Source organism: Salmo salar, chromosome 15 (assembly GCF_965601325.2).
Source record: "Salmo salar chromosome 15, fSalSal1, whole genome shotgun sequence".
Taxonomy (NCBI): Eukaryota; Metazoa; Chordata; class Actinopteri; order Salmoniformes; family Salmonidae; genus Salmo; species Salmo salar.
In genome coordinates, this window is record NC_138305.1 from 40,392,293 (window position 1) to 40,464,381 (window position 72,089).

Here is a 72,089-nt window from a genome sequence, read left to right on the forward strand (position 1 = left end):
CAGGAAGAAGAAAAAAATGTTGTACAGTTATTAAAAACCAAAAACAGAAATACCTTATTTACATAAGTATTCAGACTCTTTGCTATGAGACTCGAAATTGATCTCAGGTGCATCCTGTTCCATTGATCATCCTTGAGATTTTTCTACATCTTGATTGGAGCCCACCTGTGGTAAATTCAATTGATTCGACATGTTTTGGAAAGGCACCTACAGTACCTGTCTACAGGATATAAGGTCCCGCAGTTGACAAAACCATGCCAAGAGGTCGAAGGAATTGTCCGTAGAGCTCAGAGACAGGATTGTGTCGAGGCACAGATCTGGGGAAGGGTACCAAAACATTTCTGCAGCATTGAAGGTCCCCAAGAACACAGTAGCCTCCATCATTCTTAAATGTAAGAACCAATACTCTTCCACCAGAATTAACAATACGGTGTGCCAGGAAACATTGTGTGTAGATTGAGGAGGGGAAAAAACAATATTAGAATAAGGCTGTAACGTAACAAAATGTGAAAAAAGTGAAGGGGTCTGAATACTTTCCGAATGTACTCTACAATATTCAAAATCTTTACAATTTATGTTCAGAATGAAAAACAGCAGCTGCTAACTAAATCCTTCCAAAAGCATTTCCATGAGGAAGACATTAGGGAAAGTGGGACTGCTGTTTCCTGCTAAGGCCAGTTTTTGTTTATAGAAGGTTGGTGTTCCTCTTCATGACAAGGCTTTTTGGAATAAAAGGAGTGTAGCCATGCTGTAATAGCAGGAAGAGTAAACGCACTCCAGCAGCCCAACCCATCAAATACACTCTCATTTCCAGGCCTTTTTTACAAACTATTCTCAGGTCTAAGGTCTCGCTTACACAACTTACCACTCAGGGGCATATGGACAGGAAACACCATGGACACATTACATACATTTACATTTTAGTCATTTAGCAGACACTCTTATCCAGAGCAACTTGCAGTAGTGAATGCATACATTTCATACATTTTTTTCCCGTACTGGTCCCCCGTGGGAATCAAACCCACAACCCTGGCGTTGCAAACACCATGCTCTACCAACTGAGCCACACAGGACTTCCTTAAGTGATGCTACCTACAGTAGCATCAGTTAAGGAATAGGTTGCACTGTTTCTTTAATTTACTGACATACTGACAATGAACTGACTTGTACGTAATCTAATGATTACATGAAGTAGATTGATGTTATGTTTCAGGATTTCACATCTGCTTTTGATGCTATTGTCATTTTATTTGCATAAAAGCAAAGATGGAAAAACTTAATGGTAAAATTATGTTTCACTAAGCATGCTACCATCCAGTTTTCATGCAAGTAAAGTCATACAGTATAAAAACAGGACAGCTGTGATAGAAACAGGACGTTTCAGTACAATTTTATAAATATCTACAGATACTATGTTTATTGGACATCGTGGGTGTCGGTAAAATGTATTATGCGAGAAATAGCAGTGGAAACGCCTGTACGCGCAAATACTGATATAATAACCATTACATGAAAGCAAACTTGGAGTCACACGATGATATCAAAGATTTGTATAAGATGATATGGAATGTGGTCCTCCAACTACGACTCAGGAAACCACACAGTTTATTAGGCTACAGATGAAGTGGGTGTTGAAAGTGCGCGCTATGAGCTTGATGCTCCCTTCCAATAAATACCGAGGGTCTTATCTGTTGACATGATGATCGATGCTTGACTGCCGTTTGACAAATACAAATATTCTCGTGCATCCATAATATTGTCATCATGTAGACTAGCCCACCCTCACTTTGTATGTGAGCTGTTGCCTAGAACGCATGTGCCAAAACCAGAGTAGGCAGATTTGCTATTTAACGCAACAGTTTTTGTGACAAAACTATCGGTTGAACTTTAGATTTTTATTCGGTAATGAAAACTTAAGCAAAAATTTAAATTTTGTGTGCACTGTCATCATGCACAGATTTTTCTCTACAACAAGTTAGTTTGGTGGAAACACCACTAGAGGGAAAATGCGTATATTTTCTTTATTCAGATTGTTGAATATTCCCATGACAAATTGTCACCAATTGAATGGGAATCTAGCTACAGAGACAAACATTGTGCATTGTCTAATTTAAATGGATGAACAATATGTTATTTTGAACAAAATGAATGGAATGCAAGAGCAAAAACATAGAAAGGAAAACAAACTATTGCTTTATATATCTTGCTGTCAAATTCCAGCATGCTAACTGGTAAAACAAAACAGAACCATCTAAAACAGGAAAAAGAGTAACACTGTGCTCAACTTCAGATGTGCTCCACATGTTGACCCCACTGGGCTAGTGTGACTATGAGCTCTTTGGGACTATACCCCATATTCCTCTGTCCTTTCCTCCTTCCTATGACATGCAATCTCTTTGTCCCATAAACCTCTTCCAGTCGTTCCCCTATTCTCTCTCCCAGGCCTGGGGGAACATATGTATTTAATCTCTCTCTATAACATGCAGTAACTCATTTGGAACATAACTTCTCCATGAGAATGCATTGTGTATGACCTTTGACATTTGTAAGGTGCTCCAGGCAGAGAAAACTCTTCACCTAAAAATGATCTTCCCCAATTGGTGTTACAGGTTCCAACTTGAACCGCTACATGGGTATTGCAGTCGCAGTACAGAGCCTCTTACTTACGTGGCAGGCATCTGGATCTCTTTGACTCCGATGAACTTAAGCTGCCCGTTGATCTCAGGGAGGCTCTCACACCTGGTCAGGTTCACTCTGGGATAGTAGAGCAGGTAGGACAGACACATCTCATCCCTGGTGGTCAAACCACCCTGAGGGAACAGCCAGAGGGAAAATCATCTAGAAATCAAGTGGTTAAGAGCATTGGGCCAGTAACCGAAACGTCACTGGTTCGAATCCCCAAGCCGGCAAGGTAGAACATTCTGCCGTTCTGCCCTTGAGCAAGGCAGATAACCCCCACATCAACTGCTCCCTGGGTGCCGATGATGACGATTAAGGCAGCCCCCACACCTCTCTGATTCAGAGGGGTTGGGTTAAATGCGGAAGACACATTTCGGTTCAATGCATTCAGTTGTGCAACTGACTAGGTATCCCCCCTTTCCCTATTCTGTATACTAAATACCAATACAACAGATACATTAAAGGTTACGTATACTCAGCCTCCTCTAGCCTTTTGCGGGCCCTAAGTGAGATTTGGTTGCCCTCCCCCCACCTCGCAGGCATTTTAGTGGCCTCCCTCTTGGCGGAGGAGCGAACATTTAGCAGTTTTAATGCTAATTTCCAACAATTCTACAAAATGTTCTATGGGGTGGAGAGAAAATGTTGCTGTTCTAAAGCTAATTTTCTGAAATTGTACACATTTTGCCTTGGCTTATGCCATGTTCATACAATATCTGGATGACTAACAAAATCAATGGGTCCCCTGGAGGTCGGTGGACCCCTGGAGGTCAGGGCCCCTGGGCATGTGCCTTTCCTAATTCAGCGATGAAGGTTTAGATAGCTGGCTAGACTTATAATCCTTGCAGTTTTATAAAATGTTAGCTGACATGGGATAATTGAGTGATTGTCAGTGACTGACATGACAAGAGAAAAACTGCTGATGCACAACCAAATTACAAAATTGCACCTTGTGTATTCCAGTATGCTATCTCTCAACAATAAGAAATGTTGTTTACAATCTCATCTACAAAATTATGGTGGGGGGGCTGCTGGGGTCCTACGCACAGCGTGTAGTCTGCACCACTGCCTTTACTGTTATCAAATTACACTTCTATTTTATTCTATTTAGTCCCACAACAACATTCTTCTGCAAATACATGGATATCTGTGTAACAATCATGAACCTTAACAAACACTAAGATTTGGCACCAGGGTCCTTGTAAACCACTAAGAAATCATGAAAATCTGTTCTGAAAACATGTGACTGATATAGATTAAGTACCACTTCAGGCTGTATTATGTCTAACACAAAGCTGATACAATAACAGTGCCTTGTGGTGACAAAGCTGTAATGGAATAAAATTCTGTTTTATATTGTTCCAGAATAACAATTGGTTGGCATGTTTACTCCTGAACAGTAGAGACTAACCCTAGAAGAGAAGAAGCCCCGTTTTACAACTGTAGTCATCAGTCATTTGTTCGTTTGATGTCTCTGTAAGAAACGATGCCAGTAGCTGCAAACAACTATATAACCAAGATCCCACCTGTGGTCCTGGGGGGGTATCTGCAGACAGATTGTCTGTTCTTGGCTGAACAGTCTTTAACACATACAGTACAGTGCCGTGAAAAAGTATTTGCCCCCTTTCTAATTTTCCCTACTTTTGCACATTTTTGATACTGAATGTTATCAGATCTTCAACCAAAACCTAATATTAGATTAAGGGAACCTGAGTGAACAAATAACACAACAATTACATACATATTTCATTTATTTAATAAACAAAGTTATGCAACACCCAACGCCCCTGTGTGAAAAAGGAATTGGCCCATTATACTCTATAACTGGTTGTGCCACCTTTAGCTGCAATGACTCTAACCAAACGTTTCCTATAGTTGTTGATCAGTCTCTCACGTATCTGTGGAGGAATTTTGGCCCAATCTTCCATGCAGAACTGCTTGAACTCAGTGATATTTGTGGGTTTTCAAGCATGAACTGTTCATTTCAAGTCCTGCCACAACATCTCAAATGGGATTAGGTCTGGACTTTGACTAGGCCATTCCAAAACTTCAAATGTGTTGCTTTTTAGCCATTTTCATGTACTTGATTGTGCGTTTTGGATCGTTGTCTTACCGCATGACGCAGCTGCGCTTTAGCTTCAGCTCACAGATGCATTGCCTGACATTCTTCTGTAGAATTCTCTGATACAGAGCAGAATTCATGGTTCCTTCTATTAAGGTAAGTCGTCCAGTCAGCAAAGCATCCCCAAACCATCACACTACCACCACCATGCTTGACCGTTGGTATAAGGTTCTTAGTGTGGAATGTAGTGTTTGGTTTTACTTTTGACTCATCTGTCCATATAACATTCTTCCAAGAGTCTTGATGATCATCCAGGTGCTTCCAAGTGCTTTTTGGATGAGATGGGTTCCATTATGTCTGGCAAAAACCAAACACTGCATTCCACAGTAAGAACCTCATACCAATGGTCAAGCATGGTGGTGGTAGTGTGATGGTTTTGGGATGCTTTGCTGCCTCAGGAACCGGGCCAACTTATCTTAATAGAAGGAACCATGAATTCTGCTCTGTATCAGAGAATTCTACAGGAGAATGTTAGGCCATGTGTCTGTGAGCTGAAGCTGAAGTGCAGCTGGGTTATGCAGAAGACAATGATCCAAAACACACAATCAAGTCTATATGAAAATGGTTAAAAAGCAGCAAGTTCGAAGTTTTGTAATAGCTTAGTCAAAGTCCAGAACTAATCCCAATTGAGATGTTGTGGCAGGACTTGAAATGAGCAGTTCATGTTTGAAAACCCACAAATGTCACTGAGTTAAACTTGTTGGGGATTGGGGGCAGTATTTTCATGGCCGGATAAAAAACGTACCGATTTAAACTGTTTACTACTCTTACCCAGAAATGAGAATATGCATATAATTAGTAGATTTGGATAGAAAACACTCTGAAGTTTCTAAAACTGTTTGAATGGTGTCTGTGAGTATAACAGAACTCATATGGCAGTCAAAACCCTGAGACAAATCCTAACAGGAAGTGGGAATCACTTTCAACCCTTTGCCGATGAAACACACCATGAGTTAGGATTCATTTAGCACTTCCTAAGGCTTCCACTAGATGTCAACAGTCTTTACAAAGTGGTTTGAGTCTTCTCCGGTAAAAACTGACCGAACGAGAGGCCTGGAAAGTTTGTCATAGAGGGAGGGCCATTACTACTATGACGCGCGTGCCCGTGGGTACTTTCTCGTTCCGAAACGTTTAATAAGACAAAGCAATCGTCCGCCTTGAATATTATTGAAGTTCTGATTGAAAAAGGCCCTAAAGATTTATGTTATACAACGTTTGACATGTTTGAACGAACGTAAATACATTTTTTTTGCACATTCGTGAGGACAAGTCCCGCGCGCTTCGTATATTATGAGTAGCCTTCGGAACGCGCCAACAAGAAGGAGCTATTGGGACATAAATTATTAACTTTTTCGAACAAAACTACATTTGTTGTGGACCCTGGGATTCCTGGAAGTGCCTTCTGATGAAGATAATCAAAGGTAAGTGAATATTTACAATAGTATATTTGATTTTAGATGAGTCCAAGATGGCGCTAACCTGTATCACCTAGCCTATTTTTCTGAGCATAGCACCTCGTTTATTGCAAAGTGTGATTTCCCAGTAAAGTTATTTTTAAATCTGGCAATGCGGTTGCATTCACGAGATGTTAATGTATAATTCTTTGAATGACAATATTATATTTTACCAATGTTTTCGAATAGTAATTTTGTAAATTGTAGCGCTGATTCACCAGAAGCATTTGAGGGAAAATATTTTCTGAACGTCATGCGCCGATGTAAAATGCTGTTTTTATATATAAATATGAACTTTATCGAATAAAAAATACATGTATTGTGTAACATGATGTCCTAGGAGTGTCATCTGAGGCGATTGTCAAAGGTTAGTGCTGTATTTAGCTGTGTTTTGGGTATTTGTGATGCGTGCTAGTTGCTTTGAAAATGGCAGTGTGATTATTTTTGGCAGGGTACTCTCCTAACATAATCTAATGTTTTGCTTTTGCTGTAAAGCCTTTTTGAAATCGGACAACGTGGTTCGATTCAGGAGAGGTGTATCTATAAAATGGTGTAAAATAGTCATATGTTTGAGAAATTGAAGTTATAGCATTTATGAGGTATTTGTATTTCGCGCGACGCGATTCCACTGGCTGTTGACTAGGTTAAAGCAGTTCTGCATGCAAAGGTGGGCCAAAATTCCTCCACATTGATGTGAGAGACTGCAACCAAATGCTTCCTGTAGTTGTTGATCAGTCATTGCAGCTAAAGGTGGCACAACCAGTTATTGAGTTTAAGGAGGCAATTACCTTTTCACACAGGGGCATTGGGTGTTGCATAACTTTGTTAATTAAATAAATATGTTGTGTTATTTGTTCACTCAGGTTCCCTTAATCTAATATTAGGTTTTGGTTGAAGATCTGATAACATTCAGTATCAAAAATATGCAAAAGTAGAGAAAATCAGAAAGGAGGCAAATACTTTTTCCCAGCACTGTATGTCTGAAAGTATGAACCAAGAGGTTCATGCAGGGGAAACACAACTCATTTCTATTACCGGTAAGTACATAACACTAAATTCCATTCCATTTAAGTATACTAATTCTACTGATCTATTAATTTGTAATTGTGTAACAGGAATGATAACATCCTTCTCTGTAATTTTTCTTCAAAGGTAAGAATGGTTCAAAAACAATATGGGCTTTGTGTCCATCTTATGGTACATCTGAAGTCAAAGCAATAACCCCATAGCTCTACCCTCAAGGGTTGTGTAATCTTGTTATGAACATGACCATTTTTGTTCCGTACTGCAATCAACCAAATCATCAAATAATCAAATCATAGAAACACAGAGACAGATTTGAAGCTCAAATAGGCTCTGCCTGAGGAACAATAGAACACATGTAACAATTAGGTGATCTCTGTAAACTCACATAAAACAGATCATTAGGAAGAAACCACATCTTAAGGATGAGCTGGATTCACCATGTCAGAGCTGACAGCTCAGTTTCAAAGGCCCCATAAAAGCAAAAGGAAGAAAATAATAGAGAAAGCTGGCAAAATAAGTATTCATTTATCCATGTGGATTGTGAGTAGTGCATTCTTACCCAGGTCATGTTTTGTCTGTCTTTTGTGGTGTACTTGCATTCTGTGATCAAATTGTCACCCTGAAAAGAAAGATTAAAATCAAGGCTCTTCTGTGGTTGTGAATTTAGAACACCACATCAAACAAAATTGTGTTTTCATTAAAGTACATAATTACGATAACACTAAAGCTGTCACGACTTCCGCCGAAGTCGGTCCCTCTCCTAGTTCGGGTGGCGTTCGGGGGTCGACGTCACCGGCCTTCTAGCCATCGCCGATCCACCTTTCATTTTCCATTGGTTTTGTCTTCCCTCACACCTGGTTTCAATTCCATCAATTACATGTTGTGTATTTAACCCTCTGTTCCCCCCATGTCATTGTCCGGAATTGTTTCTTGTAGTGCTTGTGTACGTTATGCTGGTGGATACCGAGTTTTGTTTGACCCATTCATTGATTGTTCTGTTTACGGTGGTTTTTATGTTTATTAAACGACACCGTTGTAAATCAGTTTTCGCTCTCCTGCGCCTGACTTCTCTGCCGCCAGTACGCACCCCGTTACAAAAGCAGTAATATACAGTACAAGGAGGCGTGATTTCCTGTGGTTTTAGCATGGCTATGCTGCGGTCGAAGGTACGAGGCAACAGCCAAAAGATGAACTTCTAATTATGTCCTGTATCTATGTAGGTGGATCAAAGTCATGCAATCATCAATCATTACTGTTCATCACAGGGAGGGGAACATGCTTCAACCTGCATGGCAAGCTCAAGTGGTAGATTTATATTCCCATATTTCCTACACTATTTAAAGGTAGACTCAGCTAAATGATGTTGCCACGAGCAGCACCACAGATATTGCGGTGAGTGATATGCAAGAATTCTCTCTCATGCGTCACACACAGTATCTGCGCATGTGCATGGGTTCGCTTCACGTTGTTAGAGCGTGGTAGGTACGGGATGAAAACAGTGGAGAAGTTTAGCCTTACTCTTCAACGCTCTTAGTTGTTGTGGAAATTGACCCACTATGCTGTTTACTTTGTGCACCTACATCATATCGCTGAGTCTACCTTTAACGTGTCAGCTAAACAGTATTTCAGAGTACCAACAGGTAACAGCAGCCTCTCGTCCTTCAGCAACTGGAACTCCTGGAAGTTGAAGTCAAACTCCTCGTCATGTGACAGGTGCTGCAGCTCCTCCTGTCCCCGGAAGTGTCTGGTTCTGATGGCACGGCCAGCTAGGTGAGCATGCATCAGAACAGCAAACACCCTCACTCCGCTGGGCATCTCCTGGCCTAGGGACTGACAGAGGAGCAAATAGATATTCTCTCACAGATGCAGAAAGTACTTTTTAGTTTAATTGCATTTTTGGATGACCACTGTTTTGGGCACATAGCAAGACTAAAATGGAGGCTTGTCACTGTTGGTGGTATAGCATAACAGTAATTTAACAGTGGATGTTTGACTCCTGTTGTTCCCTAGTGAAATGGGAATATCTGGCATCGCACCAGTTTGAAAGACTCCGTCATAGCTGGCTGTCTTACCTCCTGCAAACACTCGCGGGTACAGTGTCCCTCTGAGATGTACTCCTGCATGCCTGGAGGCAGCATGTGGTACAGACTCACCCACACACCTGTCTCTATCACTCCTGCATCATACTGACGCAACTCTGGGGTGTAGAACAGACGCAGGCCAGAGCTGTCCACCACTCCTGACAATGAAACAGTAATTTTACAATGAACAGGGTAACTGACTGTTGAACTGTAAAGTGCTGTACATATCACTTTGCCACACGCATGTGTATGGTGTGAATGGGTGAAATGGGAAAATTACAATAGAGTCAAGGCAGACAAGTCACATTCATTGTTTGTAATGCAACATGACGTGTCCTTGTGAGTGTACTATACCTTGTTGAAAGGCTGGGTTGTCATAGTGGACCTCCATCAGGACATAGACAGGGTCTATTGATGTGCCAATGGACAGTCCAACATGGGGTGGATAGGTGAACCCCTGTAAGGGTAGATTGAGAGGCATACTGAACATGTCAATAAGGAAGCTTACATGATCACTCTGATACATGGAAATACATGTGGCTAATGTAAAGTTTTATAACACTGAAATAAAAATGACTACAAATTTGAACCAATTGCCCACCTCACCACCAATGGCCCAGGCGAAGACTATCGTCTCACACGTGAGAAAGGAGTCAGGCATATTTGGATGGTAACATTCATGGCCAGCCTTGAGCTCACTCTCATTCAAGGTGCTATCACATTGATACAACAAAATGTGATGGACCAGGTTTTCATGGCCCCTTTGAATCAAAGGCTCAATCTGTAAACAAAAAGAAGAGGGAAGTAGTAAATGTGAGTGTATTCTAACCCCGGTGGCTTCTTTTGAATTGCCTACACTTGCCTTAACTTTTACTGCAGTGGGCTAAATCAGGGTCACACAGATTATTTATTGGTAGTCTTAAACAAATCTAATTCGAAACAAAACTATACACACACGGTTATGGGCTTAAAAAGAAGACGACACCTGTACCATGTCAGATATTAGTATTTTGAAATGTATTCAATTTTGAGTTTGCATCCCAATATTACACTTTATATACGTCACAGAAGACTGAAATATAACAAAACCGCTTGACATTGAAACACTAGATTTTGGGCGTTTATTAATGATAAAATAATAAATCATTCACAACATTCCACTCATGAGGCCAGTAGAGGTCTATTTAGTCATTTGACTGCAGGAAATGTCATAACATAAGTCGTACTCATCCTTAAAAATGTCGTACTGGAGAGAAGAGGACCAAAACGCAGCAGGTATGTGTATGCTCATCATGTGTATTTATTTACAGACTAAATGAACATCAAAACAACAAAACGAACTCACGAGAATGACCGAACAACCAACAGTCTGGCAAAGCATAGGCTCAACACAGAACAATTCCCCACAACCCCAAAGACAAACACACACACACCTATATAGGACTTCCAATCAAAGGCAACTATACACACCTGCCTTCAATTGGAAGTCCCAATCATCAACCCAACATTTAACAAACACAAACCCCCTGCCACATCCTGACCTAGACTAAGCAATACGCCCTCTGCTGGTCAGGACGTGACAGTACCCCCCCTCAAGGTGCAGACTCCAGGATGCACCTAAAAAAGAAAAACAAGAAAATCCCCAATACCCCAACAAAAAATAACCCCTAAACCATAAGGGAGGGAAGGGAGGGTGGCTGCCGTCAACGACGGCACTGTGCTACACCCTCCCTCCCCAACCCACCTATCCTGGAGGTGGCTCAGGTGCAGGCCGTTCCAGGCAGTCGGGCCACTCCGGCAGCTCGGGACAGTCTGGCCACTCCGGCAGGTCAGGGCAGTCTGGCCACTCCGGCAGGTCAGGGCAGTCTGGCCACTCCGGCAGGTCAGGGCAGTCTGGCCACTCCGGCAGGTCAGGGCAGTCTGGCCACTCCGGCAGGTCAGGGCAGTCTGGCCACCCCGGCAGGTCAGGGCAGTCTGGCCACTCCGGCAGGTCAGGGCAGTCTGGCCACCCCGGCAGGTCAGGGCAGTCTGGCCACCGCCGGCAGTTCAGCGCAGTCTGGCCACTCCGGCAGTTCAGCGCAGCTCTGACCTCTCTGACGACTGTTGACTGGCGGGCAGCTCTGACGACGACTGTTGACTGGCGGGCAGCTCTGACGACGACTGTTGACTGGCGGGCAGCTCTGACGACGACTGTTGACTGGCGGGCAGCTCTGACGACGACTGTTGACTGGCGGGCAGCTCTGACGACGACTGTTGACTGGCGGGCAGCTCTGACGACGACTGTTGACTGGCGGGCAGCTCTGACGACGACTGTTGACTGGCGGGCAGCTCTGACGACGACTGTTGACTGGCGGGCAGCTCTGACGACGATTGTTGACTGGCGGGCAGCTCTGACGACGACTGTTGACTGGCGGGCAGCTCTGACGACGACTGTTGACTGGCGGGCAGCTCTGACGACGACTGTTGACTGGCGGGCAGCTCTGACGACGACTGTTGACTGGCGGGCAGCTCTGACGACGACTGTTGACTGGCGGGCAGCTCTTGCCCCGTCAAACAGCCCTTGTGCCCCCCCCTAAAAAATTATTGGGGGTGTCTCTCGCTCTCCCTTACCTCGCCAGCCTTCTTCCGCTGCTTGGTCCATTGTTGGTGGGGAATTCTGTCATAACATAAGTCGTACTCATCCTTAAAAATGTCGTACTGGAGAGAAGAGGACCAAAACGCAGCAGGTATGTGTATGCTCATCGTGTGTATTTATTTACAGACTAAATGAACATCAAAACAACAACACGAACTCACGAGAATGACCGAACAACCAACAGTCTGGAAAAGCATAGGCTCAACACAGCACAATTCCCCACAACCCCAAAGACAAACACACACACCTATATAGGACTTCCAATCAAAGGCAACTATACACACCTGCCTTCAATTGGAAGTCCCAATCATCAACCCAACATTTAACAAACACAAACCCCCTGCCACATCCTGACCTAGACTAAGCAATACGCCCTCTGCTGGTCAGGACGTGACAGGAAAGGGTTAGACCTCAATTATATTGCTCTCAACCGTAGGAGTCACACAAGAGGGGATAAACAGGATTGGGTAGGCCCTGCTCACCTCAGGATGAAAGTAGTGAAAAATAAATGTAAATAAATACGTTTTTCCTCAATGGGCCTGGGGGACTCTAGCTTGGACTTAGAATCTGAGAAAAGCAGCTTGCTGCCTGCTGGGCAAACCGTGACATCATACTGTGAGGCCTCCTTTAAAATCAACTGAACACAAGACCAAAGCTTGGCCCATGAACACCGTATTAATATTTAGACATTCTTCCTACTTTTTCTCAAATGTATTTATTCATGGTGGAAGCAGCCGTGGTAGTCTAAGTTTGAGGTTGAGATTGTGCCATGAGAGAGGAAGGATAGCGCCTCTCTTGTTAGACGATTTGGTACACTGTGTAACAAACTCTGCCTTTATAGAACACTTTATAGGCCGCTTTCTCTGAATAAAGAACTTCATTGAATAGAATACATCTATCAAACTAAAATAAGCATGTCATGTAGACCGTTTTCAGGAAGTCTTGGAAGTCATAGAGTCATCTAAACAGGAGGTGAGGTTGTGGTGCCCAAGATAATAGAGGGTGGAGTGAGGTGGTGAACGACCAAATCCCACAGAGGGACGAAAGAGGTGGATGGAGGGTAGGGACAGAAACCGTGACTGAGAAAATATAATGGGAATGGGGTCTTTTTGAAGTGTCAAGATATGATTATTGGTACAACGTGCACAGGGAAAATGAGATGGGCCTTTTAAACTTCTGTATAAATGCCTTAAAACCCCAAAAGAACAATAGTAGCGTTTCATCTCCACAGATGAATTGGAGGAGACAGTCCCATTCATATCACGCATAATAACAGATGTCTTACATACTGCCTCTCACTCACTGACTCACACATCATGCACACGCACATGAACACATCTGGAATGGATAACAATAACAATGTTTAATCACAACAGTCCGACTCCCACGTGGCATTTGGATACTGAAATGATTTCCCTTTTACTCTACTAATTCTATAAAGGCAACACCTTTAGCATCTTACATTATTTCTTCACGCAAAGAGCTCCTTCCAAAATAAGAGTTCACAACAATATCTGGGATATCTCACAACAGTTTGTGTTATGTATAGTGGAATCAGATATCCTCGGAGCCCTGCAGCTGTTAATAAGGGTAGGATTTTCCAGACCTTTTTTAACTAAGGGTAGAATTTTCCAGACCTTTCTTAAACTCCTCTGACAAATTGGATAAGGGCAGTGGAGCATATTTTTTTGATAGAATGGTGCTGGTGTTTCTCATTCTATGATCTAATTGTCATCATCAGAGTGGCAGATTGCAGAACAGAAGAGCCAGATTCATGTACAGTACAGTAAGCTGTGTGCTGGAGGGGGAGTAAGAGAAGAGAGAGCTTGCTATATTTATATCTTTCTGGCTCTTGTTCACTTAATGACTGAAGACTCTTTGTTTTGAGCTCAAGGATTCTAAAGTCAAAGAGGTCATAGCCATGGCAACTTTAAAAGCAACTCTCATGTTTTCTAATTGGCAGAAAAGTCCTACTGTAAGTGATATGACCAATGATAACACGATACAGTACAGAACTACTATTCCATACTATGTTAATAAAACTAAGGCCCTTTCGTAAAACATCAAAATCTAGTTTCAAAAGCACATTTGGTCTTTATGACAAATCCCACTAAGGATTAGAACAAGAAATGAATAAGGAATGTGCCATCGCAGCATTCTTTTGATTCTAAATTGTATGTGCTACCTCCTTTAATCAAGTGTGTTTTAAAGCTTTTTGGTTTCATACTAGTTCAATTATGTTTGGGACATATCATTTATATAATGGCTCATTTAATACACAATAGCAATTTGGAGCAGCAAACAAGCGGCAGGTGTGCCTCAGAGGTGGGAGAAATCTCCCCATGGGGGGAACCCACTACAGACGACTGCAATGAAAGAGGAGCCCATTCAGGCGACAGCAATGAAAGAGGGAGGCAGGCAGACAAATAAAAACTCAGAAATGATCCAGGTGAGATGCCTTTAAAGAAAGGTAAACAAGATGACTGCATGCTGACTGAACTGTAGGCTACTCCTTCCTCAAGGGAAAGCCTGTTGTCGATTTGGATAATTTTTCTGTGTTGTTAATATAGCTCAATGAATTCCAAGTCTGTACTTACTCTAATGATATGGTGCTTCTTCTGAACCTTCTGGATCTTAAATATCTGACACCAGTAGGTAGTGTCCTTGAATGGCACTGGCACCTATCTTGAGAGGAACAAACAGACAGAGAGACTGATACTGTATTTACTCTCCATAAAATTGGACTGATCATAAATCTCACACACTGCAAATACAGTCTCAGAGTACAAAAGGTCCTCTGAAGTAATAAAACCTAGAAGTGGTATCAAGTTTGTTTAAGAGACGGATAGTGGGTGAGAGAAGTAACCTTTTCTTCTCCAGCTGTCACACTTACGTTTATGTATTGCAAGTTGAAAAAGTCAATCTCAGAGGAAATATTAACTTTACTTCCTGGATCGAGTAGCCGCATACTCTTCCTCCCCCTGTTCACTCCATGGTACATCGGTCCTGACGGTCTCACATCCTCACTGTGGTAGGCCCATATTACCCTCACTGTGCTTTCCTGGGCAGACAATACACATACACATCTTCTATCTATAAGTGAATTTCAATTTTAAAATGCGGTAAGAAGTACTATGACACGTCGGGCATGAACTGACATTTAAACTAAAACACTCACACACGCACACATTCAAACTCGCAAACATCAACCTCCACATTTCCCATTGATAAAACATTTCCACCACCCACGTACCGTGATGTCCTTGTCACTTGTGTCACAGGTCAGGAGGTGCCTGCTGAAAGCCAGGACTGTGTGTGTACTGTTCTCCCTGCCATACTGCAGCCTGTAGTTCTGCTGCACATCTCTGTGCACTTTTCTGTTGGCGTCTGCAAAGTAATCCTGTTGAAAGCATGCCGGATAAAATACAACTGTCCTGTCTGCAATAACACTGTCCTGAACAAGGGGACAAGAGAGCCCTTCAATGTAAAAATACATTCATAGATGTAAATCACAAAACTTTGGGAGAACCAGTGTTCCAATGACACAATTGAAAGAGCATGGTAGATAATTGCATTACTTTGCTTAATTACTGATCTATTACTCTATTATTACATTAGCTAGGATCACGACTAGCTAAAGGACTATTACCACAGGACTATGCTTCATTTGTGGTTAACCAACTGTCTTGAGCCCCGTTTATACCTGGTACCAACATGCTTCCGTTGTCCTGATCTTCTCCACACTCTGATTGTGCCCACATTTTTAGACAGGTGTAGATGATTAAAATACGCATTGTGATCAGGTCTTCCTGACCACCTCCAGAGGTAGTCAGGCACGCTTTGTGGACAAACGCATCTGGACAGTGAAACCATTTAAATCATCATTATCCTACACTTTAAAATCATTGACAAGGTGGCCAATTGACTTATGCCATACTTTTGTGTGTGTAATATATGGTGTATATATTTGCAAACAGAAGCATCTAAAAAGCTAGTTTTCCTATTAAAGCTTCAGAAAATGTGTCTTATGTTCCGTGTCTGAAATGTAAATGACTGTCTGTCAATATAAGTCTTAAAATAAATACAAATTATTTTGAAAGAATAGGAAATCTGGTCACAATGCAGACACAGTGGACGGATAACATACACATTTTAATACCATATGTAGACACATTTCAGAAAACGTGGGCACAATCAGAATGCGGACAAGATCAGGACACAGGACACGTTAGCACCAGGTATATACAGGGCTTTGTTGTGGCAACTGTCTGGCTGTTATGTCTTTGTCCTTATCACTGCCAAGCATTGCTTGTAAATACATGACAACAAACAACAACAACATTGGCACAAAACTACAGCTGCTGTCTCCTCATAGACCCTGACCCTCTGGTAACACAATAAGAAGGACTGTGTTAGATTGTGTGGCATCATTGCCAGATCCCTGAGGCACAGTGAGCTTCCTGTGATGTGTAGCAATATCCAGACCCTTTACCCTATTGGAGTCAATCCACGAGTGGCTGGCTGTGCCCCACAAAAGTTTACCATAAGGCAGTGGGGTCAGACTAACAGTAACAGGTATGGCCAATAGCTTGTTACATCTGATCAATAACCATAAATTCAATTTGGAGACTCTCAATTATTATTTAATCTACTTTTAGATCCAAAGTCGTGTATTTAGGAATACATGTCTCATCTAAATACATGGCTCTGGATAATACTATTTCATCAGGTAAACACCCCAAATATACCCAAGTGCCCTGTGAAAATAGCTAAACATAAATGTAATATAAATCATAATTTTCATATAGCTGCACAATTGAACTATGTATGCACTGTTAAAATTCCAGTGAAAGTAGCCCACCTCTCATGTGATAAAAAGCAAGGCATACCTTGCGTCACTTTCATTCTGTAAAACCCAGGTGAGTAACATACCTGTAGATACGGTGTCCCATCCGTGACTCCACCAATGACAATGTCAGACGACGCCATGGCACCGTTGGGAGATAGACCAAATCCTATATATCCTCTAGTTTCCACTTCTATTTCAAAATAAATAGTTCTCCGGTCAAACCTCCACTTTATATTATACTTCCCACGAGGGTCCAAAATAGTTGAGTGACTAAATCCACTCCCGTGTGTCAAAGTTGCGTAAAACCAAAAAGTTGTGAAGAAAACTATAACACTACTATATTTCGCAGGTAACATTGTGAACATTGACGAAAAAACAACTACAAACAAAAACAATATAATTGAATGTCGTTGTTTAGATACAAATTACGTTTCTTTAGAAGTGTTTGGTTTGAAAGTTGTACGCCGGCGACCAAGCACCACACTCATCTGCAAGGAAGCAGCTTCTCTCATCCTCTCACTAGAACTGTCGAAACTTGTGCTGGCCCCTTTGATCTTCATAGAGACACGTTCCACACTGCTACTCCTGTGGTCAGGCCTTACCTGGGGGTTTGTTGTGCATACAGGTGGCTGTCGCTGTAGGCAGTGCAGTATAGGACCGTGAAATGAAGGGGAAAGTGGGGTAAGTTGAGACATTGTTCACATTCTGCATCACTCTCAAGGGAAATATAGTATTCTTTCTAACAAAGACATCTAAATATATTTCAGGATGTTGTGCATCCCTGGAAATGATCAGAATTCATGTAAACAAGACAGTTTTGAAAACATAGCATGTCCAAAAAAAAAGTGGTTTCCTAGCACAACTTACCCCCGGTTAAATATTAACACTACCTTTTAAAAATCATGTCGGTCTTTATTTCCCAAACACAATTCAACATAATCACAATCACTTTTTGTCTTTTAAGCATATTTAACACAGGCTTAACACCTAATAACACTTTGTACTTTAACACTTTTAACATAGGCCAGGCCCTGTTATTACCGCATATCCCAGTGATGGGAAGAAAACACTTACATTTGCCATTGGCTCAACTTACCCCAAATCAAACATTTGAACTTTCATGCTAGGGTTAGGACATCATATTGAAGCTTATAGAGACCCCAACTGATGTATAAAACAATCTTAAAATGATCCACTTTGGTTTAGATACAAGCACCAAAAAACCTCTAACACAAATTCACTTGACTTGGTGACCTAACTGTGGACCTAACTTGCTTACCAGTTTTGCCATGGGGTTTCTTTCTCCCCAGGCTTCATTAAATTATTACCATTTCCTAAATGTTAAGTCAAATTATTAATTTTGTCTATGGTATCCTAGAAACAAGGGTGGCTCAATTTACCCCACTCTGCCCTATCAAATTTCACTGCCCGTATCACAACACAGAGGGTGCAGAATGGATGTGTGACAAGCACATCAATTCAGAATGGTGCAACAGGCCAGGGAGCCTGGTACAATGTATAGTTAGACACTGGATGGATAACCTCTGAACATGTAAGGACATAATAGCCGATTTGCCTAAATGCCAACCAGAGATAAAAATATAAAAAAGCTCCACGTAAATGTATCAGGCTAAAATAGAATACAGAGGACGAAAAATAAGTGTTAAAGTGATGCTACATATGTTTCATATAATTTTAGCCAGTCGTTTTTAAACAGCATACAGAAGGCCTGTTTCTCATATTTCACCGTCATATTTTGTGTGAAAAATTAAACATCTTTCTTAAATTGAACTTTTCCTAAATTTATCAGTGCCATCCAGTCTGTACATGCAACTTCATCTGTCAAGAGATCAACTGCAGGGAGAAAAACTGGCAAAACTTCCAGGAACTGCTACTCCTCCAGAAACACACCTACATGCAAGAGGAGGCGAGGAAATAAAAATCACCCACTGCATAAAATGGTAAATGTGTTGGAATTTGTATATGCTCATTTTCACAAAAATCCTTGTTCAACAAGAATAAGGCAATTAAGCATATGAGATTGAGTACACAAATCAGGGTTTTATTCTGTTATTCAGCCCATGTATCATGTTTCAGGAGTATATTGTACAGTATAGCTTCCTCCCTCAGAAAAACTGGACAAAACCAAGAATCAAAAAGAAAAAGTATATTATTTAAACTTTTGATATGCAACTTTTCCATTGAAAACACAAAGCAGATAGAAAGTTGTGTAGCCTAAAGTACAACCAAAACACACTGAATTAAAGAAGAATGATGATTAGTAGGCAAAGGTCAGAATGGTGGAAAAAGGGAAGCCAGTAATTAAGAGCTCATTGCATCTAGTGCTGCACTGCTTTTTATTGAAGAAAGGGAAAACGGAAAAAGCTGTATAAAAACAGATCAGATTTTTGTGAGGCAGCAAAAACATTCACAGTTCCACAATAATTGTATAACCCATACTGTGCCTTCAGAAAGTATTCACACCCCTCGACTTTTTCCACATTTTGTTGAGTTACAGCCTGAAATCTAAAATGTATTACATTTTAAAATGAAATGTCTTCAGTCAATAAGTATTCATCCCCATTCTTATGGGGAACCTAAAGTTCAGGAGTTTAAAAAAATTATAATTTAAAAAAAAGAGCTTAACAATTCACATACTAAGTTGCATGGACTCACCCTGTGTGCAATAATAGTGTTTAACATTTTTGAATGACTACCTCATCTCTGTACCCCACACATACAGATAACTAAGTTCCTTCAGACGAGCAGTGAATTTCAAACACAGATTCAACCGCAAAGACCAGGGAGGTTTTCCAATGTCTCACAAAGTTGGGCACCTATCAAATCAAACATTTTATTTGTCACATACACATGTTAAGCAGATGTTATTGCGGGTGTAGCGAAAAGCCTGTATAGAACTTCGGTAACATTTTGCTCAAATTTGCTCAGTTAAAGTCCCCAGCTACAATAAATGCAGCCTCAGGATATGTGGTTTCCAGTTTGCATAAAGTCCAATAAAGTTCTTTGGGGGCCGTCGTGGTGTTGGCTTATGGAGGAATATACACGGCTGTGACTATAACCGAAGAGAATTCTCTTGGGAGGTAATACGGTCAGCATTTGATGGTGAGGTATTCTAGGTCGGGTCAACAAAAGGACTTGAGTTCCTGTACATTATCACAATCACATCATGAGTAGTTAATCATGAAACATACACCCTCGCCCTTCTTCCTGGAGAGATATATATATATATTCCTGTCTGCACGATGAACTGAGAAACCAACTGGCTGAATGGACTCAGACAGTATATCCCGAGAGCCATGTTCCCATGAAGCAGAGTATGTTACAATCCCTGATGTCTCTCTGGAAGGAAATCCTTGCCCTGAGCTCGTCAACCTTAATATCCAGAGACTGAACATTAGCGAGTAATATACTCGGAAGTGGTGAGCGCACCTCCTGAGTCGGAGTAAAAGTCCACTCCGACTTTTTGGTAGATGGGTAAAAAAATAAAAAGCAAACATTGAATATCTCTTTGGGCATGGTGATGTTATTAATTATACTTTGGGATGGTGTTGCAATACACCCAGTCACTACAAAGATACAGGTGTCAGAGAGGAAAGATTCCACTCAGGGATTTCACCATGGAGCCAATGGTGACTTTAAAACTGTTACAGAGTTTAATGGCTGTGGTAGGAGAAAACTGAAGATGGATCAACAACATTGTAGTTACTGCACAATACTAACCTCAATGAAGGAAGCATGTACAGAATACAAATATTCCAAAACTTGCATCATGTTTGCAATAAGGCACTAAAGTAAAACTGCAGAAAATGTTGCATCATGTTATGCTCATCATTGGCAAGGAATAGGGAGTTAAGGATAAAAATACATCAGAATAGAGCTAAGCACAGGCAAAATCCTAGAGGAAACCTGGTTCAGTCTGCTTTCCAACAGACACTAGGACATTGAATGTTCCTGAGTGGCCTAGTTGCAGTTGTCAATTAAATTGTCTATGGCAAGAAAATGGCCGTCTAGCAATGATCACCAACCAACTTGACAAAGCTTGAAGAATTGTAAAAATAATCATTTGCAAATATTGCACAATCCAGGTGTGCAAAGCTCTTAGAGACTTACCCAGAAAGACTCACATCTGTAATCGCTGCCAAAGGTCATTCTAAAGATGTATTGACTCAGGGGTGTGAATACGATTGAAAATGTGATATTTCTGCATTTCATTTTCAATACACTTGCAAAAATGTCAACAACATGTTTTCACTTTGTCATTCCGAGATATGGTGTGCATATGGGTGAGAGAAAAAAGCAATTTTTGAATTCAGGCTGTAACAAAATATGGAATAAGTCAAGCAGCATGAATACTTTCTGAAGGCACTGTACATATGTATTTATACAGTGAGAATCTTTGTGAGATTAAATAAAAATGCATAAATTGCTTCATAGGAAAAAAAAGGCTTGAGGTGAAGAATAAGCCAGCACTCTGAGGAACTTGACAGCAAAAGTGATGCAAGATATTACTTAGCATTGCACAATTCTTGGCCTCTGGTGCATAGACTAGGCTACAGTGCATAATAATTAGCAGGTACTGTATCACACAAGCCTATTCCAGGTCAATGCTGTGTGTATTCTTCTTACTATAGTTTTATGGCCATGAGATTTGTAACTCAAACTTAGTCCTACATAATCATTAAAATGCCAGGACCAAAGAGTATGTGAAAAGCATCATCATCCTTTGACTGATGCCCAGATGATTAAACCAACGACAACAGCAAGAACTGCCAGAACGACAATGAGAATGCAGATCTTCTTCCTAGATTTGCGCTGAAAGGGGCAAAAGAAACACTTAACGTTATAAGAAAATGAATTTGATGCGGCATTGTAAAAGATACAGAAAAAGCATAATGATTTATTCACCCTCAAAATAGTGATTAATGTTACCTACCTGATAGTCTGCAGCCTGTGCTAACTGCTGGGTGGCATTCTGAACATGAAGGTCAGCAGTTTCGACATTGGCCTCTATACTGTCTAGGGGTATAAATGCACAGTGAAAGGGTCATTCTCTCACAGAGGTTCAGTTTTGGTTGAATGTTTTCTTGAAAATGTTGCTGAAAACGTTAGAACCTTTGACTTGTACACCATGACGATGACTAGCCTCTCAAATGATGTCATTATCACGTTAACATCCCTTCAGTTTTAACTGTGGGACATAATCGTGTGTCTAGCTAGCGTAGCTGTTTGTCATCCTCTGTTCCCAGAAAACTCAGACTGTTCTCCATAAAGACTCCTAAACATGCAGTACTTGATCCCTGTAGGCGTATGCTGTCAATGTTTTGACAGTGGAAAAGTTTCTAACAGTCAGAAGTTTAGAGGAGTAAATGACAATGTATGCTTACCGATCACATCCCCTTGCTCATGGACCATCATTCCCAAGTCCTTAAATATTTCATTTATATCTGTAATATCAGACTAAAAAAAGATAAAATAAGCATTGAATAAACAGACAACATAACAAATTAAATGGACTGGATATAAATCCATTATGTAAGTGTGATTTGCAGGATAGCATAAGGCAGTGATCATCAACTAGATTCAGCCGCGGGCCAATTTTTTCTTGAGCAGATGGTCGGGGGGCCAGAACATAATTACAAGTAATTTGTTGACTGCAAATTGACAGCAAGAAGCCCAATCTTTTACAAAAACATAATAATTTCAAACCTTGCTTGCATTGGTATAAGTTCACGTGTCTCTCTATTATGCATGGGAATACTTGGGAACAGATTTGGGAATGCTGATCCTCAACACTGGGGCCCCTCAGGGGTGCGTGCTTAGTCCCCTCCTGTACTCCCTGTTCACCCACGACTGCATGGCCAAGCACGACTCCAACACCATCATTAAGTTTCTTGACGACACAACAGTGATAGGCCTGATCAACGACAACGATGAGACAGCCTATAGGGAGGTCAGAAACCTGGCAGTGTGGTGAAAGGACAACAACCTATCCCTCAATGTGAGCAAGACAAAGGAGCTGATCGTGGACTACATGAAAAGGAGGACCAAACAGGCCCCCATTAACATCGACGGGGCTGTAGTGGAGCGGGTCGAGAGTTTCATGTTCCTTGGTGTCCACATCACCAACAAACTATCATGGTCCAAACACACCAAGACAGTTGTGAAGAGGGCATAACACCTTTCCCCCCTCAGGAGATTGAAAAGATTTGGCATGGATCCCCAGATCCTCAAAAGTTCTACAGCTGTACCATCCAGAGCATCCTGACAATTTGCATCACTGCCTGGTATGGCAACTGCTTGGCATCTGACCGTAAGGCACTACAGAGTGTAGTGCGTACAGCCCAGTACATCACTGGGGCCAAGCTCTCTGCCATCCAGGACCTATATACTAGGCGGTGTCAGAGGAAGGCCCAAAAAATGGTCAAAGACCCCAGTCACCCAAGTCATAGATTGTTCTCTATGCTACCGCATGGCAAGAGGTCCCAGAGCGCCAAGTCTAGGACCAAAAGGCTCCTTAACAGCTTCTACCCCCAAGCCATTAGACTGCTGAACAATTAATAAAATGGCCACCCGGAATATTTACATTGACCCCCACGCCCTTCGTTTTTAAACTGCTGCTACTCGCTGTTTATTATCTATACATAGTCACTATACAAATTACCTCAACTAACCTGTACTGGTACCCCCTGTATATAGCCTCGTAATGTAATTTTCTTGTGTTACGTTTTGATTTTATTTTATATTTTAATTTTATTTAGTAAATATTTTCTTAACTATTTCTTGAACTGCATTGTTGGTTAAGGATTTGTAAGTAAACATTCCATGGTAAGGTCAACACCTGTTGTATTCGGCGCATGTGACATATAACATTTGATTTGACCTCTGAAATTAAAATCACTTGGAGCTGATTTTATGGTGTTTTTACAGTCCGATATGTAAAACAATTATTATCTGAAAACTTAGGGGGGCAAATAAAATCGCCTTCGGACCACATAAGCTATGACTACTGTATGGCTTATGGTATAAGATAATTTAAAGGAATGAAAGACTTCCAGCAAAATCATAATTTAACCCTGAATCTTGTTCACTAATTTTGAGTAATAGGAGTGCTGTCACCTCTAGCTGTCTGATGGAAGTCTCTCTCTCCTGGATGAGCTGCAGGTCCTCTTCAGTGATGGCCACCTCCTGGGACTGTGACTGGACCTGGGCCTGCCCCCCACTGTAGAGTCAGACATGGGGAAGACGTGGTGAACCACCCAAAGCAAACACTCACCTCCCACTCCGTCTGTCTGTGCTAGAGAGAGATGGGCCTGATGGGCCTGTAAAGACTGACATGTTAACACTAAAGTAGATGTTTAGATAAACTAGCAGTTAGAGAATAGTCAACTATGGGTTTTGTATGTGAATATTCATTTGATGGTTAAGCGATTCATAGTAGAACAAAAGGTCCAGACATATAAAAAAAAGAGCTAAACCCCAATAGACCAAATAAAAAATATTATCTTAACTGTAAAAGAGGATGTTTACATTCTCCACAACTGTATGCAATAATAGAGGAATCAGGATTATGAACTCTGGGTAAATCCATTAAATATGAGTGTCTACAGTGGTTCCTTCCTCTGTGGTCGGCATGCAGTTGTATGTGGCAACAGACAGTGGGATGTATTTAAACAGCTTGCACAGTATGTTTAGTGCAGCATGTCTGTGTACTATTTCACTCAAAAATCACGAGACCACTGAAATGCTGAACTCTGACCTTTCAAAGACGTTTCCATTTCCTCCAAAGCTGTCGTCAGGATAGCCACCCTGAGGGTGGACAGAACAGTCAGTCTGATGATCTCTAATTTCAGGTGGGATTTGATTTATGGCTTTATGTGTAAAGTGACTACAGTTTGGGAGGAAAGACCACACTTGAAACATTTACAATTCCTCCCCTCGACAACCAAATAACTGACTACTCCTCCGATCACCAATCAACGGCTGTATATACACTACATGACCAAGTATGTGGACACCTGCTCATCGAACATCTCATTCCAAAATCATACGCATTAATACGGAGTTGGTCCCCCTTTGCTGCTATAACAGGCTTTCCAATAGATGTTGGAATATTGCTGCGGGAATTTGCTTCCATTCAGCCACAAGAGCATTAGTGAGGTAAGGTACTCATGTTGGGCGTTTAGGCGTGGCTAACAGTCGCTGTTCCAATTGATCCCAAAGGTGTTCGATGGGGTTGAGGTCAGGGCTCTGTGCAGGACAGTCAAGTTCTTCAACACAAATAGCGACAAACCATTTCTGTATGGACCTCGCTTTGTGCATGGGGGCATTGTCACGTGAGAAACAGGAAAGGGTCTTCCCCAAATTTGAAATCACAGAATCATCTAGAATGGTCACTGTATGCTGTAGCATTAAGATTTCCCTTCACTGGAACTAAGGGGCCTAGCCCAAACCATGAAAAACAGCCCCAGGCCATTATTCCTCCACCAACAAACTTTCCAGTTGGCACTATGCATTCGGGGAGGTAGCGTTCTCCTGGCATCCGCCAAACCCAGATTCGTCCATCGGACTGCCAGATGGTGAATCGTGATTCATCACTCCAGAGAACTCGTTTCCACTGCTCCAGAGTCCAATGGCGGCGAGCTTTACACCACTCCAGCTGACGCTTGGCATTGCACATGGTGATCTTAGGCTTATGTGTGGCTGCTCGGCCATGGAAACCCATTTCATGAAGCTCCCGACGAACAGTTCTTGTGCTGATGTTGCTTCCAGAGGTAGTTTGTAACTCGGTAGTGAGTGTTGCAACTGAGAACAGATGATTTTAATGCACTACGCCCTTCAGAACTCCGCGGTCCTATTCTGTGAGCTTGTGTGGCCTACCATTTTGCGGCTGAGCCCTTGTTGCTCCTAGACGATTCCACTTCACAATAACAGCACTTAACAGTTAACCAGGGCAACTCTAGCAGGGCAGAAATTTGACAAACTGATTTGTTGGAAAGGTGGCATCCTATGACGGTACCATGTTGAAAGTCACTGAGCTCTTCAGTAAGACAATTCTACTGCCAATGTTTGTCTATGTAGATTGCATGGCTGTGTGCTTGATTATATACACCTGTCAGCAACGGGTGTGGCTGAAACAGCTGAATCCACTAATTTGAAGGGGTGTCCACATATACTTATTTAACACACATATACAGTGGGGGAAAAAAGTATTTGATCCCCTGCCGATTTTGTACATTTGCCCACTGATAAAGAAAGGATCAGCCTATAATTTTAATGGTAGGTTTATTTGAACAGTGAGAGACAGAATAACAACAAAAATATCCAGAAAAACACATGTCAAAAATGTTATAAATTGATTTGCATTTTAATGAGGGAAATAAGTATTTGACCCCCTCTCAATCAGAAAGATTTCTGACTCCCAGGTGTCTTTTATACAGGTAACGAGCTGAGATTAGGAGCACACTCTTAATTAAAGGGAGTGCTCCTAATCTCAGCTTGTTACCTGTATAAAAGACACTGTCCACAGAAGCAATCAATCAATCAGATTCCAAACTCTCCACCATGGCCAAGACCAAAGAGCTCTCCAAGGATGTCAGAGACAAGATTGTAGACCTACACAAGGCTGGAATGGGCTACAAGACTATCGCCAAGCAGCTTGGTGAGAAGGTGACAACATTTGGTGCGATTATTCACAAATGGAAGACACACAAAAGAACTGTCAATATCCCTCGGCCTGGGGCTCCATGCAAGATCTCACCTCGTGGAGTTGCAATGATCATGAGAACGGTGAGGAATCAGCCCAGAACTACACGGGAGGATCTTGTCAATGATCTCAAGGCAGCTGGGACCATAGTCACCAAGAAAACAATTGGTAACACACTACGCCGTGAAGGACTGAAATCCTGCAGTGCCCGCAAGGTCCCTCTGCTCAAGAATACATATACATGCCCGTCTGAAGTTTGCCAATGAATATCTGAATGATTCAGAGGACAACTGGTGAAAGTGTTGTGGTCAGATGAGACCAAAATGGAGCTCTTTGGCATCAACTCAACTCGCTGTGTTTGGAGGAGGAGGAATGCTGCCTATGACCCCAAGAACACCATATCCACCGTCAAACATGGAGGTGGAAACATTATGCTTTGGGGGTGTTTTTCTGCTAAGGGGACAGCACAACTTCACCGCATCAAAGGGACGATGGACGGGGCCATGTACCGTCTAATCTTGGGTGAGAACATCCTTCCCTCAGCCAGGGCATTGAAAATGGGTCGTGGATGGGTATTCCAGCATGACAATGACCCAAAACACACGGCCAAGGCAACAAAGGAGTGGCTCAAGAAGAAGCACATTAAGGTCCTGGAGTGGCCTAGCTAGTCTCCAGACCTTAATCCCATAGAAAATCTGTGGAGGGAGCTGAAGGTTTGAGTTGCCAAACGTCAGCCTCGAAACTTTAATGACTTGGAGAAGATCTGCAAAGAGGAGTGGGACAAAATCCCTCCTGAGATGTGTGCAAACCTGGTGGCCAACTACAAGAAACATCTGACCTCTGTGATTGCCAACAAGGGTTTTGCCACCAAGTACTAAGTCATGTTTTGCAGAGGGATCAAATACTTATTTCCCCCATTAAAATGCAAATCATTTTATAACATTTTTGACATGCATTTTTTATTTCTTTTGTTGTTATTCTGTCTCTCACTGTTCAAATAAACCTACCATTAAAATTATAGACTGATCATTTCTTTGTAAGTGGGCAAACGTACAAAATCAGCAGGGGATCAAATACTTTTTCCCCCCACTGTACATATACACACCCACACACACACATACAGTGCATTCGGAAAGTATTCAGACCCCTTGACATTTTCCACATTTTATTACTTTACAGCCTTGTTCTAAAATTGATTAAATAAGAAATTCTCATTCTCCACACAATACCCCACAACGACAAAGCAAAAACAGCTTTTTAGGAAAGCTGTTTTTGGAAATGTATTAAAAATAAAAACTGAAATATCACATTTACATTGATGAAGAGAAAAAAAACTATTTAATACCATTTTAGAATAAGGCTGTAACGTAACTAAATGTGTATATACACAGTGCATTTGAAAAGTATTCAGACCCCTTGACTTTTTCCCACATTTTGTTACGTCTTGATTGTTCCAAACTTCTTCCATTTAAGAATGGAGGCCACTGTGTTCCTGGGGACTTTAAATGCTGCAGAAATCTTTTGATACCCTTCCCTAGATCTGTGCCTCGACACAATCCTATATTGGAGCTCTACAGACTATTGCTTTGACCTCATGGCTTGGTTTTTGCTCTGACATGTACTGTCAACTGTGGGACCTTATATAGACAGGTATGTACCTTTCCAAATAATGTCCAATCAATTGAATTTACCACAGGTGGACTCCAATCACATTGTAGAAACATTTAAGGATGATGAATGGAAACCGGATGCACTGGAGCTCAATTTTGAGTCTCATTGGAAAGGGTCTGAATACTTATGTAAATAAGGTATCAGTTTTTCATTTTTAATACATTTGCAAAAATGTCCCAAAAAAATGTTGCTTTGTCATTATGGGGTATTGTGTGTAGATTGACGAAGATCATTTTTTTTGTATCCATTTTCGAATAAGGCTGTAACGTAACACATATACACACACACCCAGTAGCTTTAAACCTTTTCCTGCATTAAACAAAAACGTTAATGTTGAAGGTGTGGTCTGGATCAGTGGAGGCTGGTGGGAGGAGCTATATGAGGATGGGCTTATTCTAATGGCTGGAATAGAATTTGTGGAACGGTATGAAACGTTTCAAACATATGGAAACCACGTTTGAATCCGTTCCATTAATTCCATTCCAGCCATTAAAATGAGCCTGTCTTCCTATAGTTCCTCCAACCAGCCTCCTCTGGTCTGTACCTAGTAAAGTTTGTGTACATTTTTGATGATTACTAACCGACACTCTGGACTCGGCACGGACTCTGGCAACACACGCCTTCTCTTTCTGAGCAGCCTGCCTCTGTGTCTTTTGGAAATTGGCCAGTGCATTGGAGAAGTCATTGATAAATCGGTCTTTCTGGATCTTTCGCTGGCGCTAGAAGAGAGGTATATGTAAACAAATGAGTCAACATCCCATACAGTGTTCATGATACTGTGCCATAGCATCACTCGTTAATCTCAACCGATAGATAATTATTCTTAGGATTTCCATCTCAGGCCCTCATGTCCTACTTTACATAAGCGAAATACTAACAACTAATTATGTGACTTATATGAAAAACATTTATATATTTTTTCGTTAGCAAGAAATACAACTAGAATGTGTTTGCAATTAAACCCATCATTTGTCTTTCCATTGTGTAAATTAAACATCCAGGACAGTATTGAAAAACAGAAAATGTGGATGTTTGTAAGAATTGCTTTATTCCTGCCATGGCGTGCAGTCCAAACTTTCCTTATGAGCTCTACAAAAATGCAATAATTGCTTTCTTTACCACACACAAACAAACAGAAATTCCTTCAACACTGTTGGATTTCTGCTGTCAGGAAAAATGTTCATGCAGTGTGCCTTGGGCCTTCCTTGAACGAGAAGGCACAACTACGAAAACAGGAAATAAAGGCTTAATGCGTTTAAGAATAGTGCACCAGCAGTATATATAAATAAAGGCGGATCCGAAAGTAACCCCCCCGCCCCCCTGGAACCCTCTTCCCCAGAGCTAAAGATCCGAAACACGTTCTGCGCAAGCTTTTCTTTAGCTCTACTTTACGCACACATTTGAGGTCACCCTCTCTTCACATTTCTCACTGTCAATCGTGAATGATAATTCTACAAGTTTTACCGGTGAAACGTCCATGTAGCATCTGCATGCCAACCATTTGATCTCAATCACAATTTCATGGGAATATGCAGTGTTGCACACAGTACAGTGTTGTTTTGAATTATCTACAGCAGTGGTCACCAACCTTTTCAGAGTCAAGATCACTTTCCCAGTCAAAAAGCAAGCAGAGACCTACCGCTCAGATTTATTTTAAAACATGACTAAAAACATTTGACATTAACCTAATATAAAACAGTTCTAGACCTAATACATTTCCTAGTACATTATCACAGCATTTTGGCTATGCCTGTCCTGCCAATATTGTTATTCTCAGACCATATTAGATTTCAAAACTCAAGCTTTGATAACAAAATAGATCTGCTAATGTAGCACTTGCTGTGGACCATAAATTGAAATAATTTGCTTTTTATTTTACCAGACTGATGGTACCTGCATCTGGGAACTCAAGAAAAGAAAACTGAGGTCAACTCATGATATCAGTGATCTTCAGGTCGGAAAGTCTGAGCTTTAGAAAGATGCCCGAGTTTCCAACTTGGAATTCGGAGTTGGATGACCATTTAAAACGATTGTTCCCAGTCGGATATCGTTTTCTATTCACCCCCCGAGTTCCCAGTTGTTTTGAACATGGCATTAGTCTCAGCGGAGGGAGAGAGCAGCAGAGAGCTATCCGATTGGCCAGCGCAGTAGGCACACTTCATTTAGCTCTCCTGGTCTGGCCTGTAGGCAGAGTTTGTCCCTTCAGACAAATGTTTCAAAATGGGAGCACTTTGCCTACCCGGCGCACAGGGCTTCTTGAACCAACTGCACCTACCACAAACAGCGTAACACGAATTGAAAAACACTAAATTGGAGCGCAAGGCTTTATCATTGGCTTTTCTACAGAAATGTTTGGTGATCGACTGGTTAGTGACCAATGCTTTTACTATTATATTCGGTTCTGTTATGTAGAATACTATCATTATGTGATTTTCAGGTTTAATTTTATTAAATGAGCACCATTCATCACTGAAATTCACCAGAGTAGCCTGTTCTCCAGGCAGCCAAACGAGTAGGCCTAGAGCAGTGAGTAAAGGAGGGAAACCCACGGCAGCGGGTTCCAGAGAAATCAGAACTGCAGCCACTCCGATAAATAAAACACGGTACCTTATCGTTCCCTATTATACAGTATCAGCACACCATGTAATGGCAAAGTAGAAATATATATTTTTAAATGACATTCTTTTGAAAGGAAATTGTTATCCAATTTATAATCTCATAAAAGTAAAACATTGAGAATGCAGGGTAAGTTTGTTGAAAGTTGGCTAAGATAAGACGCAAATACAAAGCGGCAATCAGCAGTTAAAACAAAAACAAAGCATACTCCCCAACACTGTTTCAGCATAACGCGAGGGATGGGACTGGGAAAATGTAACCACTCTCAAATTAAAAGACAGAGCTATGGATGCAAGGACTGACCAGCCATGATATAAAAATTATAGTTTTAACCATGTTTTTTTTAATGCTATACAGTGTGTTTACATTTACTTTGTTTACAAACATTAAGAATAAAACAAGCTTATATTTGGGGTTCTGATGGGGTACGACCATTGAACTAAACTCATGGAGGCATGTATAAGTAATATTCTTCAAGAATCAATGAATACATTTAAGTCCAAAAATGGATGTAGCAACTGCTGATTGCCCCTTTAATGACAAATGCATTCATAAAAAGGTGAACGGAGGGCACTATTACAAGTGCAATTACTTACATTTTTTTTATTGAAAAGTTGTGTTGATTGACACTTGAAACTCACAAGGAACAGGTCATCCAAGGACCAGCTTAGACAACACAGGCCAGTCCACCTAACATGTGACCAATGAGAACTGAGGTGCTGTTCATCTAGCCGTTTTCACATTACTGTGTGAATAATGTTCTGTCTGCTATTGTACAGTAGTTACTATACCTTTTGTTGCTTGTTGTACAAAAAAAGGTGTTGAGTACCTGTTCAGTTGTGACAGGCAAAGAGCCAAATTGCTTCACACTTCGGTCGGTTTCTTTGGCAAGGTGGTTGACATTCTGCCGTTTCTGCTGCCTACATTGGAAAGTCAAAAGCCTAATTTAGATAATATTCCATTATAATACATATACCTGCATGTAAAAACATCTTTAAAAAGTTACAGACTACAAGAGACTTATTCTGATTAAAACAAAAACTCACAGTTGCTGTCTGAGCTCAGTTGTGTCTTGTGGTGTTCCCAACTTATCCACAATACTCTGTATTTCAGAAGCTGGTAGAAACAAGGCACACATTGTAACACAAAACAATACGTGTTCATTCAATAGGAAAAGTATTACATTTGAAAATGAATTCAAAATAAAAATATAATGTAGATATATTAATACTTTTGAGTCTACCCCTAGGCCTCATAGGATATGTATAGTAGTAGCCTATTGGCCTACTAAAGTCTGAGGACATAACAAAACTTGTTTATACTGTTGTGGTTGTGTGCACAGTTTGTTCATGTGTATCAATTACTTTGTTGCGCTATCTTTTGGATGTTGGAGATTATCGTCTGAGTAAGCACATTTGGGTCCTGCACTTTTCCGTACTGGTAGGCCATCGTTGACACATTGGGAGTCTCCCCAAGACCTTGAAATATAAAATGTTACAAGTATTGTTGTCAGTCACTCACATGGCTTGCCTCAGTTCACTTCTATTCACTCCCACCTGCTTTATGTATTATGTACACTCATTCCCCTAGACATACATACGTGCTGTCGCCAAAGTGAGAAAAATCCCATATGCTTGTATAAAATAGTTTTTGAGTGAATAAACCATGAATGTTGAGGAACATAATAGGCCATCAGTAAGAGAAACGCATGAATGTACACAAGAGTACAGTCTGCAAGAGGTTATTTGAAGTTCATCAGCCAGCCATCCAATCAGATACAGGCATTGGAAGAGAGCACAGGCAGGGCAAGCTAACACCCTCAACCTGAAAAACCAGAAAAATGCGGAAATACGAAAACCTGAATAACTGGGCATGGATGAATGTCAAATACGCCCCCTCCCCACTGTGTCTATTTGCTACTCGTATATCATCATATACATTTCATCAAACGCTAAAAACATGAATAGCCATGTTCATTTAGATCAAGGAAATACTGCAGAGATACATTGTTGTATCTCCAGTTGCACAAATGCTGACAACTTTCAGTAAACATTTAAAATCCCTTTCAGGTCGCAGGAATTACAGCTTAATTGTCGCTTGTCGACATTTACTAATCATTGCATATCCAAACATTGCCGATGGCAAATTTCGGGGAACACTAAATATTCGTTTACCTTAATGAGTTCTGTCTTGACAGTCTGCTCGGCCTACACTCTGCTTCCTGATCTGTGTCATGTTTTTCTAGTCACATGATCCACTCTATGCTGCTTTACAGCAAAGATCAAATCAGAGTGCAAGAGGGGAAGTGAGAGGATTTACTTCGCCCAAAATCTTTCCACGAAAATAAGACCACGAAGTGAGGAATTTGTGCATGTAGGTCAATGAGAATGTCGAATTTGGTCAACACAAATGTAATTGATTGCTAATTTGTTACGTCTTGCTTATTTTAACGAATAGAAGTTTCATAATGGTTTGGTTGTTACAAATGCACAGATATAATTGGACGCACATGGCATTACGGTAACTTAAAATATATATATTTTTAGAACCTAACACAGCAGGCATAAAAAAAACTCCTGAAACTAGATCCCCCACATTCTGGTCTTGACGAGAATTTAACAAAAATGTTAGTAGAGCTTCTCTTCTGCACTGTTCAACCAATCCAGAAAATGTGGATGAGGAGTTAAGACGTAGCGTCGCCTTGTTAACGTCCAAAAACAGAGGTGACGTCACGCGCTCTCACTTCCATTTCCACTAACAACCAGAACATCCTTTTATAATCAGCCTCGGCGGGGCTAAGGCTACATTGTGCCTGTTGTTTATATGCGTATTTGCCCTCTCAATGGCTAGAATGGTCCCACTTGATCTCGCCTCCTCCTGCCTGCCTTCCATCTTTGAGGACATGCTTTTCCATCGTTAGAGCAGCTGTCTTCTCACTATAATAGATCATCTTTGATAAAAAAAATGTTTAGCTCAGACAATGGGACTGGGAGCCCGGTACCTGTGATTGTTTAGTTCAACTCTAGCCATTATATGATTAGACACAAGATGATTGAGTTACAAAAAAAATCCAGACACATTTTATGTACTTTATGACGCTTTACTCTAAGGTAGGCCTGTGCTACATTCAAAATACAATAAGAAAGGATTTATAAGTAAACACAGTTACGTGAAGAAGACCAGGCAAATATCGACACTAGTATAATGTGCAGAAGATGTTTCTCAAATGCTTCTCTTCATTTGCCTCATTGAAAACGCTATCCAAGGTGGACAGATCATTGCTTAGGTAAAGAAAACTGCCACTAAGCCACATAGTGTACATGTATTGAAATGAATCCTTTTCTGAGAAGTAAATTACAGTAGCTGGACAATTCATCCGCCTCCCCAAAAAAGGGGAGGTTCCATACCGTTCACACATAATAGTTGTATATTATATTGATGTAGCTTTACAATAGATCATGTAGTAGCAAATACATTTATATAGGAATAATTTCTATTGAATATTTACTTTGCACTTTCTTCCACTGCAAATCTACCATTCCAGTGTTTTACTTGCTATATTGTATTTACTTCGCCACCATGGCCTTTTTTGTCTTTACCTCCCTTATCGCACCTCATTTGCTCACTTTGTATATAGACTTATTTTTCTACTATATTATTTATTGACTGTAGGTTTGTTTTACTCCATGTGTAACTCTGTGTTGTTGTATGTGTCAAACTGCTTTGCTTTATCTTGGCCAGGTCGCAATTGTAAATGAGAACTTGTTCTCAACTTGCCTACCTGGTTAAATAAAGGTGAAATAAATAAATAATTAAAAATAAATAAAATGTGACAATAAGATTAAGACACTTTCGAAACCACGGATAAAACAGTGCATAGATTATTGGATTTGCAGTAGAATTAAAGTTACCCAGCCAGATAAACACTTCAAAGAGAATAGGTGGTGTGCTAAAGTTTGTGTATGGATCAACTATGAAATTAACAAAGAAAGGCAGCCAGCAAAAGATGAAAACACCCACCACAATGCCTAAAGTTTTAGCTGCTTTTCGCTCTGACCGTTGAGACACCACACCTTTATCTCGCTCATTGGAATTCTTTTGGCTGTCTTCAATCTTCCTTAGATGTTCTTTTGCCACCAAAAGTATTTTGGTATACAAACCCACCATTACAGAGCATGGAAAGAAAAAGGCTATCAATGTGTCTAGGGCGCCCCACAGAGCATTAAAGACAATATTACAGCTTCCCAGGCAGTATATGGATGCAATGAATTCATCCAGTCCTCTTACATTTGCTTTTGAATATAATAGGCAATAGGAGTACAATGCAGCAACGGCCCAACTGGCAAAAACCATGAGCCATGCAATTGGTATAGTAATCTTGGTGGAATAATGAAGTGGATTGCACACAGCCTCATATCGATCTATGGCTATGAATACCAGGTGGAAAATTGAAACAGATGTGAGGAACATATCAGAATGCAGCAAACAAAAAGCATCTCCAAAGTAACAGCAGCCCTCCACAGGCCTCATTGTACTAAAAGGCATCACAGTCACTCCAAGCAGCAGGTCTGCAACTGCCAAAGACATTATAAGCATGTTAGTTGGCGTGTGGAGCTGTTTTATGTGAGCAATGGAGATAATGACCACACTGTTCCCTAGAATTGTGACCAGCATACCTGAAACAAACAAAAAGTATAAAGCAATTTGAACCCCTCAACTGACAATTTCTCTGGTGCAGGAGGCATTTGATTCTGGGTAACAGAACAGCTTTGGATCCAGATGTTGATGAGATGAGATATCCATTGCCAAAAACAAAAATACATTCAAGTTAGAGCTGATAACTTGCTACTGTAGTCACAGGTGCAGGTGTGTGAGTGGTGCTGAATCCAGCACAGTCTTAGAAGAATGACAGAGTTTATATACTGTATTGGACATATTTTGGGCACACCCTTTTCCCAGCTACCAGCCAGTTATAATAGGTTACATGATTTACATCTGTGTATATTATATGTGTATATTCAAGTAATGTACAGTATGACAGTATGATAGTTACGTAAAATAGTGATGTCATGACCTCTAAGCTCAGAATTACTGTTCCAACCGTGTGTACCTCAAGTAGGCACTAGGAGGAGACAAAGAACACTATTAAACAAGGTGACAGGCACAGGCATCACAGGCATTGAAACACATTTATTTCAGGCAAACAGCTTTATATGAAACAGGTTAAAAGCAGCTTCTGTTACATTTTTACTCAAGCTTTATCTTTTAGTTGTATAACTGTCACATGTTACATCCCACCATAATTCATATATTTATTTGAACACACATCATACAATGTCAACTGAAACTTTACTCAGAATACAATCTAAATCTACAAGAACCTCTGTGAAAGATGTGACCACTGATGATGATTTTCAAAGCCCTCCTGAACCAAGTGTAAAAGAAAGCATAGACAATAGGGTTAAAAGCAGAGTTCAAATATCCAAACCAAACCAAAGTATCCCCCAACAGCGGGGGGATGGAGTACTGTATGAAAGGGTCAATGATGAGGCACAAGGAAAAGGGACTCCAGCAGATTAGAAACACTCCCACTACTATTGCAAGAATATTTGCCCCTCGTCTCTCTCTACGTCCAGAGTCTGCCTCTTTAAACTGACGAGATAAATCTTTAATGGACCTGGCCTGAGCCCTGGCAACCCAATATATCTTGGAATATATACAAATCAAGATCATGCCTGGGATGTAAAAACTGAAGGAAGATGCTACTAAAGCCGCCACTGGACTAAAGAACACCTGACAGCCTCCAATGCACTTGACATGTGTTTCATAGAAATCCTCCCTGCCTTTCAGATTGATCTCAGGGAAGATCATTCCATAAGCAAAAATGGCAGGGACCAGCCAACTGCTGGTGATCATGATCAATACAGTGTTATTGGTGATGATCAGTCTGTACGACAGTGGCCTGCAGACAGCAAAGTAACGGTCAATGGAGATGAAGGATAGATGGAAGATGGAGGATGTGCTCAGCATAATATCAGTGCTGGTGTGGAGCTTACACAGAAACCCTCCTAGGTACCAACAGCCCTGGACAGAGCGCACAGCACTGCATGGCATTACAAACACTCCCAGAAGGAGGTCACACACAGCCAGGGAAACGAGCAGTTGGTTTACAGAGGTTTGGAGCTGCTTGAAGTGTGCAATGGAGGTGATGACCAGAAGGTTCCCAATAACAGTCACCAGTATGGCTAACACCATCGATGTGAACATCGGAACCTGAACGCTCAGGGGTCGAGCAATCCTCACACACGATCCACTCAAAGACTCGTAGCAGAAAAGAGTCGGTGATTTCACAGTGCTGTTGAGGTTCGAAGTATTTGAGAAGTCCATTCCACCTGGTGTTTTAGGCCTAGAGACAAGGAACAATTTGATCACATCTTTAAATGTGTTTTTCAACATTTTTCATGTTTTCATCAGTCATCTACATTTGTGTTTGCAAAAATGAACTGGACTTACGTTCAATTCAAGTTTTGCAAGAATAGTGTTACTGTAACAGATGGAACACTGAACTGCTAGTCCAAAACGTTGTTCTGAGTCAGATTATTGGGCTTCTGAAAATACAACACATCCTGCTGGTAATGCTTCCCATCGGAATCCAGTTTATTTCTAAAAATAACACAAATGAGGGCAATGCACTTGAGGGAAAAATGGCTATGGTAACACATTCCCATATCAATAGTAAGCCGTTACTATCTTCACGAAATAGTTACACATTTAATAAACAGTTTTTATCAAACTTTTATACTATATATTCATAGAATGTAAATGTAATCATGCAACTTGAACAACTACTTCTGTACATGACTAGTATCAACAACAATTTCACATCACAGAAGTTAATGAAGCAAAATTGGGGTAGCATCAACTAGTCATACTGTGTGGGGTTCTTGATTGAAAGGTCACAAATAAAGAAAATAGTGTTTGAATGTCATCTTTCTTATTCTTGCTCCTTTGAAAATATGAAAAAGTGGTATGAATAGACAGACTCCATGCAATCAACCTAAAACTGATACTCACCTTAATATCTACAAATATTGTGCGTTTATTTAATTAGTTCTCAGCAATCAATACCTTCATCCGTATTACTTCATTGGAAACACTAAGCACTGATTTTGAGCTCTGGTCAGGATCCTTTCAGCTGAGGGAAACAAAGAGACAAGTAAACACTGTAGTCATGTTGACTTGTTGAACAATTGGTTATGAAATTATGGTGTGTAATAAAGATCAATCATATGAAAAGTTTAATCTCACCTAATCATAGTCAGCAAACCATGCACAACCTCCTTCAGTCTCAGGCTCTACGAGCACCTAGACTTTCCTCTGAGCATTATATAAACAGACGGATGCTGCTTCACAGCCAATGAAATTTGAGTTTTAGTCTGTGGAGACTCCTATTGTATGTTGTTTACTGTGTCTGATGAGTCCACATGATTCAGTTGGCAACATATAGTCGTCAATCATGGGCCCATTTGCAATAAACAATTAGCATTGTAATAATGCAGGATTATCTGTCATAATCTAAATAGCAATCAAGCATAAGCAAAGATCACACATTTAAGTATTCAAGAATCAATGGGTATACACTGCGCGACGAGGGCATAACTTTGAGTTGCATATTAGTGAGGTGAGGCTCAATGGGTTCTGAGGTCAACACCCTTGTAGGTGCTAAATAAATTAGTGTGAAATAGTTGTTTCTGGTGAGTTTTGAAGGGAAAATAGATCAAATCAAATCAAATGCTATTAGTCACATGCTCCGAATACAACAGGTGTAGACCTTACAGTGACATGATTACTTATGAGCCCCTGACCAACAATGCAGTTAAAATGTTTTATATATATCTATATACAAAACAAAAATGGAATAAGAGTAAGAAATAAAAGTAACAAGTGATTTATGAGCAGCAGTAAAATAACAATAGCAAGACTATATACTGGGGGGTACCGGTACAAAATGGCCAGAAACAAAGAACTTTCTTCTGAAACTCGTCAGCCTATTCTTGTTCTGAGAAAATGAGGCTATTCCATGAAATAATTGCCAAGAAACTGAAGATCTCGTACAACACTGTGTACTACTCCCTTCACAGAACATTGCAAACTGGCTCAAACTAGAATAGAAAGAGGAGTGGGAGGCCCCAGTGCACAACTGAGCAAGCGGACAAGTACATTAGAGTGTCTAGTTTGAGAAACAGACGCCTCACAAGTCCTCAACTGGCAGCTTCATTGAATAGTACCCGCAAAACACCAGTCTCAATGTAAACAGTGAAGAGTACTATGGGATGCTGGCCTTCTAGGCAGAGTTGCAAAGAAAAAGCCATATCTCAGACTGGTCAATAAAAAGAAAAGATTAAGATGGGCAAAATAACACAGACACTGGACAGAGGAACTCTGCCTAGAAGGCCAGCATCCTGGAGTCGCCTCTTCATTTGTTGACGTTGAGACTGTTGTTTTGCGGGTACTATTTAATTAAGCTGCCAGTTGAGGACTTGTGAGGTGTCTGTTTCTCAAACTAGACACTCTAATGTACTTGTCCTCTTACTCAGTTGTATACCGGGGCCTCCCACTCCTCTTTCTATTCTGGTTAAACATTTACATTTACGTCATTTAGCAGACGCTCTTATCCAGAGCAACTTACAAATTGGTGCATTCACATTATGATATCCAGTGGAACAACCACTTTACAATAGTACATCTATATATTTTTTTTTTGGGGGGGGGGGGGGTAGAAGGATTACTTTATCCTATCCCAGGTATTCCTTAAAGAGGTGGGGTTTCAGGTGTCTCCGGAAGGTGGTGATTGACTCCGCTGTCCTGGCGTTGTGTGGGAGCTTGTTCCACCATTGGGGTGCCAGAGCAGCGAACAGTTTAGACTGGGCTGAGCGGGAACTGTGCTTCCGCAGAGGTAGGGAGGCGAGCAGGCCAGAGGTGGATGAACGCAGTGCCCTTCTTTGGGTGTAGGGACTGATCAGAGCCTGAAGGTACGGAGGTGCCGTTCCCCTCACAGCTCCGTAGGCAAGCACCATGGTCTTGTGGCAGATGCGATCTTCAACTGGAAGCCAGTGGAGAGAGCGGAGGAGTGGGGTGACGTGCGAGAACTTGGGAAGGTTGAACACCAGCTGGGCTGCGGCGTTCTGGATGAGTTGTAAGGGTTTAATGGCACAGGCAGGGAGCCCCGCCAGCAGCGAGTTGCAGTAATCCAGACGGGAGATGACAAGTGCCTGGATTAGGACCTGTGCCGCTTCCTGTGTAAGGCAGGGTCGTACTCTGTGAATGTTGTAGAGCATGAACCTACAGGATCGGGTCACCGCCTTGATGTTAGCTGAGAACGACAGGGTGTTGTCCAGGGTCACGCCAAGGCTCTTAGCACTTTGGGAGGAGGACACAATGGAGTTGTCAACCGTGATGACGAGATCATGGAACGGGCAGTCCTTCCCCGGGAGGAAGAGCAGCTCCGTCTTGCCGAGGTTCAGCTTGAGGTGGTGAACCAGAACCGGCTGATACACCAACACACACTGAAAATGAGAGAGGTTAGTGGAGGAGTGGTGCGAGTTCTGAGCCATCTCTGCCCATGGCACAAATCCACCGATAGGTGTGACCACGGTCGTTGCGGAACGGGAAGGGGTTGTAACTTACCCCTGGGTAGATGTCTAGGAGCCTTACACTGAGCGCTCACTGAGCAGGAGGAAACTTAACCTCTCTAGGGTAGGGGGCAGTATTTTCACGGCCGGATAAAAAACGTACCCGATTTAAACTGGTTACTACTCTTTTCCAGAAACGAGAATATGCATATAATTGGTAGATTTGGATAGAAAACACTCTAAAGTTTATAAAACTGTTTGAATGGTGTCTGTGAGTATAACATAACTCATATGGCAGGCCAAAACCTGAGAAGATTCCATACAGGAAGTGCCCTCTCTGACCATTTCTTGTGCTTCTGTGGCATCTCTGTCGAAAATACAGGATCTCTGCTGTAACGTGACAATTTCTAAGGTTCCCATAGGCTCTCTGAAGGTGCCAGAAAATGGAATGAGATCTCTGCTGTCTCTGGGCTAGGTACAGGAGCGCTGTTTGTGAGTGGTCAGGCTGGTGGCTCAGAGACAGGAGATGCGCGGCCCGAGAAGTGTCCATGTTTTTCTTTCAGCCTTTGAACGAAAACAACTTCGCCCGGTGGGAATATTATCGCTATTTTACGAGAAAAATAGCATAATAATTGATTTTAAACAGCGTTTGACATGCTTCGAAGTACGGTAATGGAATATTTTGAATTTTTTTGTCACGACATGCGTTCGCGCGTCACCGTTCGGATAGGGACCTGAACGCACGGACAAAACAGAGGATATTTGAACATAACAATGGATTATTTCGAACCAAAACAACATTTGTTGTTGAAGTAGAAGTCCTGGGAGTGCATTCTGACGAAGAACAGTGATGGCGAGCTATCTACTCAGAATATTGCAAAATGTGCTTTTGCCGAAAAGCTATTTTAAAATCTGACACCGCGATTGCATAAAGGAGTTCTGTATCTATAATTCTTTAAATAATTGTTATGTATTTTGTAAACGATTATCAAGAGTAATTTAGTAAATTCACTGGAAGTTTTCTGTGTGTTTGCTAGTTCTGAACGTCACATGCTAATGTAAGAAGCTGGTTTTTGATATAAATATGAACTTGATTGAACAAAACATGCATGTATTGTATAACATAATGTCCTAGGAGTGTCATCTGATGAAGATCATCAAAGGTTAGTGCTGCATTTAGCTGTGGTTTTGGTTTTTGTGACATTATATGCTAGCTTGAAAAATGGGTGTGTGATTATTTCTGGCTGGGTACTCTCCTGACATAATCTAATGTTTTGCTTTCGTTGTAAAGCCTTTTTGAAATCGGACAACGTGGTTAGATTAACGAGAGTCTTGTCTTTAAAATGGTGTAAAATAGTCATATGTTTAAGAAATTTAAGTTGTAGCATTTTTAAGGTTTTTGAATTTCGCGCCACTCGATTCCACTGGCTGTTGACTAGATGGGACGATTTCGTCCCACACACCCTAGAGAAGATAAACCCTCACGTCTTTAGCTAAAGTGGGCCACCAGTACCTCCCACTAAGACAGCGCCTCGTCCGATCCATCCCAGGATGACCAGAGGAGGCAGACGTGTGGGCCCAGTAGATCAATCGATCGCGGACAGCAGACGGAATGTACCGCCGCCCAGCTGGACACTCAGGGGGAACGGGCTCTGCACGTGACGCCCGTTCAATGTCCTCATCCAGCTCCCACACTACCGGCGCCACCCAGCAAGAAGCTGGAATTATGGGAGTGGGATCCATGGACCGCTCCTCTGTGTCATACAGCCGGGACAATGCGTCTGCCTTAAAACCTGTTAGGGCTAGGGGGCAGTATTTGCACGGCTGGATAAAAAAATGTACCCGATTTAATCTGGTTACTAATCCTACCCAGTAACTAGAATATGCATATACTTATTATATATGGATAGAAAACACTCTAAAGTTTCTAAAACTGTTTGAATGGTGTCTGTGAGTATAACAGAACTCATTTGGCAGGCAAAACCCTGAGACATTTTCTGACAGGAAGTGGATACCTGATGTGTTGTATTACCTTTAAACCTATGCCATTGAAAAACACAGGGGCTGAGGAATATTTTGGCACTTCCAATTGCTTCCACTAGATGTCACCAGCATTTACAAAGTGTTTTGAGTCTTCTGGAGGGAGATCTGACCGAACAAGAGCCATGGAACGATGATGGCCCATTAGACACCTGGCGCGCGAGTTCATGTTGGGTACCCTCGTTCCAATACGTTATAAAAGAGAATGCATTCGTCCACCTTGAATATTATTCATGTTCTGGTTAAAAAAGGCCCTAATGATTTATGCTATACAACGTTTGACATGTTTGAACGAACGGAAATATATTTTTTCCCCTCGTTCATGAAGTGAAGTCCGGCGGGCTTAGATCATGTGCTAACAAGACGGAGATTTTTGGACATAAATGATGAGCTTTTTTGAACAAAACTACATTCGTTATGGACCTGTGATACCTGGAAGTGACATCTGATGAAGAGAATCAAAGGTAATGGATTATTTACATAGTATTTTCGATTTTAGATCTCCCCAACATGACGGCTTGTCTGTATCGCAACGCGTATTTTTCTGGGCACAGTGCTCAGATTATTGCAAAGTGTGATTTCCCAGTAAGGTTATTTTTAAATCTGGCAAGTTGATTGCGTTCAAGAGATGTAAATCTATAATTCTTTAAATGACAATATAATATTTTACCAATGTTTTCTAATTTTAATTATTTAATTTGTGTTGCTGACTTGACTGCCGGTTATTGGAGGGAAACGATTTCCTCAACATCAATGCCATAGTAAAACGCTGTTTTTGGATATAAATATGAACTTGATAGAACTAAAAATGCATGCATTGTCTAACATAATGTCCTAGGAGTGTCATCTGATGGAGATTGTAAAAGGTTAGTGCATCATTTTAGCTGGTTTTATGGTTTTGGTGACCCTGTCTTTGAATTGACAAAACATTACACACAACTCTTGTAAATGTACTGTCCTAACATACTCTAAATTTATGCTTTCGCCGTAAAACCTTTTTGAAATCGTAAAACGTGGTTAGATTAAGGAGATGTTTATCTTTCAAAGGGTGTAAAATAGTTGTATGTTTGAAAAATTTGAATTTTGACATTTATTTGGATTCAAATTTGCCGCTCTTGAAATGCACCTGCTGTTGATGGAGTGCACCACGGGTGGGACGCTTGCGTCCCACCTAGCCCATAGAGGTTAACGTTCTGGGAACCTGGTCTGTAAGAGAGGGTAAACACAAAACGGGTGAAAAACATGGCCCACCTTGCCTGGCGAGGATTCAGTCTCCTCGCTTCCCGGATGTACTCCAGATTGCGGTGGTCAGTCCAGATGAGAAAAGGGTGTTTATCCCCCTCAAGCCAATGTTTCCACACCTTCAAAGCCTTGACGACAGCCAACAGTTCCCGGTCTCCCACATCATAGTTTCGCTCCGCCGGGCTGAGCTTCTTGGAAAAGAAGGCACAGGGGCGGAGCTTACATGGCATACCCAAGCGCTGAGAGAGCACAGCTCCTATCCCAGCCTCAGATGCGTCCACCTCCACTATGAATTGCAAAGACGGATCCGGATGAGCCAACACAGGAACCGAGGTAAACAGAGCCTTCAGTTTCCTAAAAGCCCTGTCCGCCCCAGCCAACCACTGCAAACGCACCGGACCCCCTTTCAATAGTGAGGTAACGGGAGCAGCTACCTGACCAAAACCCCGGATAAACCTTCGATAGTAATTGACAAACCCTAAAAATCGCTGCACATCCTTCACCGTGGTTGGAGTCGGCCAATTACGCACGGCTGCAATGCGGTCACTCTCCATCTCCACTCCTGACGTAGATATGCGATACCCTAAGAAGAAGACGGACTGTTGAAAAAACAGGCATTTCTCAGCCTTGACATACAGGTCATGCTCCAACAGGCGACCAAGTACTCTGCACACCAGGGACACATGCTCAGCGTGTGTAGCGGAGTATATCAGAATGTCATCGATATATACCACTACACCATGCCCATGCAGGTCCCTGAAAATCTCATCTACAAAAGATTGGAAGACTGATGGAGCATTTTTCAACCCATACGGCATGACGAGGTACTCATAATGCCCTGAGGTGGTTCTAAATGCTGTCTTCCACTCGTCCCCCTCTCGGATACGCACCAGATTGTACGCACTCCTGAGATCCAGTTTAGTGAAGAAGCGCGCCCCATGCATTAACTCAATCGCCGTGGCGATCAGAGGTAGTGGGTAACTGTATCCCACCGTGATTTTATTTAAACCTCGATAATCAATGCACGGGCGCAGACCTCCATCCTTCTTCACAAAAAAGAAACTCGAGGAGACAGGTGAAATGGAGGACCTAATGTACCCCTGACGCAGGGATTCGGAGATATTTGTCTCCATAGCCACCGTCCCGCTTGCGACAGGGGATACATGTGACTCTTGGGAAGTGCAGCGTCTACCATGAGATTTATTGCACAATCCCCCTGTCGATGGGGTGGTAATTGAGTCGCCTTCCTTTTACAGAAGGCGAGAGCCAAATCGGCATATTCGGGGGGAATGCACACGGTGGAGACCTGGTCTGGACTTTCAACCGTAGTAGCACCAATGGAAACCCGTACACACCTACCTGAGCACTCTTGCGACCACCCCGTGAGAGCTCTCTTTGGCCAAGACAAAATGGGGTTATGACTAGTTAACCAAGGTAGACCCAGCACCACGGGATACGCAGGAGTGTCAATAAGGAAAAGACTAATCTTTTACTTGTGACTCCCCTGCGTCACCATACTCAAAGGAGCTGTGGCCTCCTTTATCAACCCTGACCCTAATGGTCGACTATCTAAGGAGTGAACGGGGAAAGGCACATCTACGGGTACAATGGGGATCCCTAAACTACGAGCAAGAGCGTGATCAATGAAATTCCTAGCTGCGCCTGAATCTACTAGTGCCTTAAGCTGAGAACGCGGGGGAAAATCTGGAAAAGTAACAGACACAAATATATGTACCACAGAGGGCTCTGGATGAGAATGGTGCCTACTCACCTGGGGTGGCGCCAGAGTGCTCTGCCTGTTACCTCAATTCCCAGAGGAACCCACCCGGCACCGACCAACAGTGTGTCCTCTGCGGCCACCCATGGTGCACGAGCGGGAACCTCCTCCAGTCTCCCTGTGCCCCCTCCCTCCTAATTCCATGGGAAGAGGAGAGGGGGTGCAGGAGGATGGAACCACCAGACCCCGATCTAGATGTCCGCGAGCAGCCAGCAGGTTGTCCAGCTGGACAGATCCACCAGCTGGTCGAAGGTGAGGGTGGTGTCTCTGCAGGCCAGCTCCCGATGGACGTCCTCACGCAGACTGCAGCTGTAATGGTCGATCAGGGCCCTGTGATTCCATCCCGTACTGGCTGCCAGGGTCCTGAACTCCAGGGCGAAATCCTGGACGCTCCTCGTCTCCTGCCTCAGATGGTAGAGGCACTCACCCGCCGCTCTGCCCTCAGGTGGGTGGTCGAAAACTGCCCGAAAACGGCGGATGAACTCCTCATAATGGTCCAACGCCGCATCTCCCTCTCCTCACGCAGCGCTGGCCCATTCCAGGGCTTTCCCGTGAGGCACGAGATGAGGGCGAAACTCTTCTCACGGTCAGTTGGAACTGGATGGACCGTGGCCAGATAAAGTTCTAATTGGAGCAGGAAGCTCCGGCAGTTGGCAGCACTCCCGTCGTAACCCTGAGGCAATGTTAGACTGATGCCACCGGGTTCCGGAATGCACGGGGTGCTTCAGATAGACCCCGGTTGGGCTGGTGGAGGCGCTGGATGAATTCCCTGTCTCTCCCAGCGGTCCAGATTCTGGACAACGCGATCCATGGCGGCGCATAGATGGTGTAGATTCTCCGCATTCGCCTGGATGCGCTCCTCCACCTCTCTGTCCGGAGTATCTTCTCCTGCTGACTTCAATAAGCTGGTCGGTGATTCTGTCATGTTCTTGTATGTAGGTGGCAGGGAAGTCAGGCGCAGGAGAAACCAAGTTGGTTAACATGGAGTATTTAATAACAAAACTCCAAAACCAATTTACAAAATAAATGGGTAAAATTACCCGTCGCACCCCGATACACAAACCCACGTAACATAACATCAAAAACAATCACCAACAAGGACATGAGGGGAAACAGAGGGTTAAATACACAACATGATTAATTGGATTGGAAACAGATGTGTAGGAAGACAAGACAAAACCAATGGAAAATTTAAAACTGATTGATAATGGCTAGAAGACCGGTGACGTCGATCGCCGAGCACCACCCGAGCAAGAAGGGGCACTGACTTCGGCAGACGTTGTGACACAGAAGAGGACTGGTCACCCCTCATAGCCTGGCTCCTATCTAGGTTTCTTCCTAGGTTTTGGCCTTTCTAGGGAGTTTTTCCTGGCTACTGTGCTTCTGTATTGCTTGCTGTTTGGGGTTTTAGGCTGGGTTTCTGTACAGCACTTTGTGGCATCAGCTGATGTAAGAAGGGATATATAAATACATTTGATTTGAAGGCCAGGTTTATTGCTTCTTCAATCAGGACAACAGTTTTCAGCTGTGCTAACATAATTGCAAAATGGTTTGCTAATGATCAATTAGCCTTTTAAAAGTATAAACTTGGATTAGCTAACACAATGTGCCATTGGAACACAGGAGTGGTGGTTGCTGATAATGGGCCTCTGTACGCCTATGTAGATATTCCATTAAAAATCAGCCGTTTCCAGCTATAATAGTAATTTACAACATTAAGAATGTCTACACTGTATTTCTGATCAATTTGATGTTATTTTAATAGACATAAAATGTGCTTTTCTTTCAAAAACAAGGACATTTCTAAATGACCCCAAAATATTGAACGGTAGGTTAAGTATTTTAGGCATATCATGTGGATTAGGCATCATGTAAAATCATTGTCAAAGCGCAATAAATACTGTTGCATGATGAACAGGTGCTGTTAGATTACATTATTGTTCTGCCCATTTGGAAAGGTGTAAACAACACTTTAAATGCTTTATTATCCAAATGTTGAAAGTGCGTGGGCGACAGAGAGAAACAAAATGGTTGTCACGTCCTGACCAGTGTAAGGAGTTATTTGTTATTGCAGTTTGGTCAGGATGTGGCAGGGGGTGTTTGTTTTATGTGGTTCGGGGTTTGTTGGGCTATGTTAATATGTAAGAGGGGTGTTTGTTTAGAGTGTTTCGGGGTTTGTTGGGCTATGTTCTTGCTAGTTTATTTCTATGTTAGTTCTAGTCTTTCTATGTCTATGTTTAGTTAATGGGGTTGACCTTCAATTGAAAGCAACTGCTCCTTGTTGCTTCTAATTGAAGGTCTTATTTAAGAGGGTGTTTTTTCTATGGGATTTGTGGGTAGTTGTCTCCTGTTTTGTGTCTGTGCACCTGACAGGACTGTTAGTGTCGTTCGTTGTTTTGTATACGTGATTGGTTTGTTTTTTCCTTCTTTTAATAAAGAAGATGAGTATACACGTTCCCGCTGCACCTTGGTCTAATCCTTACGACACCCGTTACAGAACTACCCACCACCAACGGACCAAGCAGCGGGGTAAGGAGCTGAAGAGGAGCTATCGGGAGTCGTGGACCTGGGAGGAGATCCTAGCCGGAGAGGGACCATGGAGGAAGGCTGGAGAGGACCGGGAGTGTTTTGCTGGAACACAGTTGGCATGGAAGCCTGAGAGGCAGCCCCCCCCAAAAAAAATTTGGGGGCACACGGGTAGTTTGGCTGGGCCAGGGTTGAGCCCTAAGCCAACTCCCCGTGCTTACCAGAGGCAGCGTGTTACTGGTCAGGCCCCGTGCTTGGGGTGATGCGCACGGCGTCGAGGCCAAGCATCCACAGGCCGGTATGCTTGGTGCCAGCGTCCCGCACTTACCCAGCCAGTAAGGGTGGTGCCAGTCCTGCGCTCGAGACTGCCAGTGCGCCTTCACGGCCCAGTGTATCCTGTTCCCGCTCCCCGCACTAGCCCTGAGGTGCGTGTCTCCAGTCTGGCGTCTCCAAAGCCAGCACCACGCACCAGGCCTCCAGTGCGTCAGCCCAGTCCAGGATGTCCTGTTCCCGCTCCTCGCACTAGCCTTGGGGTGCGTGTCTCCAGTCTGGTACCTCCACTACCAGCCCCACGCACCAGGCCTCCAGTGCGTCAGCCCAGTACAGCTCGTCCTGCTCCTGCTCCTCGCACTAGCCCTGTGGTGCGTGTCCTTAGTCTGGCACATCCTAAGGCAGCTCCACGCATCAGGTCTTCAGTGCGCAGTCGCCGTCCAGAGCTTCCGGCAACAGTGCCTCGTCCAGAGTGTCCGGCAACAGTGCCTCGTCCAGAGTGTCCGGCGACAGTGCCTCGTCCAGAGTGTCCGGCGACAGTGCCTCGTCCAGAGTGTCCGGCGACAGTGCCCCGTCCAGAGTGTCCGGCGACAGTGCCCCGTCCAGAGTGTCCGGCGACAGTGCCCCGTCCAGAGTGTCCGGCGACAGTGCCCCGTCCAGAGTGTCCGGCGACAGTGCCCCGTCCAGAGTGTCCGGCGACAGTGCCCCGTCCAGAGTGTCCGGCGACAGTGCCCCGTCCAGAGTGTCCGGCGACAGTGCCCCGTCCAGAGTGTCCGGCGACAGTGCCCCGTCCAGAGTGTCCGGCGACAGTGCCCCGTCCAGAGTGTCCGACGACAGTGCCCCGTCCAGAGTGTCCGACGACAGTGCCCCGTCCAGAGTGTCCGGCGACAGTGCCCCGTCCAGAGCTTCCGGCGACAGTGCCCCGTAGAGAGACGGCCCACAGTCCGGAGCCGGGAGAGACGGCCCACAGTCCGGAGCCGAGAGAGACGGCCCACAGTCCGGAGCCGAGAGAGACGGCCCACAGTCCGGAGCCGAGAGAGACGGCCCACAGTCCAGAGCCGAGAGAGACGGCCCACAGTCCGGCGCAGAGAGAGACAGCCCACAGTCCGGAATCGGCGCAGCGAGAGTCGCCCTACAGTCCGGAATCGCCGCAGCGAGAGTCGCCCTTCAGTCCGGAATCGGCGCAGCCAGAGTCGCCCTACAGCCCGGAATCGGCGCAGCCAGAGTCGCCCTTCAGCCCGAGGTCTCCAGCGACGCGCATCAGCCCGAGGTCTCCAGCAACGCACATCAGCCCGAGGTCTTCAGCGATGCGCCATAGCCCAGAGACTTCGGGAAGGGTAAAGTTTAATGAGTATTTAGGGGGGGTGGACAGGTTAGGTTGGGGAGTAAGGCCGGAGCCTGATCCACCTCCATAGTAGGTGGGTTTGGGAGGGGGGGTGTAGCACAAGAACCGTCGGTGACGGTGGCCACCCTCCCTTCCCTCCCTTTAGTTTGGGATTATTTTAGTTTTGGGTTTATTTTTGTGTTTTGTTTAAGGTGCATCCGGGCTCTGCACCTTTGGGGGGGGGGGGGGGGGGGTACTGTCACGTCCTGACCAGTATAAGGGGTTATTTGTTATTGCAGTTTGGTCAGGACGTGGCAGGGGGTGTTTGTTTTATGTGGTTTGGGGTTTGTTGGGCTATGTTACTATGTAAGAGGGGTGTTTGTTTAGAGTGTTTCGGGGTTTGTTGGGCTATGTTCTTGTTAGTTTATTTCTATGTTAGTTCTAGTCTTTCTATGTCTATGTTTAGTTAATGGGGTTGACCTTCAATTGGAAGCAGCTGCTCCTCGTTGCTTCTAATTGAAGGTCTTATTTAAGAGGGGTGTTTTTTCTATGGGATTTGTGGGTAGTTGTCTCCTGTTTTGTGTCTGTGCACCTGACAGGACTGTTAGTGTCGTTCGTTGTTTTGTATACGTGATTGGTTTGTTTTTTCCTTCTTTTGATTTAATAAAGAAGATGAGTATACACGTTCCCGCTGCACCTTCGTCTAATCCTTACGACGCCCGTTACAATAGTGCAGTTTGAGGCCAAGTGGCGGAGAGAGATGGGGATGTGAGCAGGTGGGTCTGGGCAGGTGTGATGTAGTTGTCGATTGTATGTACATGTTTAGTATTGTCCCAAAAAAAATTATGTTCCCCTCCGTATCCTCGCTGGACACTCTTTCATTCAGTTTCTTCTTCACATCAGCAAAGAAGGATTCTGTTTCAGAAACAGCAGCCCTCGCTTGTGTCTTGCTAGCTAGCTACAAATTGAACGAGACACTAGCCAGTTAATTTTAGCTCTTAGCTAATACCAATGACAAATGCCCCTCAAATTGTCAACATGAGCATTTTATTTTGTTCAGTTATCAAAGACCACATTAATAATCTGTCAGTTTAAACTAGAGATATTGGCTGCGTCTCAATCCACCGCATCGCCTATGTCATAATTATGAAGTTAATTTCACAGACTCATCTTAAATATTCTAAAATGCAAATATAATTACCAACATAAAAATTAATTGTACACAGTTTCTTACCTTAAAATTGTTGTCCTGGTCTCAAAGACAAAGCTGTCAAAGTTTTGAGAATCCTTTCAGGTTCAGTGGAGGCGAGGCACCTCCCAGTGGCAGCAATCATTTTCAGTCCCCTGAAAAAGTCTCAATTTTCTCAATCCTGCCAATGACGCATCGGCGTCATTCATTACTATGGCAATTGAAGATGCCATAGTAACCATACCATACCGCTAATAAACAGTGTTCAATATCAAAATCCCAAAATAGAAATGTTAAATGCACATGTTTAGCATTAGAGGATGGAATACATACAGCAGCATCATTGTCACCAGTATCTTGTTGCATCTGCAGCATTGACCATGCAGACTGCAAGTGGTTGTGATTCGTGGTAGAGGACAACTGCTCTCCTTGAGTGACGGGGGGCGGGAATGTGTGTGTGGGGAAGGAGAGAGGGAGATGACTCAAGTAGCAAACGGAGTAAACTATAAAAATGGACATAACATGGGGCAAACCAAACAGGTGAAATTGACATGTTTCTAATATTGGGCAGGGGGGTCATAACCCCTCATCCCCATTACAAGGACATCTTCACGATTTTTACTTTAATGAATGGTTTGGAATGCAAGGTGAATTATATATCAGTGAGTCTTATCTGTGCAGCACCTTCATCAGGCCCCCCTACAAACCCCTGCTTTACAGGTCCTGTGATGTAATGACTGTAACTCTATCTGTTTGTATATTTACCACATTAATGTGTTTTCCCTTGCATGCAGAGCCGCCTCTAGCCTTTTGGGGGCCCTAAATGAGATTTGGTTGGAGGCCCCCCCCCCCCAAAATGCCGCCACCTCTTGGCAAAAATATAAACGCAACATTCAACAATTTCAAAGATTTTACTGAGTTATAGTTCATATAAGGAAATCAGGCAATTTAAATTAATTAATTAGGTCCTTATCTATGGATTTCACATGACTGGGAATAAAGATATGCATCTGTTGGTCACAGATACCTTAATAAAAAAGTTAGGGCACCTCCCAAGTTGCGCAGCGGTCTAAGGCACTGAATCGTAGAGCTTGAGGCGTCACTACAGACCCGGGTTCGATCACAGGCTGTGTCACAACCGGCCGTGACTGGGATTCTCATAGGGCAGTGCACAATTAGCCCAGCATCGTCTGGGTTAGGGGAGGGTTTGGCCGGGGGGGCTTTACTTGGCTCATCGCTCTCTAGCGACTCCTTGTGGTGGGCCGGCGCCTGCAGGCTGACTTTGGTCGTCAGTTGAACTGTGTTTCCTTCGACACATTGGTGCAGCAGGCTTCCGGGTTAAGCGGGCGGGTGTTAAGGAGTGCGGTTTGGCGGGTCATGTTTCGGGGGACGCATGACTCGACCTTCACCTCTCCCGAGCCCATTGGGGAGTAGCAGCAATGAGACAAGATTGAAATTGGGAGAAAAAGGGGTTAAATACAAACAACAATGTTATCCCACTCCTCTTCAATGGTTGAGCGAAGTTGCTTGACTTTGGCAGTAACTGGAACATGCTATAGTACAAGTTGATCCAGACCATCCCAAACATTCTCAATGGGTGACATGTCTGGTGAGTATGCAGGCCATGTAAGAACTTGGACATTTTCAGCTTCCAGGAATTGTGTACAGATCCTTGCGACGTGGGGCCATGCAGTATCATGCTGAAACATTAGGCGATGTCGGCAGATGAATGGCATGACAATGGGCCTCAGGATCTCATTACGGTATCTCTGGTCATTCAAATTTCCATCGCTAAAACACACTTGTGTTCGTTGTCTGTAGCTTAGGCCTGCCCATACCAATACCCCACCACCACTATGGGGCACTCACCCACACAACACCATACATGCTGTCTGCCATCTGTCCGGTACAGTTCAAACCGGGATTCATCCATGAAGCGCACACTTCTCCAGCGTGCCAGTGGCCATCGAAGGTGAGCATTTGCCTACGACGTCGAACTACAGTCAGGTCAAGACCGTGGTGAGGACAACGAGCATACAGATGAGCTTCAGTGAGATGGTTTCTGACAGTTCCTGCAGAAGTTCTTTGGTTGTGCAAAACCACAGTTTCATCACCTGTCCAGGTGGCTGGTCTCAGGTGATCCCGCAGGTGATGAAGCCGGATGTGGAGGTCCTGGGCTGGTGTGGTTACACGTGGTCTACGGTTGTGAGGCCATATGGATGCACTGCCAAATTCTCTAAAACTACGTTGGAGGTGGCTTATGGTAGAGAAATGAACATTCAATTCTCAGGCAACTGCTCTGGTGGACATCCCTGCAGTCAGCATGCCAATTGCATGCTCCCTCAAAACTTCAGACATTTGCGGCATTGTGTTGTGTGGCAAAACTGCACATTTTAGAGTGGCCTTTAATTGTCCCCATCACAAGGTTAAGATAGCTGGCCAGACTAAGTTACCGAGCAATCTATAAAATATTAACTGACATGGGCTAATTGAGTGGCTGTCAGTGACATACATAACAAGAGGAAAATTTCTGATGCACCACCAAATTTAGAAATTACAACCTTGTGCACTCTACTATTCTAACTCCCAACACAAGGGTGAGACCCCGACTGAGTCCCCCCAATTTGTTACTCATAGCGCCAAGTCTGCCTACAGTATAGGCAGAGGTGGCACTGTCTGCATGTAAGCCCTACAGTAGCCTACCTGTTTGAATCATACAGGGATGATTTCTGTATTTTGAAAGTTAAATATCCTGAAAGCTTGATTGCTGACAAGCAAAACATTTTGGGACTATGTTAACAATGGACTAATGAAACAAACACCAAAAGATATTTTTTGGTTGGAATTTTCCTTTATGGGCTCATAAGTAAGAATTTCAAGGGAAGGTTTACCTACACCTTTTGTATTCGGTGCATGTTACAAATACGATTTGATTTTGATTTGATTTTATAAGCAGTGTCATTTTTTCCCCTGCCTTTTCTTCACCTGACAGTTGGATGCCCATCTGACACTGGCCCATCGAAACAACACCTAAACTATATCCAAACTAATTTCACACATATGATAATAGTGGTAGCTTAAAGACAAGATTACATTTACAATAGTCTGATGGGTGACTATATTATCAATTGGCTTGTGAATGAAGAAACATGACGAACAGCACAGTGTGTAATTAACAAATAAGGGAACGGAGCTTTCCAAAAAGCAACCTTTTCTAATCATGCTACAGTGGTTAATGCAGGTCAGATGTTTTGATTTGTAAAACCTATGGGAAAGAGCAGATTGTAAGGTTTCTAAAACACCTACATTTCTAAAACTATTCTATTTCAAATGCATTTTTTTGTTGTTGTTGCTGAATAACAGTAATTCCATGCGTCCATGAGTTCCACAAGTGAGGGGGGTGGGGGTGGGGTTAGTAGGCCCAATGATTCTGGTATACAGGAGGGCCAATGGAGGAACCACAGTGCCATGGTAGCACCTATTATGTGACTTCACCTTTAATGATGATGCCATTCCCACAGGTGTCTCGCCACTCAGAAGGTGTTGATAAACAATAGCGGTGATGTCATGTTTGGCAGTTTGTACTCATTTAGATTAGGGTCTGATCATGCATCTTTAAAGGGGAAATCTTTGATTAAAAAATAACACCCCGCCACTTGTTTTGGAAAACTGAGGGATGAGGCTGTAAAAATGTAACCACTCTTCAATTTATAAACTAAGCTATGAATGCAAGTTCTGAGCATCAATGAGATCAAAATGATAGTTTGAAATTTAATTGAGCTGAACCCCTTCTTGATATGCCACACCTGTCAGGTGGATGGATTATCTTGGCAAAGGAGATATGCTCAATAACAGGGATGTAATAACATTTATGCACAACATTTAAGAGAAATAAGCTTTTTGTGCATATGGAAAATGTCTGGGATATTTTATTTCAGCTCATGAACACCCTAACCCTAGCTTCATGTCCATTCTAACTCTAGCCATAAACCTAACCCTAACCCTAACACTAGAATGGTATTAATATGTCCCTACAGATGTAATGGTAACACCAACCCTCAACCCTAACCATAACCCTACCCTTGTTGCAGATGAATCAAATCATGTATAATACAGTATATTAAAATATAGGTCAATTTACATCAAGAACATGGACAGTTATGCGTCTTGAACATCTTCATATTAGTTTAAACAGATTATATTTATGCTCATATCATACAGCCCACTGAAGAAGGTTAAAGATGGGAAAACAAATAGGAATATCAAACATTTGAGGTATGAAAATGTGATCAAAGCTACATTTTACATTTTAGTAATTTAGCAGAAGCTCTTATCCAGAGTGACAATTAGTGGAAATTCATCGAAAAACAAGACTATTAAAACATTTGCCATTTCCCCAGTCATTCAATAACGTAATCAGTGCAAACGTACTACACACTTTGTTTGCATCTCAGATACAGATGGAAATCACAATGTAGAGACATGAACCAAAAACAGGAAAACATTTATATGTAACTCATTTGTAAAAGAGAAAGTATAATTATCAAATTCTATCCTAGATTATGGGACAGTTTCACAGACCCAGATTAAATAAATCCAGGTGGGGATGTAGTTTGGGTTTATAAACCTTCAACTAAAAATGTGATTTTATGAACATGCAAAATTCAAGATTGCCCCTTTAACCTTGGATTAAGCAATATGGTATGTGATATATTTTTTGATGAAGATTGTTAACCAACAATCCAGGAATACTTTAGGCCAAAGTATCATTACATTAATCATTAAATCCAATATAGTCCTGGGATGCTTATAAGAAATCCCGCTATGCTCTCAGATGAACCATCAACAAGCAAAGTGTCAATACAGGATTAAGATTGAATCCTACTACACCGGCTCTGACGCAGGGCTTCAAAACTATTACGGACTACAAAGGGAAACCCAGATGCGAGTTGTCCAGTGATGCGAGCCTACCAGACGAGCTAAATGACTTTTATGCTCGCTTCGAGGCAAGCAACACTGAAGCATGCACGAGAGCACCAGCTGTTCTGGATGACTGTGTGATAACGCTCTCGGTAGCCGATGTGAACAAAACCTTTAAACAAGTCAACATTCACAAAGCCGCTGGGCCAGACGGATTACCAGGACGTGCACTCAAAGCATGCGCGGACCAACTGTCAAGTGTCTTCGCTGACATTTTTAACCTCACCTTGACCGAGTCTGTAATACCTACATGTTTCAAGCAGACCACCTTAGTCCCTGTGCCCAAGGAAGCGAAGGTAACCTGCCTAAATGATTACCATCCCGTGGCACTCACGTTGGTAGCCATGAAGTGCTTTGAAAGGCTGGTCATAGCTCACATCAACAGCATCCTCCCGGACACCCTCCAATTCGCATACCGCCCCAACAGATCCACAGATGACGCAATCTCAATTGCACTCCACACTGCCCTTTCTCACCTGGACAAAAGGAACACCTATGTGAGAATGCTGTTCATTGACTACAGCTCAGCATTCAACACAAAAGTGCCCACAAAGCTCATCACTAAGCTAAGGACTCTGGGACTAAACACCTCCCTCTGCAACTGGATCCTGGACTTCCTGACGGGCCGCCCCCAGGTGGTAAGAGTAGGCAACAACACGTCTGCCACTCTGATCCTTAACACTGGGGCCCCTCAGGGGTGTGTACTTAGTCCCCTCCTGTACTCCCTGTTCACCCATGACTGCATGGCCAAACACGACTCCAACATCATCATTAAGTTTGCTGACGACACAACATTGGTAAGCCTGATCACCGACAACGATGAGGCGGCTTATAGGAAGGAGGTCAGAGGACTGGCAGTTTGGTGCCAGGTTAACAACCACTCCCTCAATGTGAGCAAGACAAAGGAGCTGATCGTGGACTACAGAAAAAGGCAGGCCAAACAGACCCCCATTAACATTGATGGGGCTGTAGCAGAGCGGGTTGAGAGTTTCAAGTTCCTTGGTGTCCACATCACCAACAAACTATCATGGTCCAAACATACCAAGACTGTCGTGAAGAGGGCATGACAAAATCTTTTCCCCCTCAGGAGACTGAAAATATTTGGCATGTGTCCCCAGATCCTCAAAAGGACTGCTCTGCATCTGACCGTAAGGTGCTACAGAGGGTGGTGCGAATGGCCCAGTACATCACTGGGGCCAAGCTTCCTGCTATCCAGGACCTATATAATAGACAGTGTCGGAGGAAAGCCCATAAACTGGAGACTCCAGTCACCCAAGTTATAGACTGCTACTACACGGCAAGCGTTACCGGAGCGCCAAGTCTAGGACCAAAAGGCTCCTTAACAGCTTCTACCCCCAAGCCATAAGACTGCTGAACAGCAAACTGACTCGGTACCGGCACCCCCTGTATATAGTCTAGTTATTGTTATTCTTATTGTGTTATTTAAAAAAAAAAATGTTTTACTTTAGTCTACTTGGTAAATATTTTCATAACTCTTCTTGAACTGCACTGTTGGTTAAGGGCTTGTAAGTAAGCATTTTACAGTAAGGTCTACACTTGTTGTGTTTGGCGCATGTGACAAATAAAGTTTGACTTGGATCGGCCTAAACGTAATCTGTGTCTTTGAAGCCGCCCCTATATCTCACTATTTAGTTTAACACAGCATGACTATTTAGTTTATCACAGCATTGTCACTGGTGTAGAGAGGAGTAGGCATGAGGCAGTTGCAGGTTTAGAACTACTGAATTTATTTAAGCACCATAGATCAAAGCGGGACGAAACCCAAACGCTTCATAAACAAAAAGGCACAGGGCGAACCCAAAGTGCAAAATAAAAAGTACTCAGGAAATAGGAGAGATTCCTCTCAGGAAAACAAGTAACATTTACAATGACCGACAAAGACAAATGGCAGTGGGAGTATATATACAGTGATAGAGTGAGGATTGGAACCAGACGTGTGTAAAGATGATGAGACAAGTCCGGGGTTGATGAGTGAAGGGCGTTTGCCAGCAGTAGGTTCGGCAGCAGCTAGAAGGCCGGAGACGCAGAACGCCAGAGCTAGACAGGAGGGGGAACCAAAGCGAGGGCGCCGCCGACCTTGGGGACAACCCCGGAGATGCAAGGCGGGTCAGTCGGGACAATGCCTGTGGAAGTCCCAAATGAGAGAACCATCCAGGGTGTCCCGCGCCGGAACCCAGCACCGCTCTTTGGGACCGTACCCCTCCCAGTCGACCAGGTACTGGATAAGCCCCCCACGATGCCGTGAGTCCAACAGGCTGCAGACAGAATACGCCGGGGCCCCCTCGACATCCAAGGGAGGGGGAGGTGCATCATGGGGTCCAGCACTAGCCAAGGGACCAGCTGCCACCGGCCTGAGGAGAGATACATGAAATGAGGGTGAGATTCGGTAATTGACGGGGAGCTGTAATCTGTACGTCACCTCATTGTCTTTACTCAGGACTTTCAACGGCCCCACAAACCACGGGCTCAGCTTCTGGCAGGGCAGGCGGAGGGGCAGGTCCTTTGTAGAAAGCCAGACGCTGTCACTGGGGTGAAAGACTGGGGCCACACTTTCGATGACGATCGGCCTGCACCTTCTGCAGGAGGACAACATGCTAGAGATGGATCTGCATTGTGTTCCATACCTCATCGGCACGCCGGAACCAATCGTTTACCACAGGAGCCTCAACCTGACTCCGGTGCCAGGGTTCCAGGGCCGGCTGATAGCCTAGAACACACTGAAAGGGTTTGAGGTTAGTGGAGGAGTGACGGAGGGAGTTTTGTGCAGCCCACTCCCCCGGCCAGTCCTGACAGTAACTACGAAGGTACCTACCCAGTTCCTGATTTACCCTTTCCACCTGCCCATTTGATTGGGGGACGGTACCTGGAGGTGAGGCTGACCGTGACCCCCAGTTGTTCCATGAAGACCTTCCAGACACAGGAGATGAACTGAGGACCATGGTCAGACACAATGTCCTCCGGGATCCTGTAGTGCCAGAAGATGTGAGAGAAGAGAGCCTCCATGGTCTGCAGAGCCGTTGGGAGACAGGCAGAGGAATCAAGCGACAGGCGTTTGGAAAACCGGTCCACAATGACCAGGATGGTGGTGCCCCTCCGAGGGGGGAAGGTCTGTGACAAAATCAATGGAGAGATGGGACCAAGGTCATTGTGGAACCGGCAGCGGGTGGAGTTTGCCATAGGGGAGGTGTCTAGCTCTGCGCGCAGGTGGAGCAGGCAGAGACGTAAACCCGGACGTCCTGGGCCAAGGTGGGCCACCAGTACTCGGTGGAGAGACAGTCGATAGTACGGGCTATACCCGGGTGCCTTAACACAGGTGCTGTGTGTGCCCAGGCGAGGAGACAGTACCGCACATCAGAGGGCACGTAGATACACCCCTCAGGACAATGGGCAGGTGAGGGCTCAATGCGGGACAGGGGAATAATGGGTGTCACTTTCTCCATCCGGTCCTCTGTGTCATGCACCCAGGACAACGCATCGGCCTTAACTTTCTTTGATCCTGGCCGGTAGGAGAGGGTAAAGTCAAACCTTGCGAAGAATAGGGCCCACCTGGCCTGACACGGGTTCAGCCTCATCGCTGCTCAAATGTACTCCAAGTTCCTGTGGTCCGTCCAGACAATGAATGGGTGTTTAGCACCCTCCAGCCAGTGCCACCATGCTTTCAGCGCCTTCTTGACAGTCAACAACTCACGATAGACTGAAGAGTTTCAGAAGAAAGTTCTTTGTTTCTGGCTGTTTTGAGCCTGTAATCGAACCCACAAATGATGATGCTCCAGATACTCAACTAGTCTAAAGAAGGCCAGTTTTATTTCTTCTTTAATCAGGACAACAGTTTTCAGCTGTGCTAACATAATTGCAAAAGGGTTTCTAATGATCAATTAGCCTTTTAAAATGATAAACCAATTAGCCTTTTAAAATGATAAACTTGGATTAGCTAACACAACATGTCATTGGAACACAGGAGTGATAGTTGCTGATAATGGGCCTCTACACGCCTATGTAGAAATTCCATTTTAAAAAATCAGCCGTTTCCAGCTACAATAGTAATTTACAACATTAACAATGTCTACACTGTATTTCTGATCAATTTGATGTTACTTTAATGGACAAAAAATGTGCTTTTCTTTAAAAAACAAGAACATTTCTAAGTGACCGGTAGCGTAGTTAAAAACATCATGACTATTCACAACAGCATGACTATTTAGTTTAAGACAGCATGACTATTTATTTAACACAGCCTTTTTTTTGTGTGACCAACTTTTAATTTAGTTTAGCAAAAAAAATTCTGAGAGGGGGTTACAGGTACAAAAACAATCAAAGAAATGCGCACAAAGATAACCCCAACCTATTCCCCCCCTCAGTCCCACTAGGAAACCATGTTTCCCACCCACGTAATTGAAAAGTTGCTGGTTTGACCCCCGAGCTGACTCAGCGAAAAGTCTATTGATGTGGCCTTGAGCAAGGCACTTAACCATAATTGCTCCTCTTGTAACTCTCTCTAGTTAAGAGTGTCTGCTAAATTACTAAAAGGTACATTTTTTATTGCTCTACACAGAGTCAAGTATATTTGTTCAGGCCTCAATTGTTCCTTTACTAGCACCATTCATTCTCATTGTTTATAATTGTAATGTTATAACTTCTAACAGTAACTATATCCACTGGATAGGAGAGAGTGAGGTAGTTGCCATCTGAGAGCCAAAACATTTTTCACAGCAGTGCTGCCTGCCAGCAGTAATCTTCTCTGATTGAGAGTCAAAGGGCTATATTCGCTAAGTAACATAATAGATGCAAAGCACTGAGTATTTAAATTCATGAACTTCAAAATGAATTTTGTAACTTTACCCCAGAAGCATTTAACTACAGGGCACTCCCACATCATGTGAAGGAATGTGCATACCTGATTTAGGGGACACAGTGAACAGTTGGGAGTTGAGGTCAATTTCATCGTAAAACTTTTAGTTGGTGCTAAATACAGTCTGTGAACAAACTTAAATAGTATAAATTCACGGATCGGGTTATGGGATGCCGAGGTCATATTTTTCCATACTCTCTGTAACGGCTGTCTGAGGAAGAAGTGGACCAAAATGCGGCGGAGTTAGGGTTCGTCATATTTAATACACGAACACTATGCAATTCACAAAAAACAACAAAACTGACAGCCAACACAGTCCTGTCAGGTGAAACCACAATGACTAGAACAATTACCCACGAAACACAAAGGAAACGTAGGCAACTTATGTGTGACTCCCAATCAACCACAACCCTCTACAGCTGTGCTTGATTGGAAGTCACACGGCCAAAATCAATGAAACAATAAAAAACACACACTCCCTTCTGCCACGTCCTGACCCAACTACACCCTCTACTGGTCAGGACGTGACACTCTCTTCCAGTTGAAGGGTTGTTCAGATTTAATTAGATCTGTGGACCATACTTTTTCAATGGCCAGCTCAGAATATGTTGTTTATATATTATAGAGATCAGTACTTTCGGGAGCCCAGATAATGCCTTTATAAATCCCATCATTGGATGGTTCGGTAGTTGGGTTTCCCAAGGGACTCCATAGGCCAGCATACCTGACCTAAGTTGTAAATATAGTGTAGTGGATTTTTACTGTGTCTCTTTCTGCTTACCGTGTCTCATACTTGTCATACATGTTTGACCTGTCGCATACTTAGAAATGCGCCTGTTGTAGACAGACAGGGTGTCTGAGGTTTGCTCTCACAAGGTTGGCTCGGCAGAGGTGGAACATAGGCTGAATGCCCAGACTCTGTGGTTGCCATGTATTCTTCAGGGCAACCACTCTCTGGGAGCAAACACTTTGCTGAGAAAGAACGCACTTGGCTATCTTTGTGTAACCCGTTGTGATAGTATAAATATGCTGAGGGGTAAGTACCTCCTCAGAGCTTCTGACTAAGTTGTACTGTGAAGTGCTGTTTGTAATCTCTCCGCTGGCGTGAATAAACATAAATTAATTTAATCTTGACTTTGGGGTCCTTAGTGGAAATTTCCACGACAACAGAAAAAAGGAGTTGCCTGGTAATGTGTATGTATTTTTCAAATCTTGGAATAATCTCACACCATTACGGTCCATGATGTCAGTAAGGGTACGGATTCCACATTTGGACCATTCGGGGGACACCAAAGGCCGCCCTCCTATTGGTATGCCATTTTTATCAGGTTTCAGGTAAGACCCAAGTGCAGACTGTGTTGAAGTAACAATGTTTATTGTAACCACCGGGGCAGGCATACGACAGGTCAAGGCAGGCAGGGGTCGATAATCCAGAGTAGTGGGGCCAAGGTACAGGATGGCAGGCAGGCTCAGAGTCAGGACAGGCAAGGGTCAAAACCAGGAGGATGCGAAAAAGAGAGACTGGGGAAAAGCAGGCGCTGAGACAAAACACTGGCTGACTTGAACAAACAAGACAAACTGGCAACAGACAGACAGAAAACACAGGTATAAATACACAGGGGATAATGGGGAAATGGGCGACACCTGGAGGGGGGTGGAGACAAGCACAAAGACAGGTGAAACAGATCAGGGCGTGACAATTTTGATTCCCAGTTACATTGTTTTTCAATTTTGCACCAAATACAAATTGTATGAGCAAAAATAGGACCAAAGCGTAGTTTACATTATTTAAGGGATATATCAGTGAAGACCACCTCTTCCAGGACAATAGGAGACACCATATTTATCTCTATACTCAGCCAGGGGGCAGAAGAATCATGTCAATTAAGGATGGGGCAAAAGTCTAGTGCCTGGAAATATAATTTAATGTTTGGTAAGGATAGTCCTCCTACAGTATGTCTTTCTCTCTTTGTAAATTTGTTAATTTTATCATCTGGGATCATTTACTTTGACAATCATAATTTGAAATTGCACTATGAATTTTATCCCAATAGCCAGAAGGGGAGCCATGGGAAGCACTGAACTACAGAAATTAAGTCATGGCAATATATTCATTTCTACAATAGATGTTCTGCCGGTTAAAGCAACTGCGATGTTATTCAATCTATCGGATTTAATTGTTTTGATTATTCTGTTAAAGTTTCTGTCAATGGTTTTATCTAAGAAAGGAAATACATCTACTCCCAAATATTTAAAATGGGAAATGATTAGGATCCCATAAGTACAGATGGAGTCCTTCATTGGGTTCTTGAGAGGCAGCAGGGCTGATTTGCTTAGATACATTTTTATAACTTGAGATTAAGATTAATTTATCTATGATCTTCAATGTGTTTGGGAGCAATTGAGATACATTGTATAAATATTTATAAAATATAATCTGCATATAATGAGATGAAGTGATCAGTAGATTTTAGGGAAATTGCTGTTATTTCATTCGATTTACGAATTGCCTGGGCTAGGGGTTCCATGGATAAGAAGAATAGCAAAGATGAAAATGGATCGCCTTGTCAGCTGCTTCTAATGATTCTGAGTGGATCAGATATTGCCTGTTATAACTATGGCTGAGGGATTGGCATATAGTGTTTCAATCATATTAATGAAATTGGAGCCAATTCCCATATGTTCCAAGACAGACCAGAGATATGACAATTCTAGTCTATCAAAAGCTTTTTCTGCATCGAGAGATAATACAGCCCAAGGAGCTGTTGTTTCTGATGAAGCATCTAAGATATATAATAGCTGATGGAGGTTATCCGAGGATAAACGCTTTTTAACAAACCCGCTTTGGTCCGTGTGGACCAATTTGGGTAAGTAAGTCTCAAGACGGGACGAAAAAATTTTGGAAAACAAAATGTGTTTCTAAAAGATTGGGGGCGATATTAGTGCTGTATTCACATCTTTCCCAAAGTAACCTTAGTAAATGGCTGTATTAATCATTTTGAGCAGTAGCAGACCTAATTGATTCCAAAATGTTAAATAGACCTCAGGAGGATTTTTTTTTTTAACCAGGTAGGCCAGTTGAGAACGTGTTCTCATTTACAACTGCGACCTGGCCAAGATAAAGCAAAGCAGTGGCACAAAAATAACAACACAGAGTTACACATGGGATAACCAAATGTCCATTCAATAGCACAATAGAAAAACCTATGTACAGTGTGTGCAAATGTAGTAGGATTAGGGAGGTAAGGCAATAAATAGGCCATAGAGGCAAAATAATTACAATTTAGCATTAACACTGGGGGAATAGATGTGCAGATGATGATGTGCAAGTAGAGATACTGGGGTGAAAAAGAGCAAAAATAAATAAAAATAAATAACAATATGGGGATGATTTAGTTAGGTGTGCTATTTACAGATGGGCTGTGTACAGGTACAGTGATCGGCAAGCTGCTCTGACAGCTGATGCTTAAAGTTCCAGTCATTGGCAGCAGAGAACTGGAAGGAAAGGCGGCCAAAGCAGGTGTTGGCTTTGGGGATGACCAGTGAAATATACCTGCTGGAGCGCATGCTACGGGTGGGTGTTGCTATGGTGACCAGTGAGCTGAGATAAGGCGGGGCTTTACCTAGCAAAGACTTATAGATGACCTGGAGCCAGTGGGTTTGGCGACAAATATGTAGCGAGGGTCAGCCAATGAGAGCATACAGGTCGAAGTGGTGGGTAGTATATGGGGCTTTGGTAACAAAACGGATGGCACTGTGATAGACTACATCCAATTTGCTGAGTAGAGTGTTGGAGGCTATTTTGTAAATGACATCGCCGAAGTCAAGGATCGGTAGGATAGTCAGTTTTACAAGGGTATGTTTGGCAGCATGAGAGAAGGACGCCTTGTTGTGAATAGGAAGTCGATTCTAGATTTAATTTTGGATTGGAGATGCTTAATGTGAGTCTGGAACGAGAGTTTACAGTCTAACCAGACACCTAGGTATTTGTAGTTGTGTCCACCTATTCTAAGTCAGAACCGTCTAGAGTAGTAATGCTAGTCGGGTGCGGGCAGGTGCGGGCAGCAATCGGTTGAAGAGCATGCATTTAGTTTTACTAAATGCAGTTGGAGGCCACGGAAGGAGTGTTGAAGCTCGTTTGGAGGTTTGTTAACACAGTGTCCAAAGAAGGGCCAGATGTATACAGAATGGTGTCGTCTGCGTTGAGGTGGATCAGAGAATCACCAGCAGCAAGAGCGACGTCATTGATATATACAGAGAAAAGGGTCGGCCCAAGAACTGAACCCTGTGGCACCCCCATAGAGACTGCCAGAGGTCCGGACAACAGGCCCTCCGATTTGACACACTGAACTCTATCTGAGAAGTAGTTGGTGAACCAGGAGAGGCAGTCATTTGAGAAACCAAGGCTATTGAGTCTGCCATTAAGAATGCGGTGATTGACAGAGTCAAAAGCCTTGGCCAGGTCGATAAAGACGACTGCACAGTACTGTCTTTTATCGATCGATGGCGGTTATGATATCGTTTAGGACCTTGAGCGTGGCTGAGGTGCACCCATGACAGCTTGGATTCAATCTTTTGGTTACTGGCCCAATGCTCTAACCATTATCAATCAATCAAATGTTTTCATAAAGCCCTTCTTACATCAGCTGATGTTACAAAATGCTGTACAGAAACCCAGCCTAAAACCCCAAACAGCAAGCAATGTAGGTTTAGAAGCATTGAACTTGTTTGGTTAACTATAGCTAGCTATGACAATCGGTTTATATTGCTAGTACTCTATGGTTTGGGATTATGGTTAATTGTTTAGCTAGCTAGCTAATGTTACATGTCTAAACAAAAGACCCCAAGTTAAAACTTACTGTTAGCTAGCTAGCTGACAACCCATCAAGTTAGCCAGGTGTGTCTGATGGTGATTACTGCTATCTATTGTATAATAATGCTAAAATATTTGTATCTGGAATTTGTCTTTCAGCATCAGTAGAACACGCCTGACTCTCCTCCACCAGTCATACAAGGAGAATGATCTAATACCTCCCATCAAAAAGAGAGCTGGCCCAAGCAAGCACAGGTTACACCTGAAGCATGAGGACTTGCAGTGATTGGTGAATTTTATCAAGAACTATGCAGAAGATAATGCAGTAGTAAAACCAGGATGCCATCCAGGACACAAACACTTTGGTGGAAAGCTGCTGCCATCCCATGTGACAAAAGCAGCAGTGTGGCGTCTCTACAAGGAATCGATGACAACACTTGGTATGTAAAGAATAAACACGTGATTGGCACTACTTTTATTGATCTCACATTATTTTTGTATTATCCAGAGGTACATGTAGTCAGGCTGTCTTCCTTCAGGAATCTGTTGAGAAAATTGCTGCTCCACATCTCAATTACTAAGCCGAGGACAGACCTGTGCTGAACAAGCAGGAACAACTATCAGGCCTTCAGATCTGCCAGAAGCTGTTAAGTCAGCCAAGCAGAAGAAGCAAGAGCAGCATCTCCTGCTTGTTCAGAGTGAGCGGTCTGTCTACCAGAAGATGGTTGCTGACTGCAAGACCAGCTGTCAAGACTTGCAATTGTCTCAGGGGGCCCCTACTGAACCAGTAAACAAAGACATCAGGATGCATTACAGCTTTGATTTTGCTCAACAAGTAAGCAACATTTCTCCTTTATACTGATTAAGGACATAGATATGCACAAAAAAAATGATATAAAAACATGATATACAGTACTGTGCAAAAGTTTTAGGCAGGTGTGAAAAAATGCTGTAAAGTAAGAATGTTTCAAAAATAGACATGTTAATAGATTATATTTATCAATTAACAAAATGCAAAGTGAGTGAACAGAAGAAAAATCTACGACCACCCTTTGCCTTCAAAACAGCATCAATTCTTCTAGATACACTTGCACATAGTTTTTGAAGGAACTCGGTAGGTAGGTTGGCCCAAATATCTTGAGGAGACCATTAACTCTGACCAAATCCCAAACTCCATTTGCAGAAATGCAGTCCCAAACTTGCAAGGAACCTCCACCATGCTTCACTGTTGCCTGCAGACACTCATTTGTGTACCGCTGTCCAGCCCTTCAGCGAACAAACTGCCTTCTGCTACAGCCAAATATTTCACAATTTGACTTATCAGTCCAGAGCACCTGCTGCCATTTGTCCCCAGTTCCTGTAATTTTGTGCATAGTTGAGCCGCTTAGCCTTGTTTCCAAGTCGGAGGTATGGCTTTTTGGCCGCAAGTCTTCCATGAAGGCCACTTCTGACCAGACTTCTCCGGACAGTAGATGGGTGTACCAGGATCCCACTGTTTTCTGCCAATTCTGAGCTGATGACATCTTCTGATTATGAAGGGAAGTAAGCATGATATGTCTCCTCTGCTACAGTAAGTTTCCTTGGCCGACCACTGCATCTACGGTCTTCAACGTTGCCCGTTTCTTTGTGCTTCTTCAAAAGAGCTTGGAAAGCACATCTGGAAACCCCTGCCTGCCTTGAAATTTCTGCCTAGGAGAGACCTTGTTGATGCAGTATGACTACCTTGTGTCTTGTTGCTGTGCTCAGTCTTGCTATGGTGTATGACTTTTGACAGTAAACTGAATTCTTCAACCTCACCTTGTTAGCTGAGTTTGAATTCCTCCTACACAGCTGTTTCTGTTTCAGTTAATGATTGTGTTTCAACCTACATATTGAATTGATGATCATTAGCACCTCTTTGGTATAATTGTTTAATCATACACCTGACCATATGCCTACAAAATCCCTGACTTTATGCAAGTGTACCTACAAGAATTGATGCTGTTTTGAAGGCAAAAGGTGGTTACACCGAATATGGATTTGATTTAGATTTTTCTTCTGTTCACTCACTTTGCATTTAGTTAATTGATAATTATAATATATTAACATGTCTATTTTTGAAAGCATTCGTACTTTACAGCATTAGCTTTACAGCATTTCTTCACACCTTAAACTTTTGCACAGTACTGTATATATATTTGGGAGGCAGGCAAATGCCTTTCACTGAGCTGTCTAAAGACAGACTGACAGGGGTGAGACAATTCATTTTAATTGTTTTGTTGTTTGCAGGTGCACTATCTTTCTGACCCTATGCAGCCAGGTCCCATCTACTTTTTAACTCCTCGCAAGTGTGGCTTGTTTGGTGTTTACTGTGAAGGAATACCACAAAAAGTCAACCACTTGATTGATGAAGGCATCAACTACATGCACCATTTCTTCACCAACTACGGAGTTGGGGAAACATGTGTGGACCTGAATTGTGATAACTGCAGTGGCCTAAACAAGAACAACTTTGTGCTCTTGTATTGTGCCTGGCAGACCATGCACAAGCACCACCACAGCCTGGACCTTCACTTCTTGATCACAGGCCACACCAAGTTTGCTCCCCAACTTGTGCTTCGGCCTCATCAAGCAGCACTTAAGAAAGACCAGAGTGAAAACTTTGTCTGAGATTGCTGGTGTTGTGTAGGACAGCACTGTGACAGGGGTCAACATCCCACAGCTGGTTGGACTGGAGGATGGTACGGTGCTAGTGGAAAGCTATGGCTGGCAACAACATCTGACTCCGTACTTGCATGCTCTGTCACAACAGCTCTTCGTCACTTGACTGTCATTTGGAGAATTCCTTCCTGGATCAGATGATGAAGTGTGGAAATATCACGGCGTAACTAATCAGCTGGACACCAAGTGCACATCCATCAAGTATTATGCATAATTATTGAAGAACTACGTTAATGACAGTATCAATTTAGGTTTTAAGTATTAAGGTATGCTGACTCTTTCAGTTAGAAGCATTCGATTTTGCAACCGCATACATTATTTTGGATTTGTGTGCCCATGAAAACAGTTTTCACCCGTAACATAAGGAGACACGAAATGTTATGTAGCGCCACTGCATTTATGAGTTCTCTGTACAAAAAACTGTCCAATGTTTACTTTATCTGATTAATGGTTAATATATGATATAATAACAACTTACACTGCCATAAATGCAAGGACAGAAAAGTAATGTTTTATGTCTCATGATTTTGGACAAATCTGTCACGACACCAACCATGATAAAGGGTTAAACATAGGTTTTAAATCAACTTGTGAATTCTATTGAATATCGCTATGATCTCTCCTTATAGCTTAATGTAATGACACATTTTTTTGCAGATTGTTATTAATGACTTATCAAAAGCTGATAAGCTGATCCTCACTGGTACCCTCTTTATAGAAAGACACATGTACAAACATTTAAAAAAAAGAAGAGTGTATGTGCAAGAAATGCAGTCTATAATCTAGATCTTCACAGTAATGAATCATGGCCTGTAGGCCAAGACCTCCCTGGAAGGTAAGTTCAGCAGAGTGAACGAAGGGGGACAGCCATAAAAAATATATATATATTATATATATGAATTGTGTGGTAGCCCACATGGGACTTGTCATCTATCCTAAACAGTTTAGCCCATAGGGATGCAATGCGCTGTATCCCCACAAGGAAGCAACCCCAGTCTGTATAACACTTCAATATATTGCTCATTGTTCATTCATTGTGTGTTGGACTTGATGTTTCTTCTCAAATAAGTCTTGAGACTCATTGGCAGTGAAAAACGTGTGTGTTGTGTTTTGGAAGGTCAAGATGAGTTAACACAACATTTCATATAAAAACAACAATGTATTAGGCTCAATGTCCTATAAAACTGTGAATGTATCATCCGCACAACTTCAATGATCGTACAGCCTTGGGGTTTGAGACAAATATCAGCTACCCTCTGTCTGAAACCAGACTGACTGATACCAAGGAATACAAAGTTAACAAACATGTACAGAGATGACTGTGGTGGTGAAACTATTATCATTATCATCAAAGTCTGTACTAGGGGAAAGTTTTGAGGTATAGAAATACATGTAGATCCACAGCACATTAAGGTTGAATGTATGTTTTGTCGTAGAAATTATACAGAGGGACACGCAAAGTCAATCTTAAATGAATCATTGAATATTAACAGCAAACTAGAGAGGTCACAGTCAAACTTAGATACGTAAAGTATCGGTCTGAAATGAGCTCCATCGGGGCAGTCCCGTTAGATCTCTTACATACTGCTTACAGACATGTTACATAGGCATAGTTCACAAAGTTAGTTCCGACGTGTCTGGCACCGTCTCCTATCTTAACTTATAGAACATATTCTGGGCGTTCCGCCAGATGGTCCTAAGGAGGGGTCATGTTGCCCCCCCCTCATTTTTGTTATTTCCCCAAAAATGTATTGAACCTTTATTTAACTAGGCAAGTCAGTTAAGAAGACATTCTTATTTACAATGACGACCTACATATCTTTATCAAGCACAGGCAGGAACCAAGGATGATTTAACATTTTCAAGGCTGTCTCTTCACACAATTATTGATACAATTTTCCATCACAGTATGTATGTATGTATGTATGTATGTATGTATGTATGTATGTATGTATGTATGTATGTATGTATGTATGTATGTATGTATGTATGTATGTATGTATGTATGTATGTATGTATACATGTACAGTATGTACTGGATATGGGATAGGAGAGGCTACAGTAACTCTCACTGGTAGTTTTGCTTTGGATAGGCCTACTGCAGTCTCACCCATGTTCAAGTAAAATGATGTTATTAATAAATAACGTTTTGGATTGTAATTGCTTTTGAATACTACACACCTGTGGCTGATGTGGTTTAAGAAAAGGACTGAGAGCAAGGCACATATTTGTCACAGTTCTTTTTTTTCAGGCTTTGGACATATTTATTTTGAAAACAATTATATTATTGAAGAGTCAGGTTGAAATATTTCACCAGAAATTATCATTCTAAACCCGCTCCTGAACCAACTGTAATAGAATACATTAACCATGGGATTAATAGTTGAATTCAAATAGCCATTCCAGATAAATGTTAAAAAGAAAACTGGTGGGGTAGAGTAACTAATAAATGGATCAATGCTGTTGGAGACATGAAAGGGTGTCCAGAATGATAGAAATACCCACATAATGAGAGCGAGTGTTTTGGTGGCCTTCGTCTGGGATTTGCCTACAGAGTTATGATTGGTTGTACCCTGAATTGACTGTGCCTGTCTCAGTGCTATAAGGAAAATCTTTAGATAAATGCTAATCATCCCTACTCCTAGGATGTAGAATGAGATCACCGAAGCCAACGTAGTCGATAATTTGATTTGAAGAAAAACACATCCTCCCTCACAGTGTCGTGGACATTTTTGGCCAATAATATTTCTCAGATACCAGAACTTGTGAATTCAAATACACTTTACTACAAAGTAACAAGTCGAGCTGGCCAATGGACCAACTGATCTTTCCAGTCTCAGCACTCTCCTTTTATACAGTTCTACCCTTACATAACATACATAGTCACTACACTTTATGTAAATGATTAATACCCTTAAGCCTTTCACCACCATTATCTTTCATTCTCACTTCTGACTTGTTTACGCCCACATCTGACTTATTTATTCCCATCTTAGATTATATTGGTGGCGTCCCCATAGTACCAATATAAAAGATAATACATACATATGTTCCAAATATATGTGCATATCTAATAGTACTTAATTAATATAAACATACCTTTCTAATACAGGTACATGTCTAGTGGTGCCTTTAAATGATTTAATGTGCATGTCCAATGGCCTTCATAAGTCCAGGCCTATGGTGCCTATAAATTAGTGACAGGGGCAGTATTCGGAAATTCAGATGAATGACTGGCCAAATTAAACTGCCTGCTACTTGGGCCCAGAAGGTAGGATATGCATATTATTAGTAGATTTGGATAGAAAACACTCTGAAGTTTCTAAAACTGTTTGAATGATGTCTGTGAGTATAACAGAACTCATATGGCAGGCAAAAACCTGAGAAAAATCCACAAAATGGCGGGTTTGGTTTCGTCTCTGAGCGCTGTACTCAGATTATTGCAAAGTGTGCTTTCGCTGTAAATTTTTTTTGAAATCTGACACAGCGGTTGCATTAAGGAGAAGTGTATCTTTAATTCTTTGAATAACAGTTTAATATTTTATCAACGTTTTGTGCTCATTCACCGGAAGTTTTTGGGTTTTGGGAGGCAAAACATTTCTGAACATTACACGCCAATGTAAAATGGGTTTTTGGATATAAATATGAACTTTATCGAGCAAAACATACATGTATTGTGTAACATGAAGTCCTATGAGTGCCATCTGATGAAGATCATCAAAGGTTAGTGATTCATTTTAGCTGTATTTCTGGTTTTTGTGACGCCTCTCCTTGCTTGGAAAATGGCTGTGTGGTTTTTCTTGTCTCGGCGCTGTCCTAACATAACATAATATAATGCTATGCTTTCGCCATAAAGCCTTTTTGAAATCTGA

The 72,089-nt window shown here is 42.6% G+C and overlaps 3 protein-coding genes and 1 pseudogene across 3 annotated transcripts in view; all 4 read right to left on the bottom strand.

Annotated features, from left to right (window-relative positions):
- The window catches only part of LOC106571350 (DBH-like monooxygenase protein 1 homolog), a 20,075-nt gene extending 2,622 nt beyond the window's left edge, over window positions 1–17,453 (bottom strand). Inside the window, exons 1-10 of the mRNA XM_045695657.2 lie at window positions 16,927–17,453; window positions 15,248–15,394; window positions 14,888–15,055; window positions 14,592–14,675; window positions 9,961–10,140; window positions 9,714–9,816; window positions 9,351–9,517; window positions 8,917–9,108; window positions 7,838–7,897; window positions 2,668–2,810 (exon numbers count right to left, since the gene is read on the bottom strand). Of these exons, the coding sequence (XP_045551613.1) occupies window positions 2,668–2,810; window positions 7,838–7,897; window positions 8,917–9,108; window positions 9,351–9,517; window positions 9,714–9,816; window positions 9,961–10,140; window positions 14,592–14,675; window positions 14,888–15,055; window positions 15,248–15,394; window positions 16,927–17,208 (1,526 nt within the window). The 5' untranslated portion in view covers window positions 17,209–17,453. The remainder of the gene's footprint in view (window positions 1–2,667; window positions 2,811–7,837; window positions 7,898–8,916; window positions 9,109–9,350; window positions 9,518–9,713; window positions 9,817–9,960; window positions 10,141–14,591; window positions 14,676–14,887; window positions 15,056–15,247; window positions 15,395–16,926) is intronic.
- A 3,777-nt stretch (window positions 17,454–21,230) lies between these two features.
- Window positions 21,231–33,314, bottom strand: LOC106571351 (syntaxin-7). Its single transcript, XM_014144324.3, has 10 exons — window positions 33,029–33,314; window positions 32,219–32,332; window positions 31,901–31,970; window positions 31,684–31,774; window positions 28,820–28,957; window positions 24,621–24,670; window positions 23,981–24,083; window positions 22,249–22,321; window positions 21,798–21,880; window positions 21,231–21,676 (listed from the first exon to the last, which is right to left on the bottom strand). Exons 2-10 carry the CDS (start codon window positions 32,301–32,303, stop codon window positions 21,581–21,583), a joined length of 789 nt encoding a protein of 262 aa, XP_013999799.1. The 5' UTR covers window positions 32,304–32,332; window positions 33,029–33,314; the 3' UTR covers window positions 21,231–21,580.
- Window positions 33,315–34,631: 1,317 nt separating this feature from the next.
- Window positions 34,632–35,657, bottom strand: LOC106571514 (trace amine-associated receptor 13c-like; annotated as a pseudogene).
- Window positions 35,658–36,029: 372 nt separating this feature from the next.
- LOC106571513 (trace amine-associated receptor 1) lies at window positions 36,030–37,628 on the bottom strand. Its single transcript, XM_045695241.2, has 2 exons — window positions 37,368–37,628; window positions 36,030–37,260 (listed from the first exon to the last, which is right to left on the bottom strand). Exon 2 carries the CDS (start codon window positions 37,239–37,241, stop codon window positions 36,204–36,206), a length of 1,038 nt encoding a protein of 345 aa, XP_045551197.1. The 5' UTR covers window positions 37,242–37,260; window positions 37,368–37,628; the 3' UTR covers window positions 36,030–36,203.
- Between the last annotated feature and the right edge of the window lie 34,461 nt (window positions 37,629–72,089).

What these genes read in the sequence shown, in the direction of transcription:
- LOC106571351 (XM_014144324.3), bottom strand. Translation starts at nt 32,303, where the DNA reads ATGGCCTACCAGTACGGAAAAGTGCAGGACCCAAATGTGCTTACTCAG. An exon ending in CCAAAAGATAGCGCAACAAA is followed by an intron (nt 31,971 to 32,218) that starts GTAATTGATACA and finishes TGTTTCTACCAG; the next exon opens with CTTCTGAAATACAGAGTATT. An exon ending in AATGGAAACGTCTTTGAAAG is followed by an intron (nt 24,084 to 24,620) that starts GTCAGAGTTCAG and finishes CTGACTCTACAG; the next exon opens with TGGGGGGCAGGCCCAGGTCC.
- LOC106571513 (XM_045695241.2), bottom strand. Translation starts at nt 37,241, where the DNA reads ATGGACTTCTCAAATACTTCGAACCTCAACAGCACTGTGAAATCACCG.